The following is a 72,089-nucleotide window of genomic DNA, read 5'->3' on the forward strand; positions in this document are numbered from 1 at the left end:
TTTTTTTCTGCATCTAGCTCTTAAAAAATATTTCGGCTTCTAGCAGTGTGCGGGACTTGTTCTATTACTCCATCTATACTAACCTCCATCAGGTTGCAAATTCAATATAATTTTTTTCTGCATCTAGCTCTGAAAAAATGTTTCGGCTTCTAGCAGTGTGTGGGACTTGTTCTATCAGTCCATCTATACTAGCCTCCATCAGGTTGCAAATTCAAAATAATTTTTTTCTGCATCTAGCTCTGAAAAAATATTTCGGCTTCTAGCAGTGTGTGGGACTTGTTCTATTAGTCCATCTATACTAACATCCATCTGGTTGCAAATTCAATATAATTTTTTTCTGCATCTAGCTCTGAAAAAATATTTCGGGTTCTAGCAGTGTGTGGGACTTGTTCTATTAGTCCATCTATACTAACATCCATCTGGTTGCAAATTCAATATAATTTTTTTCTGCATCTAGCTCTGAAAAAATATTTCGGCTTCTAGCAGTGTGTGGGACTTGTTCTATTAGTCCATCTATACTAACCTAGATCAGGTTGCAAATTCAATATAATTTTTTTCTGCATCTAGCTCTGAAAAAATATTTTGTGTTCTAGCAGTTTGTGGGACATGTTCTATTAGTCCATCTATACTAAACTCCATCAGGTTGCAAATTCAATATAATTTTTGTCTGCATCTAGCTCTGAAAAAATATTTCGGGTTCTAGCAGTGTGTGGGACTTGTTCTATTAGTCCATCTATACTAACATCCATCTGGTTGCAAATTCAATATAATTTTTTTCTGCATCTAGTTCTGAAAAAATATTTCGGCTTCTAGCAGTGTGTGGGAGTTGTTCTATTAGTCCATCTATACTAACCTCCATCAGGTTGCAAATTCAATATCAATTTTTTCTGCATCTAGCTCTGAAAAAATATTTGGGCTTCTTGCAGTGTGTGGCACTTGTTCTATTAGTCCATCTATACTAACCTCCACCAGGTTGCAAATTCAATATAATTTTTTTCTGCATCAAGCTCTGAAAAAATATTTAGGCTTCTAGCAGTGTGTGGGACTTGTTCTATTAGTCCATGTATACTAACCTCCATCAGATTGCAAATTCAATATAATTTTTTTCTGCATCTAGCTCTGAAAAATTTTTTCGGCTTCTAGCAGTGTGTGGGACTTGTTCTATTAGTCCATCTATACTAACCTCCATCAGGCTGCAAATTCAATATAATTTGTTTCTGCATCTAGCTCTGAAAAAATATTTTGTGTTCTAGCAGTTTGTGGGACTTGTTCTATTAGTCCATCTATACTAACCTCCATCAGGTTGCAAATTCAATATAATTTTTTTCTGCATGTAGCTCTGAAAAATTTTTTCGGCTTCTAGCAGTGTGTGGGACTTGTTCTATTAGTCCATCTATACTAACCTCCATCAGGTTGCAAATTCAATATAATTTTTTTCTGCATCTAGCTCTGAAAAAATATTTCGGCGTCTAGCAGTGTGTGGGAGTTGTTCTATTAGTCCATCTATACTAACCTCCATCAGGTTGCAAATTCAATATAATTTTTTTCTTCATCTTGCTCTGAAAAAATATTTCGGCTTCTAACAGTGTGTGGGACTTGTTCTATTAGTCCATCTATACTAACCTCCATCAGGTTGCAAATTCAATATAATTTTTTTCTGCATCTAGCTCTGAAAAAATATTTTGTGTTCTAGCAGTTTGTGGGACTTGTTCTATTAGTCCATCTATACTAACCTCCATCAGGTTGCAAATTCAATATAATTTTTTTCTGCATCTAGCTCTGAAAAAATATTTCGGCTTCTAGCAGTGTGTGGGACTTGTTCTATTCGTCCATCTATACTAACCTCCATCAGGTTGCAAATTCAATATCATTTTTTTCTGCATCTAGCTCTGAAAAAATATTTGGGCTTCTTGCAGTGTGTGGGACTTGTTCTATTAGTCCATCTATACTAACCTCCACCAGGTTGCAAATTCAATATAATTTTTTTCTGCATCTAGCTCTGAAAAAATCTTTCGGCTTCTAGCAGTGTGTGGGACTTGTTCTATTAATCCATGTATACTAACCTCCATCAGGTTGCAAATTCAATATAATTTTATTCTGCATCTAGCTCTGAAAAAATATTTTGGCTTCTAGCAGTGTGTGGGACTTGTTCTATTAGTCCATCTATACTAACCTAGATCAGGTTGCAAATTCAATATAATTTTTTTCTGCATCTAGCTCTGAAAAAATATTTTGTGTTCTAGCAGTTTGTGGGACTTGTTCTATTAGTCCATCTATACTAAACTCCATCAGGTTGCAAATTCAATATAATTTTTTTCTGCATCTAGCTCTGAAAAAATATTTCGGGTTCTAGCAGTGTGTGGGACTTGTTCTATTAGTCCATCTATACTAACATCCATCTGGTTGCAAATTCAATATAATTTTTTTCTGCATCTAGTTCTGAAAAAATATTTCAGCTTCAAGCAGTGTGTGGGAGTTGTTCTATTAGTCCATCTATACTAACCTCCATCAGGTTGCAAATTCAATATAATTTTTTTCTGCATCTAGCTCTGAAAAAATATTTCGGCTTCTAGCAGTGTGTGGGACTTGTTCTATTAGTCCATCTATACTAACCTCCACCAGGTTGCAAATTCAATATAATTTTTTTCTGCATCTAGCTCTGAAAAAATATTTCGGCTTCTAGCAGTGTGTGGGACTTGTTCTATTAGTCCATCTATACTAACCTCCATCAGGTTGCAAATTCAATATAATTTTTTTCTGCATCTAGCTCTTAAAAAATATTTCGGCTTCTTGCAGTGTGCGGGACTTGTTCTATTACTCCATCTATACTAACCTCCACCAGGTTGCAAATTCAATGTAATTTTTTTCTGCATCTAGCTCCGAAAAAATATTTCGGCTTCTAGCAGTGTGTGGGACTTGTTCTATTAGTCCATCTATACTAACCTCCATCAGGTTGCAAATTCAATATAATTTTTTTCTGCATCTAGCTCTGAAAAAATATTTTGGCTTCTAGCGGTGTGCGTGACTTGTTCTATTAGTCCATCTATACTGACCTCCATCAGGTTGCAAATTCAATATAATTTTTTTCTGCATCTAGCTCTGAAAAAATATTTCAGCTGCTATCAGTGTGTGGGACTTGTTCTATTAGTCCATCTATACTAACCTCCACCAGGTTGCAAATTCAATATAATTTTTTTCTGCATGTAGCTCTGAAAAAATATTTCGGGTTCTAGCAGTGTGTGAGACTTGTTCTATTAGTCCATCTATACTAACATCCATCTGGTTGCAAATTCAATATAATTTTTTTCTGCATCTAGGTCTGAAAAAATATTTCGGCGTCTAGCAGTGTGTGGGAGTTGTTCTATTAGTCCATCTATACTAACCTCCATCAGGTTGCAAATTCAATATAATTTTTTTCTGAATCTTGCTCTGAAAAAATATTTCGGCTTCTAGCAGTGTGTAGGACTTGTTCTATTAGTCCATCTATACTAACCTCCACCAGGTTGCAAATTCAATATAATTTTTTTCTGCATCTAGCTCTGAAAAAATATTTCGGCTTCAAGCAGTGTGTGGGACTTGTTCTATTAGTCCATCTATACTAACCTCCATCAGGTTGCAAATTCAATATAATTTTTTTCTGCATCTAGCTCTTAAAAAATATTTCGGCTTCTAGCAGTGTGCGGGACTTGTTCTATTACTCCATCTATACTAACCTCCATCAGGTTGCAAATTCAATATAATTTTTTTCTGCATCTAGCTCTGAAAAAATGTTTCGGCTTCTAGCAGTGTGTGGGACTTGTTCTATCAGTCCATCTATACTAGCCTCCATCAGGTTGCAAATTCAAAATAATTTTTTTCTGCATCTAGCTCTGAAAAAATATTTCGGCTTCTAGCAGTGTGTGGGACTTGTTCTATTAGTCCATCTATACTAACATCCATCTGGTTGCAAATTCAATATAATTTTTTTCTGCATCTAGCTCTGAAAAAATATTTCGGGTTCTAGCAGTGTGTGGGACTTGTTCTATTAGTCCATCTATACTAACATCCATCTGGTTGCAAATTCAATATAATTTTTTTCTGCATCTAGCTCTGAAAAAATATTTCGGCTTCTAGCAGTGTGTGGGACTTGTTCTATTAGTCCATCTATACTAACCTAGATCAGGTTGCAAATTCAATATAATTTTTTTCTGCATCTAGCTCTGAAAAAATATTTTGTGTTCTAGCAGTTTGTGGGACATGTTCTATTAGTCGATCTATACTAAACTCCATCAGGTTGCAAATTCAATATAATTTTTGTCTGCATCTAGCTCTGAAAAAATATTTCGGGTTCTAGCAGTGTGTGGGACTTGTTCTATTAGTCCATCTATACTAACATCCATCTGGTTGCAAATTCAATATAATTTTTTTCTGCATCTAGTTCTGAAAAAATATTTCGGCTTCTAGCAGTGTGTGGGAGTTGTTCTATTAGTCCATCTATACTAACCTCCATCAGGTTGCAAATTCAATATCAATTTTTTCTGCATCTAGCTCTGAAAAAATATTTGGGCTTCTTGCAGTGTGTGGCACTTGTTCTATTAGTCCATCTATACTAACCTCCACCAGGTTGCAAATTCAATATAATTTTTTTCTGCATCAAGCTCTGAAAAAATATTTAGGCTTCTAGCAGTGTGTGGGACTTGTTCTATTAGTCCATGTATACTAACATCCATCAGGTTGCAAATTCAATATAATTTTTTTCTGCATCTAGCTCTGAAAAATTTTTTCGGCTTCTAGCAGTGTGTGGGACTTGTTCTATTAGTCCATCTATACTAACCTCCATCAGGCTGTAAATTCAATATAATTTGTTTCTGCATCTAGCTCTGAAAAAATATTTTGTGTTCTAGCAGTTTGTGGGACTTGTTCTATTAGTCCATCTATACTAACCTCCATCAGGTTGCAAATTCAATATAATTTTTTTCTGCATGTAGCTCTGAAAAAATTTTTCGGCTTCTAGCAGTGTGTGGGACTTGTTCTATTAGTCCATCTATACTAACCTCCATCAGGTTGCAAATTCAATATAATTTTTTTCTGCATCTAGCTCTGAAAAAATATTTCGGCGTCTAGCAGTGTGTGGGAGTTGTTCTATTAGTCCATCTATACTAACCTCCATCAGGTTGCAAATTCAATATAATTTTTTTCTTCATCTTGCTCTGAAAAAATATTTCGGCTTCTAGCAGTGTGTGGGACTTGTTCTATTAGTCCATCTATACTAACCTCCACCAGGTTGCAAATTCAATATAATTTTTTTCTGCATCTAGCTCTGAAAAAATATTTCGGCTTCTAGCAGTGTGCGGGACTTGTTCTATTACTCCATCTATACTAACCTCCATCAGGTTGCAAATTCAATATAATTTTTTTCTGCATCTAGCTCTGAAAAAATGTTTCAGCTTCTAGCAGTGTGTGGGACTTTTTCTATTAGTCCATCTATACTAGCCTCCATCAGGTTGCAAATTCAATATAATTTTTTTCTGCATCTAGCTCTGAAAAAAAATTTCGGCTTCTAGCAGTGTGTGGGACTTGTTCTATTAGTCCATCTATACTAACCTCCATCAGGTTGCAAATTCAATATAATTTTTTACTGCATCTAGCTCTGAAAAAATATTTCGGCTTCTAGCAGTGTGTGGGACTTGTTCTATTAGTCCATCTATACTAACCTCCATCAGGTTGCAAATTCAATATAATTTTTTTCTGCATCTAGCTCTTAAAAAATATTTCGGCTTCTTGCAGTGTGCGGGACTTGTTCTATTACTCCAGCTATACTAACCTCCATCAGGTTGCAAATTCAATATAATTTTTTTCTGCATCTAGCTCTGATAAAATGTTTCGGCTTCTAGCAGTGTGTGGGACTTGTTCTATTAGTCCATCTATACTAACCTCCATCAGGTTGCAAATTCAATATAATTTTTTTCTGCATCTAGCTCTGAAAAAATATTTCGGCTTCTAGCAGTGTGTGGGACTTGTTCTATTAGTCCATCTATACTAACCTCCACCAGGTTGCAAATTCAATATAATTTTTTCTGCATCTAGCTCTGAAAAAATATTTCGGCTTCTAGCAGTGTGTGGGACTTGTTCTATTAGTCCATCTATACTAACCTCCATCAGGTTGCAAATTCAATATAATTTTTTTCTGCATCTAGCTCTGAAAAAATATTTCGGCTTCTAGCAGTGTGTGGGACTTGTTCTATTACTCCATCTATACTAACCTCCATCAGGTTGCAAATTCAATATAATTATTTTCTGCATCTAGCTCTGAAAAAATATTTCGGCTTCTAGCAGTGTGTGGGACTTGTTCTATTAGTCCATCTATACTACCCTCCATCAGGTTGCAAATTCAATATAATTTTTTTCTGCATCTAGCTCTGAAAAAAATATTTTGGCTTCTAGCAGTGTGTGTGACTTGTTCTATTACTCCATCTATACTAATCTCCATCAGGTTGCAAATTCAATATCATTTTTTTCTGCATCTAGCTCTGAAAAAATGTTTCGGCTTCTAGCAGTGTGTGGGACTTGTTCTATTAATCCATCTATACTAACCTCCATCAGGTTGCAATTTCAATATAACTTTTTTTCTGCATCTAGCTCTGAAAAAATGTTTCGGCTTCTAGCAGTGTGTGGGACTTGTTCTATTAGTCCATCTATACTAACCTCCATCAGGTTGCAAATTCAATATAATTTTTTTCATCATCTTGCTCTGAAAAAATATTTCGGCTTCTAGCAGTGTGTGGGACTTGTTCTATTAGTCCATCTATACTAACCTCCACCAGGTTGCAAATTCAATATAATTTTTTTCTGCATCTAGCTCTGAAAAAATATTTCGGCTTCAAGCAGTGTGTGGGACTTGTTCTATTAGTCCATCTATACTAACCTCCATCAGGTTGCAAATTCAATATAATTTTTTTCTGCATCTAGCTCTTAAAAAATATTTCGGCTTCTAGCAGTGTGCGGGACTTGTTCTATTACTCCATCTATACTAACCTCCATCAGGTTGCAAATTCAATATAATTTTTTTCTGCATCTAGCTCTGAAAAAATGTTTCAGCTTCTAGCAGTGTGTGGGACTTGTTCTATTAGTCCATCTATACTAGCCTCCATCAGGTTGCAAATTCAATATAATTTTTTTCTGCATCTAGCTCTGAAAAAAAATTTCGGCTTCTAGCAGTGTGTGGGACTTGTTCTATTAGTCCATCTATACTAACCTCCATCAGGATGCAAATTCAATATAATTTTTTACTGCATCTAGCTCTGAAAAAATATTTCGGCTTCTAGCAGTGTGTGGGACTTGTTCTATTAGTCCATCTATACTAACCTCCATCAGGTTGCAAATTCAATATAATTTTTTTCTGCATCTAGCTCTTAAAAAATATTTCGGCTTCTTGCAGTGTGCGGGACTTGTTCTATTACTCCATCTATACTAACCTCCATCAGGTTGCAAATTCAATATAATTTTTTTCTGCATCTAGCTCTGATAAAATGTTTCGGCTTCTAGCAGTGTGTGGGACTTGTTCTATTAGTCCATCTATACTAACCTCCATCAGGTTGCAAATTCAATATAATTTTTTTCTGCATCTAGCTCTGAAAAAATATTTCGGCTTCTAGCAGTGTGTGGGACTTGTTCTATTAGTCCATCTATACTAACATCCACCAGGTTGCAAATTCAATATAATTTTTTCTGCATCTAGCTCTGAAAAAATATTTCGGCTTCTAGCAGTGTGTGGGACTTGTTCTATTAGTCCATGTATACTAACCTCCATCAGGTTGCAAATTCAATATAACTTTTTTCTGCATCTAGCTCTGAAAAAATATTTCGGCATCTAGCAGTGTGCGGGGCTTATTCTATTACTCCATCTATACTAACCTCCATCAGGTTGCAAATTCAATATAATTTTTTTCTGCATCTAGCTCTGAAAAAATATTTCGGCTTCTAGCAGTGTGTGGGACTTGTTCTATTAGTCCATCTATACTACCCTCCATCAGGTTGCAAATTCAATATAATTTTTTTCTGCATCTAGCTCTGAAAAAAATATTTTGGCTTCTAGCAGTGTGTGTGACTTGTTCTATTACTCCATCTATACTAATCTCCATCAGGTTGCAAATTCAATATCATTTTTTTCTGCATCTAGCTCTGAAAAAATGTTTTGGCTTCTAGCAGTGTGTGGGACTTGTTCTATTAATCCATCTATACTAACCTCCATCAGGTTGCAATTTCAATATAACTTTTTTTCTGCATCTAGCTCTGAAAAAATGTTTCGGCTTCTAGCAGTGTGTGGGACTTGTTCTATTAGTCCATCTATACTAACCTCCATCAGGTTGCAAATTCAATATAATTTTTTTCTGCATCTAGCTCTGAAAAAATATTTCGGCTTCTAGCAGTGTGTGGGACTTGTTCTATTAGTCCATCTATACTAACCTCCATCAGGTTGCAAATTCAATATAATTTTTTTCTGCATCTAGCTCTGAAAAAATATTTCGGCTACTACCAGTGTGTGGGACTTGTTCTATTAGTCCATCTATACTGACCTCCATCAGGTTGCAAATTCAATGTCATTTTTTTCTGCATCTAGCTCTGAAAAAATATTTCGGCTTCTTGCAGTGTGTGGGACTTGTTCTATTAGTCCATCTATACTAACCTCCATCAGGTTGCAAATTCAATATCATTTTTTTCTGCATCTAGCTCTGAAAAATATTTCAGCTTCTAGCAGTGTGTGGGACATGTTCTATTAGTCCATCTATACTAACCTCCATCAGGTTGCAAATTCAATACAATTTTTTTCTGCTTCTAGCTGTGAAAAAATATTTCGGCTTCTAGCAGTGTGTGGGACTTGTTCTATTAGTCCATCTATACTAACCTCCATCAGGTTGCAAATTCAATATCATTTTTTTCTGCATCTAGCTCTGAAAAAATATTTCGGCTTCTAGCAGTGTGTAGGACTTGTTCTATTAGTCCATCTATACTAACCTCCACCAGGTTGCAAATTCAATATAATTTTTTTCTGCATCTAGCTCTGAAAAAATATTTCGGCTTCAAGCAGTGTGTGGGACTTGTTCTATTAGTCCATCTATACTAACCTCCATCAGGTTGCAAATTCAATATAATTTTTTTCTGCATCTAGCTCTTAAAAAATATTTCGGCTTCTAGCAGTGTGCGGGACTTGTTCTATTACTCCATCTATACTAACCTCCATCAGGTTGCAAATTCAATATAATTTTTTTCTGCATCTAGCTCTGAAAAAATGTTTCGGCTTCTAGCAGTGTGTGGGACTTGTTCTATCAGTCCATCTATACTAGCCTCCATCAGGTTGCAAATTCAATATAATTTTTTTCTGCATCTAGCTCTGAAAAAATATTTCGGCTTCTAGCAGTGTGTGGGACTTGTTCTATTAGTCCATCTATACTAACATCCATCTGGTTGCAAATTCAATATAATTTTTTTCTGCATCTAGCTCTGAAAAAATATTTCGGGTTCTAGCAGTGTGTGGGACTTGTTCTATTAGTCCATCTATACTAACATCCATCTGGTTGCAAATTCAATATAATTTTTTTCTGCATCTAGCTCTGAAAAAATATTTCGGCTTCTAGCAGTGTGTGGGACTTGTTCTATTAGTACATCTATACTAACCTAGATCAGGTTGCAAATTCAATATCATTTTTTTCTGCATCTAGCTCTGAAAAAATATTTCGGCTTCTAGCAGTGTGTAGGACTTGTTCTATTAGTCCATCTATACTAACCTCCACCAGGTTGCAAATTCAATATAATTTTTTTCTGCATCTAGCTCTGAAAAAATATTTCGGCTTCAAGCAGTGTGTGGGACTTGTTCTATTAGTCCATCTATACTAACCTCCATCAGGTTGCAAATTCAATATAATTTTTTTCTGCATCTAGCTCTTAAAAAATATTTCGGCTTCTAGCAGTGTGCGGGACTTGTTCTATTACTCCATCTATACTAACCTCCATCAGGTTGCAAATTCAATATAATTTTTTTCTGCATCTAGCTCTGAAAAAATTTTTCGGCTTCTAGCAGTGTGTGGGACTTGTTCTATCAGTCCATCTATACTAGCCTCCATCAGGTTGCAAATTCAATATAATTTTTTTCTGCATCTAGCTCTGAAAAAATATTTCGGCTTCTAGCAGTGTGTGGGACTTGTTCTATTAGTCCATCTATACTAACATCCATCTGGTTGCAAATTCAATATAATTTTTTTCTGCACCTAGCTCTGAAAAAATATTTCGGGTTCTAGCAGTGTGTGGGACTTGTTCTATTAGTCCATCTATACTAACATCCATCTGGTTGCAAATTCAATATAATTTTTTTCTGCATCTAGCTCTGAAAAAATATTTTGTGTTCTAGCAGTTTGTGGGACTTGTTCTATTAGTCCATCTATACTAAACTCCATCAGGTTGCAAATTCAATATAATTTTTGTCTGCATCTAGCTCTGAAAAAATATTTCGGGTTCTAGCAGTGTGTGGGACTTGTTCTATTAGTCCATCTATACTAACATCCATCTGGTTGCAAATTCAATATAATTTTTTTCTGCATCTAGTTCTGAAAAAATATTTCGGCTTCTAGCAGTGTGTGGGAGTTGTTCTATTAGTCCATCTATACTAACCTCCATCAGGTTGCAAATTCAATATCAATTTTTTCTGCATCTAGCTCTGAAAAAATATTTGGGCTTCTTGCAGTGTGTGGCACTTGTTCTATTAGTCCATCTATACTAACCTCCACCAGGTTGCAAATTCAATATAATTTTTTTCTGCATCAAGCTCTGAAAAAATATTTAGGCTTCTAGCAGTGTGTGGGACTTGTTCTATTAGTCCATGTATACTAACCTCCATCAGGTTGCAAATTCAATATAATTTTTTTCTGCATCTAGCTCTGAAAAAAATTTTCGGCTTCTAGCAGTGTGTGGGACTTGTTCTATTAGTCCATCTATACTAACCTCCATCAGGTTGCAAATTCAATATAATTTGTTTCTGCATCTAGCTCTGAAAAAATATTTTGTGTTCTAGCAGTTTGTGGGACTTGTTCTATTAGTCCATCTATACTAACCTCCATCAGGTTGCAAATTCAATATAATTTTTTTCTGCATGTAGCTCTGAAAAAATATTTCGGGTTCTAGCAGTGTGTGGGACTTGTTCTATTAGTCCATCTATACTAACATCCATCTGGTTGCAAATTCAATATAATTTTTTTCTGCATCTAGCTCTGAAAAAATATTTCGGCGTCTAGCAGTGTGTGGGAGTTGTTCTATTAGTCCATCTATACTAACCTCCATCAGGTTGCAAATTCAATATAATTTTTTTCTGCATCTAGCTCTGAAAAAATATTTTGGCTTCTAGCAGTGTGTGGGACTTGTTCTATTAGTCCATCTATACTAACCTCCATCAGGTTGCAAATTCAATATAATTTTTTTCTGCATCTAGCTCTTAAAAAATATTTCGGCTTCTAGCAGTGTGCGGGACTTGTTCTATTACTCCATCTATACTAACCTCCATCAGGTTGCAAATTCAATATAATTTTTTTCTGCATCTAGCTCTGAAAAAATGTTTCAGCTTCTAGCAGTGTGTGGGACTTGTTCTATTAGTCCATCTATACTAGCCTCCATCAGGTTGCAAATTCAATATAATTTTTTTCTGCATCTAGCTCTGAAAAAAAATTTCGGCTTCTACCAGTGTGTGGGACTTGTTCTATTAGTCCATCTATACTAATCTCCATCAGGTTGCAAATTCAATATAATTTTTTACTGCATCTAACTCTGAAAAAATATTTCGGCTTCTAGCAGTGTGTGGGACTTGTTCTATTAGTCCATCTATACTAACCTCCATCAGGTTGCAAATTCAATATAATTTTTTTCTGCATCTAGCTCTTAAAAAATATTTCGGCTTCTTGCAGTGTGCGGGACTTGTTCTATTACTCCATCTATACTAACCTCCATCAGGTTGCAAATTCAATATAATTTTTTTCTGCATCTAGCTCTGATAAAATGTTTCGGCTTCTAGCAGTGTCTGGGACTTGTTCTATTAGTCCATCTATACTAACCTCCATCAGGTTGCAAATTCAATATAATTTTTTTCTGCATCTAGCTCTGAAAAAATATTTCGGCTACTACCAGTGTGTGGGACTTGTTCTATTAGTCCATCTATACTGACCTCCATCAGGTTGCAAATTCAATGTCATTTTTTTCTGCATCTAGCTCTGAAAAAATATTTCGGCTTCTTGCAGTGTGTGGGACTTGTTCTATTAGTCCATCTATACTAACCTCCATCAGGTTGCAAATTCAATAACATTTTTTTCTGCATCTAGCTCTGAAAAATATTTCAGCTTCTAGCAGTGTGTGGGACATGTTCTATTAGTCCATCTATACTAACCTCCATCAGGTTGCAAATTCAATACAATTTTTTTCTGCTTCTAGCTGTGAAAAAATATTTCGGCTTCTAGCAGTGTGTGGGACTTGTTCTATTAGTCCATCTATACTAACCTCCATCAGGTTGCAAATTCAATATAATTTTTTTCTGCATCTAGCTCTGAAAAATGTTTTCGGCTTCTAGCAGTGTGTGGGACTTGTTCTATTCGTCAATCTATACTAACCTCCATCAGGTTGCAAATTCAATATCATTTTTTTCTGCATCTAGCTCTGAAAAAATATTTGGGCTTCTTGCAGTGTGTGGGACTTGTTCTATTAGTCCATCTATACTAACCTCCACCAGGTTGCAAATTCAATATAATTTTTTTCTGCATCTAGCTCTGAAAAAATATTTCGGCTTCTAGCAGTGTGTGGGACTTGTTCTATTAGTCCATCTATACTAACCTCCATCAGGTTGCAAATTCAATATAATTTTTTTCTGCATCTAGCTCTGAAAAAATATTTGGGCTTCTTGCAGTGTGTGGGACTTGTTCTATTAGTCCATCTATACTAACCTCCACCAGGTTGCAAATTCAATATAATTTTTTTCTGCATCTAGCTCTGAAAAAATATTTTGGCTTCTAGCAGTGTGTGGGACTTGTTCTATTAGTCCATCTATACTAACCTCCATCAGGTTGCAAATTCAATATCATTTTTTTCTGCATCTAGCTCTGAAAAAATATTTTGTGTTCTAGCAGTTTGTGGGACTTGTTCTATTAGTCCATCTATAATAACCTCCATCAGGTTGCAAATTCAATATAATTTTTTTCTGCATCTAGCTCTGAAAAAATATTTCGGCTTCTAGCAGTGTGTGGGACTTGTTCTATTAATCCATCTATAATAACCTCCATCAGGTTGCAAATTCAATATAATTTTATTCTGCATCTAGCTCTGAAAAAATATTTTGGCTTCTAGCAGTGTGTGGGACTTGTTCTATTAGTCCATCTATACTAACCTAGATCAGGTTGCAAATTCAATATAATTTTTTTCTGCATCTAGCTCTGAAAAAATATTTTGTGTTCTAGCAGTTTGTGGGACTTGTTCTTTTAGTCCATCTATACTAAACTCCATCAGGTTGCAAATTCAATATAATTTTTTTCTGCATCTAGCTCTGAAAAAATATTTCGGGTTCTAGCAGTGTGTGGGACTTGTTCTATTAGTCCATCTATACTAACATCCATCTGGTTGCAAATTCAATATAATTTTTTTCTGCATCTAGTTCTGAAAAAATATTTCTGCTTCAAGCAGTGTGTGGGAGTTGTTCTATTAGTCCATCTATACTAACCTCCATCAGGTTGCAAATTCAATATAATTTTTTTCTGCATCTAGCTCTGAAAAAATATTTCGGCTTCTAGCAGTGTGTGGGACTTGTTCTATTAGTCCATCTATACTAACCTCCACCAGGTTGCAAATTCAATATAATTTTTTTCTGCATCTAGCTCTGAAAAAATATTTCGGCTTCTAGCAGTGTGTGGGACTTGTTCTATTAGTCCATCTATACTAACCTCCATCAGGTTGCAAATTCAATATAATTTTTTTCTGCATCTAGCTCTTAAAAAATATTTCGGCTTCTTGCAGTGTGCGGGACTTGTTCTATTACTCGATCTATACTAACCTCCACCAGGTTGCAAATTCAATGTAATTTTTTTCTGCATCTAGCTCCGAAAAAATATTTCGGCTTCTAGCAGTGTGTGGGACTTGTTCTATTAGTCCATCTATACTAACCTCCATCAGGTTGCAAATTCAATATAATTTTTTTCTGCATCTAGCTCTGAAAAAATATTTTGGCTTCTAGCAGTGTGCGTGACTTGTTCTATTAGTCCATCTATACTGACCTCCATCAGGTTGCAAATTCAATATAATTTTTTTCTGCATCTAGCTCTGAAAAAATATTTCGGCTGCTATCAGTGTGTGGGACTTGTTCTATTAGTCCATCTATACTAACCTCCACCAGGTTGCAAATTCAATATAATTTTTTTCTGCATCTAGCTCTGAAAAAATATTTTGGCTTCTAGCAGTGTGTGGGACTTGTTGTATTAGTCCATGTATACTAACCTCCATCAGGTTGCAAATTCAATATAATTTTTTTCTGCATCTAGCTCTGAAAAAATATTTCGGCTTCTAGCAGTGTGCGGGACTTGTTCTATTACTCCATCTATACTAACCTCCATCAGGTTGCAAATTCAATATAATTTTTTTCTGCATCTAGCTCTGAAAAAATATTTCGGCTTCTATCAGTGTGTGGGACTTGTTCTATTAGTCCATCTATACTACCCTCCATCAGGTTTCAAATTCAATATAATTTTTTTCTGCATCTAGTTCTGAAAAAATATTTTGGCTTCTAGCAGTGTGTGTGACTTGTTCTATTACTCCATCTATACTAACCTCCATCAGGTTGCAAATTCAATATCATTTTTTTCTGCATCTAGCTCTGAAAAAATGTTTCGGCTTCTAGCAGTGTGTGGGACTTGTTCTATTAATTCCTCTATACTAACCTCCATCTGGTTGCAATTTCAATATAATTTATTTCTGCATCTAGCTCTGAAAAAATGTTTCGGCTTCTAGCAGTGTGTGGGACTTGTTCTATTAGTCCATCTATACTAACCTCCATCAGGTTGCAAATTCAATATAATTTTTTTCTGCATCTAGCTCTGAAAAAATATTTCGGCTTCTAGCAGTGTGTGGGACTTGTTGTATTAGTCCATCTATACTAACCTCCATCAGGTTGCAAATTCAATATAATTTTTTTCTGCATCTAGCTCTGAAAAAATATTTCGGCTTCTACCAGTGTGTGGGACTTGTTCTATTAGTCCATCTATACTGACCTCCATCAGGTTGCAAATTCAATATCATTTTTTTCTGCATCTAGCTCTGAAAAATATTTCAGCTTCTAGCAGTGTGTGGGACTTGTTCTATTAGTCCATCTATACTAACCTCCATCAGGTTGCAAATTCAATACAATTTTTTTCTGCTTCTAGCTGTGAAAAAATATTTCGGCTTCTAGCAGTGTGTGGGACTTGTTCTATTAGTCCATCTATACTAACCTCCATCAGGTTGCAAATTCAATATCATTTTTTTCTGCATCTAGCTCTGAAAAAATATTTCGGCTTCTAGCAGTGTGTGGGACTTGTTCTATTAGTCCATCTATACTAACCTCCATCAGGTTGCAAATTCAATATCAATTTTTTCTGCATCTAGCTCTGAAAAAATATTTCGGCTTCTAGCAGTGTGTGGGACTTGTTCTATTCGTCCATCTATACTAACCTCCATCAGGTTGCAAATTCAATATCATTTTTTTCTGCATCTAGCTCTGAAAAAATATTTGGGCTTCTTGCAGTGTGTGGGACTTGTTCTATTAGTCCATCTATACTAACCTCCACCAGGTTGCAAATTCAATATAATTTTTTTCTGCATCAAGCTCTGAAAAAATATTTCGGCTTCTAGCAGTGTGTGGGACTTGTTCTATTAGTCCATGTATACTAACTAGAGATGAGCGGTGTTTGACTAGAACTGTTCTCCAATCTCAAATTCGAGCTGTTTTGGGCGGTGTTCGAGTTGTTCGACGAACCCGAACGATTTGCAAAAAATTCGGCTGTTCGAGGTTATGTTCGATAACTGTTCGTGCACCAAAAGCGTGTCCTGCATGTCTGGCGCTATTTAGAGCACCAATCATGCAGGGATTGTCTGCCACTCACTGTAATGCCACAGCCATGGTGGTTGTGGCATTACAGTGATTGCCCAAATCGATGGGAACAGTGCCAACAGTGAAACATGAAAAGCCGGCAATTCAGCAGCGGCATACACCTGTACCCGACAATTTAGAACCGAAAGAATAGAGCTTCACACATAGATTAGATAGATATAAACATGTCAGTCACATATATACGAAGTACAGTGAAAGTGCTGCTTACTGTACTTGTCATTTAGCGTAAAGGATTTATCAAAAAAAATAATAGTGTTTTCATGCACCGTCTCTTTAAAAAAGCCGGCCGGCAATTCAGCAGCGGTACCCGACAATTTATAACAGACAGAATAGAGCTTCACACATAGATTAGATAGATAGAAACATGTCAGTCACATATATATGAAGTACAGTGATAGTGTTGGTTACTGTACTTGTCATTTAGTATTAAAATAAAGGATTTATTATTAAAAAAATTGGCGTGGGGTTCCCCTTAATTTTAGGCTCTAGCGGAGGTTAAGCAGACGGCTGGGGCAGATGTTTGAAGCCTGGGAAGGGGGTAATACCCACGGAGCTTCCCAGGCTACTAATATCAGCCCCCAGCTGAATACATAGCCTTTACTAGCTATTAAAATGGGGGACCCCCCCAAAAAAATGACGTGGGGTCCCCCCTAATTTAATAGCTAGCAAAGGCTAGGCAGACAGCTGGGGGCTGATATTAATAGCCCAGGAAGGGAGCCATGAATATTGGCCCCCTCCCAGGCTAGAAACACCAGCCGTCAGCCGCCCCAGAAATGGCGCATTCATAGGATGCGCCAATTCTGGCACTTAGCCTCGCTCTTCCACGCTGCCCTGGTGCGGTGGCAGGGGGTAATAGGGTTGGGGTTGATGTCAGCTTATAATGCCAGCTGACATCAAGCCCAGGTTAGTAATGGAGAGGCGTCTATAAGACACCCCCATTACTAACCCCATAGTCAAAGTTAAAAAAAACACAAACACCCAGAATAAAGTCCTTTAATTGAAATAAAGACACAATCCTTTATTGTTCTAAATTAAACCATACTTACCGTCACGCCCATTCCAGCTGAAGCCAACGATCTCCTGCAATAAAAGAAAAATAATAAAGCAACCTCATCCTTACCTTTCCATGGTTCCCACGACAGCTTCAGCTCTGCTACATCGAGATGACAGGCTGGACCGCAGCAGAACGCTGCCATCCAGCCTCTCATCCCGCAGACACTGAGAAGCGCAGGCTTGCTTGCGCTGCTCAGCGTCTCTCTGTGACGACATCCAGATGAGCCGAGTTCATGTCCAATGAACTCGGCTCACCTCATGCACGTCACTGACAGCGTGGGAAAATTCTCACGCTGAAGCGGTGAGTGCAGGAGAATTCTCCCACGCTGTCAGTGACGTGCATAAGGTGAGCTCATGTCCAATGAACTCAGCTCACCTCCTGCACGTCACTGACAGCGTGGGAGAATTCTCCTGCACTCAGCGCTTCAGCGTGAGAATTCTCCCACGCTGAAGCGCTGAGTGCTGGAGAATTTTCCCACGCTGTCAGTGACGTGCATAAGGTGAGCCGAGTTCATTGGACTTACCTCGGCTCATCTGGATGCCCTCACAGAGAGACACTGTGGAGCGCAAGCAAGCCTGCGCTTCTCAGTGTCTGCGGGATGACAGGCTGGATGGCAGCGTTCTGCTGCGGTCCAGCCTGTCATCTCGATGTAGCAGAGCTGAAGCTGTCATGGGAACCATGGAAAGGTAAGGATGATGTTGCTTTATTATTTTTCTTTTATTTCAGGAGATCGTTGGCTTCAGCTGGAATGGGCGTGATGGTAAGTATGGTTTAATTTAGAACAATAAAGAATTGTGTGTTTATTTCAATTAAAGGACTTTTTTCTGGGTGTTGTGTTTTTTTTAAATACTTTACTAGAAATTCATGGTGGTCATGTCTAATATTGGCGTGACCCCATGAATTTCGGGCTTAGGGCCAGCTGATAATGCCAAGCTGGCCCTAACCCCTTTATTACCCAGTGAGCCACCGCATCAGGGCCCTGGATGAGTTGGGTACAGCGCCAGAAGATGGCGCTTCTATGAACGCGCCATTTTCCGGGGTGGCTGCGGACTGCAATTTGCAGCGGGGGTGGCCCAGAAAGCTTGGGCCTCCCTGCGCTGCGGATTCCAGCCCCCAGCTGCCTAGTTGTACCTGGCTGGACACAAAAACAGGGCGAAGCCCCACGTCAATTTTCTTTAAATTATTTCATGAAATAATTAAGAAAAAAAGGCCTTCCCTATATTGTTGTGTCCGGCCAGGTACAAATAGGCAGCTGGTGGTTGGGGGCAGCCCGTTCCTGCCTGCTGTACCTGGCTGGACACAAATATAGTGCGAAGCCCCATGTCAATTTTTTTAAAATTTTTTCATGAATTTCCTGAAATAATTTAAAAAAATTGAAGTGGGGCTTCGCACTATATTTGTGTCCAGCCAGGTACAGCAGGCAGGAACGGGCTGCCCCCAACCACCAGCTGCCTATTTGTACCTGGCCGGACACAACAATATAGGGAAGGCCTTTTTTTCTTAATTATTTCATGAATTTCATGAAATAATTAAAAAAAAAGTACGTGGGGCTTCGCCCTATTTTTGTGTCCAGCCAGGTACAACTAGGCAGCTGGGGGCTGGAATCTGCAGCGCAGGGAGGCCCAAGCTTTCTGGGCCCCCCCCCCCGCTACAAATTGCAGTCCGCAGCCACCCCGGAAAATGGCGCGTTCATAGAAGCGCCATCTTCTGGCGCTGTACCCAACTCATCCAGGGCCCTGGTGCGGTGGCTCACTGGGTAATAAAGGGGTTAGGGCCAGCTTGGTATTATCAGCTGGCCCCAAGCCCAAAATTCATGGGGTCACGCCAGTATTAGACATGACCGCCATGAATTTCTAGTAAAGTATTTAAAAAAAACACAACACCCAGAATAAAGTCCTTTAATTGAAATAAAGACACAATTCTTTATTGTTCTAAATTAAACCATACTTACCATCACACCCATTCCAGCTGAAGCCAACGATCTCCTGCAATAAAAGAAAAATAATAAACCAACCTCATCCTTACCTTTCCATGTTTCCCACGACAGCTTCAGCTCTGCTACATCGAGATGACTGGCTGGACCGCAGCAGAACGCTGCCATCCAGTCTGTCATCCCGCAGACACTGAGAAGCGCAGGCATGCTTGCGCTCCTCACTGTCTCGCTGTGACGGCATCCAGATGAGCCGAGGTCATGTCCAATGAACTCGGCTCACCTCATGCACGTCACTGACAGCGTGGGAAAATTCTCACGCTGAAGTGCTGAGTGCAGGAGAATTCTCCCACGCTGTCAGTGATGTGCATGAGGTGAGCTCATGTCCAATGAACTCACCTCACCTCCTGCACGTCACTGACAGCGTGGGAAAATTCTCCTGCAATCAGCGCTTCAGCGTGAGAATTTTCCCACGCTGTCAGTGACGTGCATGAGGTGAGCCGAGTTCATTGGACATGAACTCGGCTCATCTGGATGTCGTCACAGAGAGACGCTGAGCAGCGCAAGCAAGCCTGCGCTTCTCAGTGTCTGCGGGATGACAGGCTGGATGGCAGCGTTCTGCTGCGGTCCAGCCTGTCATCTCGATGTAGCAGAGCTGAAGCTGTCGTGGGAACCATGGAAAGGTAAGGATGAGGTTGCTTTATTATTTTTCTTTTATTGCAGGAGATCGTTGGCTTCAGCTGGAATGGGCGTGATGGTAAGTATGGTTTATTTTAGAACAATAAAGGATTGTGTCTTTATTTCAATTAAAGGACTTTATTCTGGGTGTTTGTGTTTTTTTTAACTTTGACTATGGGGTTAGTAATGGGGGTGTCTTATAGACGCCTCTCCATTACTAACCTGGGCTTGATGTCAGCTGGCATTATAAGCTGACATCAACCCCAACCCTATTACCCCCTGCCACCGCACCAGGGCAGCGTGGAAGAGCGAGGCTAAGTGCCAGAATTGGCGCATCCTATGAATGCGCCATTTCTGGGGCGGCTGACGGCTGGTGTTTCTAGCCTGGGAGGGGGCCAATATTCATGGCTCCCTTCCTGGGCTATTAATATCAGCCCCCAGCTGTCTGCCTAGCCTTTGCTAGCTATTAAATTAGGGGGGACCCCACGTCATTTTTTTTGGGGGGTCCCCCATTTTAATAGCTAGTAAAGGCTATGTATTCAGCTGGGGGCTGATATTAGTAGCCTGGGAAGCTCCGTGGGTATTACCCCCTTCCCAGGCTTCAAACATCTGCCCCAGCCATCTGCTTAACCTCCGCTAGAGCCTAAAATTAAGGGGAAGCCCACGCCAATTTTTTTAATAATAAATCCTTTATTTTAATACTAAATGACAAGTACAGTAACCAACACTATCACTGTACTTCATATATATGTGACTGACATGTTTCTATCTATCTAATCTATGTGTGATGCTCTATCTTTCTGTTCTAAATTGTCGGGTACCGCTGCTGAATTGCCGGCCGGCTTTTTTAAAGAGACGGTGCATGAAAACACTATTATTTTTTTAAATAAATCCTTTACACTAAATGACAAGTACAGTAAGCAACACTATCACTGTACTTATTATATATGTGACTGACATGTTTCTATCTATCTAATCTATGTGTGAAGCTCTATTCTTTCTGTTCTAAATTGTCGGGTACAGATGCTGAATTGCCGGCCGGCTTTTTTAAAGAGACGGTGCATGAAAACACTAATATTTTTTTTAATAAATCCTTTACACTAAATGACAAGTGCAGTAACCAACACTGTCACTGTGCTTCTTATATGTGTGACTGACATGTTTCTATCTATCTAATCTATGTGTGATGCTCTATTCCTTCTTGTCTAAATTGTCGGGTACCGGTGTATGCCGCTGCTGAATTTGCCGGCCGGCTTTTTTAAAGAGAGTGTCTTCTGAGCAGTTTGTCAGCTTTTGGACACCTTTGCAGGTGTTTTCTATGTGTTTCTATGTGTTTTTGTTTGCCTGCCATTGGTTTTAACGGTGTTCGACGGTGTTCTAAGGTGTTCGACGAACAGTTCGACGAACAGTTCCTCGAACATCCCGGTGTTCGACGAACCGAACCCGAACACTACGGGGGTGGCTCAACACTAATACTAACCTCCATCAGGTTGCAAATTCAATATAATTTTTTTCTGCATCTAGCTCTGAAAAAATTTTTCGGCTTCTAGCAGTGTGTGGGACTTGTTCTATTAGTCCATCTATACTAACCTCCATCAGGTTGCAAATTCAATATAATTTGTTTCTGCATCTAGCTCTGAAAAAATATTTTGTGTTCTAGCAGTTTGTAGGACTTGTTCTATTAGTCCATCTATACTAACCTCCATCAGGTTGCAAATTCAATATAATTTTTTTCTGCATGTAGCTCTGAAAAAATATTTCGGGTTCTAGCAGTGTGTGGGACTTGTTCTATTAGTCCATCTATACTAACATCCATCTGGTTGCAAATTCAATATAATTTTTTTCTGCATCTAGCTCTGAAAAAATATTTCGGCGTCTAGCAGTGTGTGGGAGTTGTTCTATTAGTCCATCTATACTAACCTCCATCAGGTTGCAAATTCAATATAATTTTTTTCTGCATCTTGCTCTGAAAAAATATTTCGGCTTCTAGCAGTGTGTAGGACATGTTCTATTAGTCCATCTATACTAACCTCCACCAGGTTGCAAATTCAATATAATTTTTTTCTGCATCTAGCTCTGAAAAAATATTTCGGCTTCAAGCAGTGTGTGGGATTAGTTCTATTAGTCCATCTATACTAACCTCCATCAGGTTGCAAATTCAATATAATTTTTTTCTGCATCTAGCTCTTAAAAAATATTTCGGCTTCTAGCAGTGTGCGGGACTTGTTCTATTACTCCATCTATACTAACCTCCATCAGGTTGCAAATTCAATATAATTTTTTTCTGCATCTAGCTCTGAAAAAATGTTTCGGCTTCTAGCAGTGTGTGGGACTTGTTCTATCAGTCCATCTATACTAGCCTCCATCAGGTTGCAAATTCAATATAATTTTTTTATGCATCTAGCTCTGAAAAAATATTTCGGCTTCTAGCAGTGTGTGGGACTTGTTCTATTAGTCCATCTATACTAACATCCATCTGGTTGCAAATTCAATATAATTTTTTTCTGCATCTAGCTCTGAAAAAATATTTCGGCTTCCAGCAGTGTGTGGGTCTTGTTCTATTAGTCCATCTATACTAACCTAGAACAGGTTGCAAATTCAATATAATTTTTTTCTGCATCTAGCTCTGAAAAAATATTTTGTGTTCTAGCAGTTTGTGGGACTTGTTCTATTAGTCCATCTATACTAAACTCCATCAGGTTGCAAATTCAATATAATTTTTTTCTGCATCTAGCTCTGAAAAAATATTTCGGCTTCTAGCAGTGTGTGGGACTTGTTCTATTAGTCCATCTATACTAACATCCATCTGGTTGCAAATTCAATATAATTTTTTTCTGCATCTAGCTCTGAAAAAATATTTCGGGTTCTAGCAGTGTGTGGGACTTGTTCTATTAGTCCATCTATACTAACATCCATCTGGTTGCAAATTCAATATAATTTTTTTCTGCATCTAGCTCTGAAAAAATATTTTGTGTTCTAGCAGTTTGTGGGACTTGTTCTATTAGTCCATCTATACTAAACTCCATCAGGTTGCAAATTCAATATAATTTTTTTCTGCATCTAGCTCTGAAAAAATATTTCGGGTTCTAGCAGTGTGTGGGACTTGTTCTATTAGTCCATCTATACTAACATCCATCTGGTTGCAAATTCAATATAATTTTTTTCTGCATCTAGTTCTGAAAAAATATTTCGGCTTCTAGCAGTGTGTGGGACTTGTTCTATTAGTCCATCTATACTAACCTCCATCAGGTTGCAAATTCAATATAATTTTTTTCTGCATCTAGCTCTGAAAAAATATTTCGGCTTCTAGCAGTGTGTGGGACTTGTTCTATTAGTCAATCTATACTAACCTCCACCAGGTTGCAAATTCAATATAATTTTTTTCTGCATCTAGCTCTGAAAAAATATTTCGGCTGCTATCAGTGTGTGGGACTTGTTCTATTAGTCCATCTATACTAACCTCCACCAGGTTGCAAATTCAATATAATTTTTTTCTGCATCTAGCTCTGAAAAAATATTTTGGCTTCTAGCAGTGTGTGGGACTTGTTCTATTACTCCATCTATACTAACCTCCATCAGGTTGCAAATTCAATATAATTTTTTTCTGCATCTAGCTCTGAAAAAATGTTTCAGCTTCTAGCAGTGTGTGGGACTTGTTCTATTAGTCCATCTATACTAGCCTCCATCAGGTTGCAAATTCAATATAATTTTTTTCTGCATCTAGCTCTGAAAAAATATTTCGGCTTCTAGCAGTGTGTGGGACTTGTTCTATTAGTCCATCTATACTAACATCCATCTGGTTGCAAATTCAATATAATTTTTTTCTGCATCTAGCTCTGAAAAAATATTTCGGGTTCTAGCAGTGTGTGGGACTTGTTCTATTAGTCCATCTATACTAACATCCATCTGGTTGCAAATTCAATATAATTTTTTTCTGCATCTAGCTCTGAAAAAATATTTCGGCTTCTAGCAGTGTGTGGGTCTTGTTCTATTAGTCCATCTATACTAACCTAGATCAGGTTGCAAATTCAATATAATTTTTTTCTGCATCTAGCTCTGAAAAAATATTTTGTGTTCTAGCAGTTTGTGGGACTTGTTCTATTAGTCCATCTATACTAAACTCCATCAGGTTGCAAATTCAATATAATTTTTTTCTGCATCTAGCTCTGAAAAAATATTTCGGCTTCTAGCAGTGTGTGGGACTTGTTCTATTAGTCCATCTATACTAACATCCATCTGGTTGCAAATTCAATATAATTTTTTTCTGCATCTAGCTCTGAAAAAATATTTCGGGTTCTAGCAGTGTGTGGGACTTGTTCTATTAGTCCATCTATACTAACATCCATCTGGTTGCAAATTCAATATAATTTTTTTCTGCATCTAGCTCTGAAAAAATATTTCGGCTTCTAGCAGTGTGTGGGACTTGTTCTATTAGTCCATCTATACTAACCTAGATCAGGTTGCAAATTCAATATAATTTTTTTCTGCATCTAGCTCTGAAAAAATATTTTGTGTTCTAGCAGTTTGTGGGACTTGTTCTATTAGTCCATCTATACTAAACTCCATCAGGTTGCAAATTCAATATAATTTTTTTCTGCATCTAGCTCTGAAAAAATATTTCGGGTTCTAGCAGTGTGTGGGACTTGTTCTATTAGTCCATCTATACTAACATCCATCTGGTTGCAAATTCAATATAATTTTTTTCTGCATCTAGTTCTGAAAAAATATTTCGTCTTCTAGCAGTGTGTGGGACTTGTTCTATTAGTCCATCTATACTAACCTCCATCAGGTTGCAAATTCAATATAATTTTTTTCTGCATCTAGCTCTGAAAAAATATTTCGGCTTCTAGCAGTGTGTGGGACTTGTTCTATTAGTCCATCTATACTAACCTCCACCAGGTTGCAAATTCAATATAATTTTTTTCTGCATCTAGCTCTGAAAAAATATTTTGGCTTCTAGCAGTGTGTGGGACTTGTTCTATTAGTCCATCTATACTAGCCTCCATCAGGTTGCAAATTCAATATAATTTTTTTCTGCATCTAGCTCTGAAAAAATATTTCGGCTTCTAGCAGTGTGTGGGACTTGTTCTATTAGTCCATCTATACTAACATCCATCTGGTTGCAAATTCAATATAATTTTTTTCTGCATCTAGCTCTGAAAAAATATTTCGGGTTCTAGCAGTGTGTGGGACTTGTTCTATTAGTCCATCTATACTAACATCCATCTGGTTGCAAATTCAATATAATTTTTTTCTGCATCTAGCTCTGAAAAAATATTTCGGCTTCTAGCAGTGTGTGGGTCTTGTTCTATTAGTCCATCTATACTAACCTAGATCAGGTTGCAAATTCAATATAATTTTTTTCTGCATCTAGCTCTGAAAAAATATTTTGTGTTCTAGCAGTTTGTGGGACTTGTTCTATTAGTCCATCTATACTAAACTCCATCAGGTTGCAAATTCAATATAATTTTTTTCTGCATCTAGCTCTGAAAAAATATTTCGGCTTCTAGCAGTGTGTGGGACTTGTTCTATTAGTCCATCTATACTAACATCCATCTGGTTGCAAATTCAATATAATTTTTTTCTGCATCTAGCTCTGAAAAAATATTTCGGGTTCTAGCAGCGTGTGGGACTTGTTCTATTAGTCCATCTATACTAACCTCCATCAGGTTGCAAATTCAATATAATTTTTTTCTGCATCTAGCTCTGAAAAAATATTTCGGCTTCTAGCAGTGTGTGGGACTTGTTCTATTAGTCCATCTATACTAACCTCCACCAGGTTGCAAATTCAATATAATTTTTTTCTGCATCTAGCTCTGAAAAAATATTTCGGCTGCTATCAGTGTGTGGGACTTGTTCTATTAGTCCATCTATACTAACCTCCACCAGGTTGCAAATTCAATATAATTTTTTTCTGCATCTAGCTCTGAAAAAATATTTTGGCTTCTAGCAGTGTGTGGGACTTGTTCTATTAGTCCATCTATACTAGCCTCCATCAGGTTGCAAATTCAATATAATTTTTTTCTGCATCTAGCTCTGAAAAAATATTTCGGCTTCTAGCAGTGTGTGGGACTTGTTCTATTAGTCCATCTATACTAACATCCATCTGGTTGCAAATTCAATATAATTTTTTTCTGCATCTAGCTCTGAAAAAATATTTCGGCTTCTAGCAGTGTGTGGGTCTTGTTCTATTAGTCCATCTATACTAACCTAGATCAGGTTGCAAATTCAATATAATTTTTTTCTGCATCTAGCTCTGAAAAAATATTTTGTGTTCTAGCAGTTTGTGGGACTTGTTCTATTAGTCCATCTATACTAAACTCCATCAGGTTGCAAATTCAATATAATTTTTTTCTGCATCTAGCTCTGAAAAAATATTTCGGCTTCTAGCAGTGTGTGGGACTTGTTCTATTAGTCCATCTATACTAACATCCATCTGGTTGCAAATTCAATATAATTTTTTTCTGCATCTAGCTCTGAAAAAATATTTCGGGTTCTAGCAGTGTGTGGGACTTGTTCTATTAGTCCATCTATACTAACATCCATCTGGTTGCAAATTCAATATAATTTTTTTCTGCATCTAGCTCTGAAAAAATATTTCGGCTTCTAGCAGTGTGTGGGACTTGTTCTATTAGTCCATCTATACTAACCTAGATCAGGTTGCAAATTCAATATAATTTTTTTCTGCATCTAGCTCTGAAAAAATATTTTGTGTTCTAGCAGTTTGTGGGACTTGTTCTATTAGTCCATCTATACTAAACTCCATCAGGTTGAAAATTCAATATAATTTTTTTCTGCATCTAGCTCTGAAAAAATATTTCGGGTTCTAGCAGTGTGTGGAACTTGTTCTATTAGTCCATCTATACTAACATCCATCTGGTTGCAAATTCAATATAATTTTTTTCTGCATCTAGTTCTGAAAAAATATTTCGGCTTCTAGCAGTGTGTGGGACTTGTTCTATTAGTCCATCTATACTAACCTCCACCAGGTTGCAAATTCAATATAATTTTTTTCTGCATCTAGCTCTGAAAAAATATTTCGGCTGCTATCAGTGTGTGGGACTTGTTCTATTAGTCCATCTATACTAACCTCCACCAGGTTGCAAATTCAATATAATGTTTTTCTGCATCTAGCTCTGAAAAAATATTTTGGCTTCTAGCAGTGTGTGGGACTTGTTCTATTAGTCCATGTATACTAACCTCCATCAGGTTGCAAATTCAATATAATTTTTTTCTGCATCTAGCTCTGAAAAAATATTTCGGCTTCTAGCAGTGTGCGGGACTTGTTCTATTACTCCATCTATACTAACCTCCATCAGGTTGCAAACTCAATATAATTTTTTTCTGCATCTAGCTCTGAAAAAATATTTCGGCTTCTAGCAGTGTGTGGGACTTGTTCTATTAGTCCATCTATATTACCCTCCATCAGGTGGCAAATTCAATATAATTTTTTTCTGCATCTAGCTCTGAAAAAATATTTTGGCTTCTAGCAGTGTGTGTGACTTGTTCTATTACTCCATCTATACCAACCTCCATCAGGTTGCAAATTCAATATCATTTTTTTCTGCATCTAGCTCTGAAAAAATGTTTCGGCTTCTAGCAGTGTGTGGGACTTGTTCTATTAATTCCTCTATACTAACCTCCATCTGGTTGCAATTTCAATATAATTTTTTTCTGCATCTAGCTCTGAAAAAATGTTTCGGCTTCTAGCAGTGTGTGGGACTTGTTCTATTAGTCCATCTATATTAACCTCCATCAGGTTGCAAATTCAATATAATTTTTTTCTGCATCTAGCTCTGAAAAAATATTTTGGCTTCTAGCACTGTGTGGGACTTGTTGTATTAGTCCATCTATACTAACCTCCATCAGGTTGCAAATTCAATATAATTTTTTTTCTGCATCTAGCTCTGAAAAAATATTTCGGCTTCTAGCAGTGTGTGGGACTTGTTCTATTAGTCCATCTATACTGACCTCCATCAGGTTGCAAATTCAATATCATTTTTTTCTGCATCTAGCTCTGAAAAATATTTCAGCTTCTAGCAGTTTGTGTGACTTGTTCTATTAGTCCATCTATACTAACCTCCATCAGGTTGCAAATTCAATACAATTTTTTTCTGCTTTTAGCTGTGAAAAAATATTTCGGCTTCTAGCAGTGTGTGGGACTTGTTCTATTAGTCCATCTATACTAACCTCCATCAGGTTGCAAATTCAATATAATTTTTTTCTGCATCTAGCTCTGAAAAAATATTTTGGCTTCTAGCAGTGTGTGGGACTTGTTCTATTAGTCCATCTATACTAACCTCCATCAGGTTGCAAATTCAATATCAATTTTTTCTGCATCTAGCTCTGAAAATTTTTTTCGTCTTCTAGCAGTGTGTGGGACTTGTTCTATTAGTCCATCTATACTAACCTCCATCAGGTTGCAAATTCAATATAATTTGTTTCTGCATCTAGCTCTGAAAAAATATTTTGTGTTCTAGCAGTTTGTGGGACTTGTTCTATTAGTCCATCTATACTAACCTCCATAAGGTTGCAAATTCAATATAATTTTTTTCTGCATGTAGCTCTGAAAAAATATTTCGGGTACTAGCAGTGTGTGGGACTTGTTCTATTAGTCCATCTATACTAACATCCATCTGGTTGCAAATTCAATATAATTTTTTTCTGCATCTAGCTCTGAAAAAATATTTCGGCTTCTAACAGTGTGTGGGAGTTGTTCTATTAGTCCATCTATACTAACCTCCATCAGGTTGCAAATTCAATATAATTTTTTTCTGCATCTTGCTCTGAAAAAATATTTCGGCTTCTAGCAGTGTGTGGGACTTGTTCTATTATTCCATCTATACTAACCTCCACCAGGTTGCAAATTCAATATAATTTTTTTCTGCATCTAGCTCTGAAAAAATATTTCGGGTTCTAGCAGTGTGTGGGACTTGTTCTATTAGTCCATCTATACTAACATCCATCTGGTTGCAAATTCAATATAATTTTTTTCTGCATCTAGCTCTGAAAAAATATTTCGGCTTCTAGCAGTGTGTGGGACTTATTCTATTAGTCCCTCTATACTAACCTAGATCAGGTTGCAAATTCAATATAATTTTTTTCTGCATCTAGCTCTGAAAAAATATATTGTGTTCTAGCAGTTTGTGGGACTTGTTCTATTAGTTCATCTATACTAACCTCCATCAGGTTGCAAATTCAATACAATTTTTTTCTCCATCTAGCTCTGAAAAAATATTTCGGGTTCTAGCAGTGTGTGGGACTTGTTCTATTAGTCCATCTATACTAACATCCATCTGGTTGCAAATTCAATATAATTTTTTTCTGCGTCTAGTTCTGAAAAAATATTTCGGCTTCTAGCAGTGTGTGGGAGTTGTTCTATTAGTCCATCTATACTAACCTCCATCAGGTTGCAAATTCAATATAATTTTTTTCTGCATCTAGCTCTGAAAAAATATTTCGGCTTCTAGCAGTGTGTGGGACTTGTTCTATTAGTCCATCTATACTAACCTCCACCAGGTTGCAAATTCAATATAATTTTTTTCTGCATCTAGCTCTGAAAAAATATTTCGGCTGCTATCAGTGTGTGGGACTTGTTCTATTAGTCCATGTATACTAACCTCCATCAGGTTGCAAATTCAATATAATTTTTTTCTGCATCTAGCTCTGAAAAAATGTTTCGGCTTCTAGCAGTGTGTGGGACTTGTTCTATTAATTCCTCTATACTAACCTCCATCTGGTTGCAATTTCAATATAATTTTTTTCTGCATCTAGCTCTGAAAAAATGTTTCGGCTTCTAGCAGTGTGTGGGACTCGTTCTATTAGTCCATCTATACTAACCTCCATCAGGTTGCAAATTCAAAATAATTTTTTTCTGCATCTAGCTCTGAAAAAATATTTTGGCTTCTAGCAGTGTGTGGGACTTGTTCTATTAGTCCATCTATACTGACCTCCATCAGGTTGCAAATTCAATATCATTTTTTTCTGCATCTAGCTCTGAAAAATATTTCAGCTTCTAGCAGTGTGTGGGACTTGTTCTTTTAGTCCATCTATACTAACCTCCATCAGGTTGCAAATTCAATACAAATTTTTTCTGCTTCTAGCTGTGAAAAAATATTTCGGCTTCTAGCAGTGTGTGGGACTTGTTCTATTAGTCCATCTATACTAACCTCCATCAGGTTGCAAATTCAATATCATTTTTTTCTGCATCTAGCTCTGAAAAAATATTTCGGCTTCTAGCAGTGTGTGGGACTTGTTCTATTAGTCCATCTATACTAACCTCCATCAGGTTGCAAATTCAATATCAATTTTTTCTGCATCTAGCTCTGAAAAAATATTTCGGCTTCTAGCAGTGTGTGGGACTTGTTCTATTCGTCCATCTATACTAACCTCCATCAGGTTGCAAATTCAATATCATTTTTTTCTGCATCTAGCTCTGAAAAAATATTTGGGCTTCTTGCAGAGTGTGGGACTTATTCTATTAGTCCATCTATACTAACCTCCACCAGGTTGCAAATTCAATATAATTTTTTTCTGCATCAAGCTCTGAAAAAATATTTCGGCTTCTAGCAGTGTGTGGGACTTGTTCTATTAGTCCATGTATACTAACCTCCATCAGGTTGCAAATTCAATATAATTTTTTTCTGCATCTAGCTCTGAAAAAATTTTTCGGCTTCTAGCAGTGTGTGGGACTTGTTCTATTAGTCCATCTATACTAACCTCCATCAGGTTGCAAATTCAATGTAATTTGTTTCTGCATCTAGCTCTGAAAAAATATTTTGTGTTCTAGCAGTTTGTGGGACTTGTTCTATTAGTCCATCTATACTAACCTCCATCAGGTTGCAAATTCAATATAACTTTTTTCTGCATGTAGCTCTGAAAAAATATTTCGGGTTCTAGCAGTGTGTGGGACTTGTTCTATTAGTCCATCTATACTAACATCCATCTGGTTGCAAATTCAATATAATTTTTTTCTGCATCTAGCTCTGAAAAAATATTTCGGCTTCTAGCAGTGTGCGTGACTTGTTCTATTAGTCCATGTATGCTGACCTCCATCAGGTTGCAAATTCAATCTAATTTTTTTCTGCATGTAGCTCTTAAAAAATATTTCGGCTTCTTGCAGTGTGCGGGACTTGTTCTATTACTCCATCTATACTAACCTCCACCAGGTTGCAAATTCAATATAATTTTTTTCTGCATCTAGCTCCGAAAAAATATTTCGGCTTCTAGCAGTGTGTGGGACTTGTTCTATTAGTCCATCTATACTAACCTCCATCAGGTTGCAAATTCAATATAATTTTTTTCTGCATCTAGCTCTGAAAAAATATTTTGGCTTCTAGCAGTGTGCGTGACTTGTTCTATTAGTCCATGTATACTGACCTCCATCAGGTTGCAAATTCAATATAATTTTTTTCTGCATCGTGCTCTGAAAAAATATTTCAGCTTCTAGCAGTGTGTGGGACTTGTTCTATTAGTCCATCTATACTAACCTCCACCAGGTTACAAATTCAATATAATTTTTTTCTGCATCTAGCTCTGAAAAAATATTTCGGCTTCAAGCAGTGTGTGGGACTTGTTCTATTAGTCCATCTATACTAACCTCCATCAGGTTGCAAATTCAATATAATTTTTTTCTGCATCTAGCTCTTAAAAAATATTTCGGCTTCTAGCAGTGTGCGGGACTTGTTCTATTACTCCATCTATACTAACCTCCATCAGGTTGCAAATTCAATATAATTTTTTTCTGCATCTAGCTCTGAAAAAATGTTTCGGCTTCTAGCAGTGTGTGGGACTTGTTCTATTAGTCCTTCTATACTAGCCTCCATCAGGTTGCAAATTCAATATAATTTTTTTCTGCATCTAGCTCTGAAAAAATATTTCGGCTTCTAGCAGTGTGTGGGACTTGTTCTATTAGTCCATCTATACTAACATCCATCTGGTTGCAAATTCAATATAATTTTTTTCTGCATCTAGCTCTGAAAAAATATTTCGGGTTCTAGCAGTGTGTGGGAATTGTTCTATTAGTCCATCTATACTAACATCCATCTGGTTGCAAATTCAATATAATTTTTTTCTGCATCTAGCTCTGAAAAAATATTTCGGCTTCTAGCAGTGTGTGGGACTTGTTCTATTAGTCCATCTATACTAACCTAGATCAGGTTGCAAATTCAATATGATTTTTTTCTGAATCTAGCTCTGAAAAAATATTTCGTGTTCTACCAGTTTGTGAGACTTGTTCTATTAGTCCATCTATACTAACATCCATCTGGTTGCAAATTCAATATAATTTTTTTCTGCATCTAGCTCTGAAAAAAATTTTTGGCTTCTAGCAGTGTGTGGGACTTGTTCTATTAGTCCATGTATACTAACCTCCATCAGGTTGCAAATTCAATATAATTTTTTTCTGCATCTAGCTCTGAAAAAATATTTCGGCTTCTAGCAGTGTGCGAAACTTGTTCTATTACTCCATCTATACTAACCTCCATCAGGTTGCAAATTCAATATAATTTTTTTCTGCATCTAGCTCTGAAAAAATATTTCGGCTTCTAGCAGTGTGTGAGACTTGTTCTATTATTCCATCTATACTACCCTCCATCAGGTTGCAAATTCAATATAATTTTTTTCTGCATCTAGCTCTGAAAAAATATTTTGGCTTCTAGCAGTGTGTGTGACTTGTTCTATTACTCCATCTATACTAACCTCCATCAGGTTGCAAATTCAATATCATTTTTTTCTGCATCTAGCTCTGAAAAAATGTTTCGGCTTCTAGCAGTGTGTGGGACTTGTTCTATTAATTCCTCTATACTAACCTCAATCTGGTTGCAATTTCAATATAATTTTTTTCTGCATATAGCTCTGAAAAAATATTTCGGCTTCTAGCAGTGTGTGGGACTTGTTGTATTAGTCCATCTATACTAACCTCCATCAGGTTGCAAATTCAATATAATTTTTTTCTGCATCTAGCTCTGAAAAAATATTTCGGCTTCTACCAGTGTGTGGGACTTGTTCTATTAGTCCATCTATACTAACCTCCATCAAGTTGCAAATTCAATACAATTTTTTTCTGCTTCTAGCTGTGAAAAAATATTTCGGCTTCTAGCAGTGTGTGGGACTTGTTCTATTAGTCCATCTATACTAACCTCCATCAGGTTGCAAATTCAATATCATTTTTTTCTGCATCTAGCTCTGAAAAAATATTTCGGCTTCTAGCAGTGTGTGGGACTTGTTCTATTAGTCCATCTATACTAACCTCCATCAGGTTGCAAATTCAATATCAATTTTTTCTGCATCTAGCTCTGAAAAAATATTTCGGCTTCTAGCAGTGTGTGGGACTTGTTCTATTCGTCCATCTATACTAACCTCAATCAGGTTGCAAATTCAATATCATTTTTTTCTGCATCTAGCTCTGAAAAAATATTTGGGCGTCTTGCAGTGTGTGGGACTTGTTCTATTAGTCCATCTATACTAACCTCCACCAGGTTGCAAATTCAATATAATTTTTTTCTGCATCAAGCTCTGAAAAAATATTTCGGCTTCTAGCAGTGTGTGGGACTTGTTCTACTAGTCCATGTATACTAACCTCCATCAGGTTGCAAATTCAATATAATTTTTTTCTGCATCTAGCTCTGAAAAAAATTTTCGGCTTCTAGCAGTGTGTGGGACTTGTTCTATTAGTCCATCTATACTAACCTCCATCAGGTTGCAAATTCAATATAATTTGTTTCTGCATCTAGCTCTGAAAAAATATTTTGTGTTCTAGCAGTTTGTGGGACTTGTTCTATTAGTCCATCTATACTAACCTCCATCAGGTTGCAAATTCAATATAATTTTTTTCTGCATGTAGCTCTGAAAAAATATTTCGGGTTCTAGCAGTGTGTGGGACTTGTTCTATTAGTCCATCTATACTAACCTCCATCAGGTTGCAAATTCAATATAATTTGTTTCTGCATCTAGCTCTGAAAAAATATTTTGTGTTCTAGCAGTTTGTGGGCCTTGTTCTATTAGTCCATCTATACTAACCTCCATCAGGTTGCAAATTCAATATAATTTTTTTCTGCATCTAGCTCTGAAAAAATATTTCGGGTTCTAGCAGTGTGTGGGACCTGTTCTATTAGTCCATCTATACTAACATCCATCTGGTTGCAAATTCAATATAATTTTTTTCTGCATTTAGTTCTGAAAAAATATTTAGGCTTCTAGCAGTGTGTGGGAGTTGTTCTATTAGTCCATCTATACTAACGTCCATCAGGTTGCAAATTCAATATCATTTTTTTCTGCATCTAGCTCTGAAAAAATATTTCGGCTTCTAGCAGTGTGTGGGACTTGTTCTATTAGTCCATCTATACTAACCTCCACCAGGTTGCAAATTCAATATAATTTTTTTCTGCATCTAGCTCTGAAAAAATGTTTCGGCTTCTAGCAGTGTGTGGGACTTGTTATATTAGTCCATCTATACTAACCTCCATCAGGTTGCAAATTCAATATAATTTTTTTCTGCATCTAGCTCTGAAAAAATATTTCGGCTTCTAGCAGTGTGTGGGACTTGTTCTATTAGTCCATCTATACTGACCTCCATCAGGTTGCAAATTCAATACCATTTTTTTCTGCATCTAGCTCTGAAAAATATTTCAGCTTCTAGCAGTGTGTGGGACTTGTTCTATTAGTCCATCTATACTAACCTCCATCAGGTTGCAAATTCAATACAATTTTTTTCTGCTTCTAGCTGTGAAAAAATATTTCGGCTTCTAGCAGTGTGTGGGACTTCTTCTATTAGTCCATCTATACTAACCTCCATCAGGTTGCAAATTCAATATAATTTTTTTCTGCATCTAGCTCTGAAAAAATATTTTGGCTTCTAGCAGTGTGCGTGACTTGTTCTATTAGTCCATGTATACTGACCTCCATCAGGTTGCAAATTCAATATAATTTTTTTCTGCATCTAGTTCTGAAAAAATATTTCGGCTGCTATCAGTGTGTGGGACTTGTTCTATTAGTCCATCTATACTAACCTCCACCAGGTTGCAAATTCAATATAATTTTTTTCTGCATCTAGCTCTGAAAAAAATTTTTGGCTTCTAGCAGTGTGTGGGACTTGTTCTATTAGTCCATGTATACTAACCTCCATCAGGTTGCAAATTCAATATAATTTTTTTCTGCATCTAGCTCTGAAAAAATATTTCGGCTTCTAGCAGTGTGCGGGACTTGTTCTATTACTCCATCTATACTAACCTCCATCAGGTTGCAAATTCAATATAATTTTTTTCTGCATCTAGCTCTGAAAAAATATTTCGGCTTCTAGCAGTGTGTGAGACGTGTTCTATTATTCCATCTATACTACCCTCCATCAGGTTGCAAATTCAATATAATTTTTTTCTGCATCTAGCTCTGAAAAAATATTTTGGCTTCTAGCAGTGTGTGTGACTTGTTCTATTACTCCATCTATACTAACCTCCATCAGGTTGCAAATTCAATATCATTTTTTTCTGCATCTAGCTCTGAAAAAATGTTTCGGCTTCTAGCAGTGTGTGGGACTTGTTCTATTAATTCCTCTATACTAACCTCCATCTGGTTGCAATTTCAAAATAATTTTTTTCTGCATCTAGCTCTGAAAAAATGTTTCGGCTTCTAGCAGTGTGTGGGACTTGTTCTATTAGTCGATCTATACTAACCTCCATCAGGTTGCAAATTCAATATAATTTTTTTCTGCATCTAGCTCTGAAAAAATATTTTGGCTTCTAGCAGTGTGTGGGACTTGTTGTATTAGTCCATCTATACTAACCTCCATCAGGATGCAAATTCAATATAATTTTTTTCTGCATCTAGCTCTGAAAAAATATTTCGGCTTCTAACAGTGTGTGGGACTTGTTCTATTAGTCCATCTATACTGACCTCCATCAGGTTGCAAATTCAATACCATTTTTTTCTGCATCTAGCTCTGAAAAATATTTCAGCTTCTAGCAGTGTGTGGGACTTGTTCTATTAGTCCATCTATACTAACCTCCATCAGGTTGCAAATTCAATACAATTTTTTTCTGCTTCTAGCTGTGAAAAAATATTTCGGCTTCTAGCAGTGTGTGGGACTTGTTCTATTAGTCCATCTATACTAACCTCCATCAGGTTGCAAATTCAATATCATTTTTTTCTGCATCTAGCTCTGAAAAAATATTTCGGCTTCTAGCAGTGTGTGGGACTTGTTCTATTAGTCCATCTATACTAACCTCCATCAGGTTGCAAATTCAATATCAATTTTTTCTGCATCTAGCTCTGAAAAAATATTTCGGCTTCTAGCAGTGTGTGGGACTTGTTCTATTCGTCCATCTATACTAACCTCCATCAGGTTGCAAATTCAATATCATTTTTTTCTGCATCTAGCTCTGAAAAAATATTTGGGCTTCTTGCAGTGTGTGGGACTTGTTCTATTAGTCCATCTATACTAACCTCCACCAGGTTGCAGATTCAATATAATTTTTTTCTGCATCAAGCGCTGAAAAAATATTTCGGGTTCTAGCAGTGTGTGAGACTTGTTCTATTAGTCCATCTATACTAACATCCATCTGGTTGAAAATTCAATATAATTTTTTTCTGCATCTAGCTCTGAAAAAATATTTCGGCTTCTAGCAGTGTGTGGGAGTTGTTCTATTAGTCCATCTATACTAACCTCCATCAGGTTGCAAATTCAATATAATTTTTTTCTGCATCTTGCTCTGAAAAAATATTTCGGCTTCTAGCAGTGTGTGGGACTTGTTCTATTAGTCCATCTATACTAACCTCCACCAGGTTGCAAATTCAATATAATTTTTTTCTGCATCTAGCTCTGAAAAAATATTTCGGCTTCTAGCAGTGTGTGGGACTTGTTCTATTAGTCCATCTATACTAACCTCCATCAGGTTGCAAATTCAATATAATTTTTTTCTGCATCTAGCTCTTAAAAAATATTTTGGCTTCTAGCAGTGTGCGGGACTTGTTCTATTACTCCATCTATACTAACCTCCATCAGGTTGCAAATTCAATATAATTTTTTTCTGCATCTAGCTCTGAAAAAATGTTTCGGCTTCTAGCAGTGTGTGGGACTTGTTCTATTAGTCCATCTATACTAGCCTCCATCAGGTTGCAAATTCAATATAATTTTTTTCTGCATCTAGCTCTGAAAAAATATTTCGGCTTCTAGCAGTGTGTGGGACTTGTTCTATTAGTCGATCTATACTAACCTCCATCAGGTTGCAAATTCAATATAATTTTTTTCTGCATCTAGCTCTGAAAAAATATTTTGTGTTCTAGCAGTTTGTGGGCCTTGTTCTATTAGTCCATCTATACTAACCTCCATCAGGTTGCAAATTCAATATAATTTTTTTCTGCATCTAGCTCTGAAAAAATATTTCGGCTTCTAGCAGTGTGTGGGACTTGTTCTATTAGTCCATGTATACTAACCTCCATCAGGTTGCAAATTCAATATAATTTTTTTCTGCATCGAGCTCTGAAAAAATTTTTCGGCTTCTAGCAGTGTGTGGGACTTGTTCTATTAGTCCATCTATACTAACCTCCATCAGGTTGCAAATTCAATATAATTTGTTTCTGCATCTAGCTCTGAAAAAATATTTTGTGTTCTAGCAGTTTGTGGGACTTGTTCTATTAGTCCATCTATACTAACCTCCATCAGGTTGCAAATTCAATATAATTTTTTTCTGCATGTAGCTCTGAAAAAATATTTCGGGTTCTAGCAGTGTGTGGGACTTGTTCTATTAATTCCTCTATACTAACCTCCATCTGGTTGCAATTTCAATATAATTTTTTTCTGCATATAGCTCTGAAAAAATATTTCGGCTTCTAGCAGTGTGTGGGACTTGTTGTATTAGTCCATCTATACTAACCTCCATCAGGTTGCAAATTCAATATAATTTTTTTCTGCATCTAGCTCTGAAAAAATATTTCGGCTTCTACCAGTGTGTGGGACTTGTTCTATTAGTCCATCTATACTAACCTCCATCAAGTTGCAAATTCAATACAATTTTTTTCTGCTTCTAGCTGTGAAAAAATATTTCGGCTTCTAGCAGTGTGTGGGACTTGTTCTATTAGTCCATCTATACTAACCTCCATCAGGTTGCAAATTCAATATCATTTTTTTCTGCATCTAGCTCTGAAAAAATATTTCGGCTTCTAGCAGTGTGTGGGACTTGTTCTATTAGTCCATCTATACTAACCTCCATCAGGTTGCAAATTCAATATCAATTTTTTCTGCATCTAGCTCTGAAAAAATATTTCGGCTTCTAGCAGTGTGTGGGACTTGTTCTATTCGTCCATCTATACTAACCTCAATCAGGTTGCAAATTCAATATCATTTTTTTCTGCATCTAGCTCTGAAAAAATATTTGGGCGTCTTGCAGTGTGTGGGACTTGTTCTATTAGTCCATCTATACTAACCTCCACCAGGTTGCAAATTCAATATAATTTTTTTCTGCATCAAGCTCTGAAAAAATATTTCGGCTTCTAGCAGTGTGTGGGACTTGTTCTACTAGTCCATGTATACTAACCTCCATCAGGTTGCAAATTCAATATAATTTTTTTCTGCATCTAGCTCTGAAAAAAATTTTCGGCTTCTAGCAGTGTGTGGGACTTGTTCTATTAGTCCATCTATACTAACCTCCATCAGGTTGCAAATTCAATATAATTTGTTTCTGCATCTAGCTCTGAAAAAATATTTTGTGTTCTAGCAGTTTGTGGGACTTGTTCTATTAGTCCATCTATACTAACCTCCATCAGGTTGCAAATTCAATATAATTTTTTTCTGCATGTAGCTCTGAAAAAATATTTCGGGTTCTAGCAGTGTGTGGGACTTGTTCTATTAGTCCATCTATACTAACCTCCATCAGGTTGCAAATTCAATATAATTTGTTTCTGCATCTAGCTCTGAAAAAATATTTTGTGTTCTAGCAGTTTGTGGGCCTTGTTCTATTAGTCCATCTATACTAACCTCCATCAGGTTGCAAATTCAATATAATTTTTTTCTGCATCTAGCTCTGAAAAAATATTTCGGGTTCTAGCAGTGTGTGGGACCTGTTCTATTAGTCCATCTATACTAACATCCATCTGGTTGCAAATTCAATATAATTTTTTTCTGCATTTAGTTCTGAAAAAATATTTAGGCTTCTAGCAGTGTGTGGGAGTTGTTCTATTAGTCCATCTATACTAACGTCCATCAGGTTGCAAATTCAATATCATTTTTTTCTGCATCTAGCTCTGAAAAAATATTTCGGCTTCTAGCAGTGTGTGGGACTTGTTCTATTAGTCCATCTATACTAACCTCCACCAGGTTGCAAATTCAATATAATTTTTTTCTGCATCTAGCTCTGAAAAAATGTTTCGGCTTCTAGCAGTGTGTGGGACTTGTTATATTAGTCCATCTATACTAACCTCCATCAGGTTGCAAATTCAATATAATTTTTTTCTGCATCTAGCTCTGAAAAAATATTTCGGCTTCTAGCAGTGTGTGGGACTTGTTCTATTAGTCCATCTATACTGACCTCCATCAGGTTGCAAATTCAATACCATTTTTTTCTGCATCTAGCTCTGAAAAATATTTCAGCTTCTAGCAGTGTGTGGGACTTGTTCTATTAGTCCATCTATACTAACCTCCATCAGGTTGCAAATTCAATACAATTTTTTTCTGCTTCTAGCTGTGAAAAAATATTTCGGCTTCTAGCAGTGTGTGGGACTTCTTCTATTAGTCCATCTATACTAACCTCCATCAGGTTGCAAATTCAATATAATTTTTTTCTGCATCTAGCTCTGAAAAAATATTTTGGCTTCTAGCAGTGTGCGTGACTTGTTCTATTAGTCCATGTATACTGACCTCCATCAGGTTGCAAATTCAATATAATTTTTTTCTGCATCTAGTTCTGAAAAAATATTTCGGCTGCTATCAGTGTGTGGGACTTGTTCTATTAGTCCATCTATACTAACCTCCACCAGGTTGCAAATTCAATATAATTTTTTTCTGCATCTAGCTCTGAAAAAAATTTTTGGCTTCTAGCAGTGTGTGGGACTTGTACTATTAGTCCATGTATACTAACCTCCATCAGGTTGCAAATTCAATATAATTTTTTTCTGCATCTAGCTCTGAAAAAATATTTCGGCTTCTAGCAGTGTGCGGGACTTGTTCTATTACTCCATCTATACTAACCTCCATCAGGTTGCAAATTCAATATAATTTTTTTCTGCATCTAGCTCTGAAAAAATATTTCGGCTTCTAGCAGTGTGTGAGACGTGTTCTATTATTCCATCTATACTACCCTCCATCAGGTTGCAAATTCAATATAATTTTTTTCTGCATCTAGCTCTGAAAAAATATTTTGGCTTCTAGCAGTGTGTGTGACTTGTTCTATTACTCCATCTATACTAACCTCCATCAGGTTGCAAATTCAATATCATTTTTTTCTGCATCTAGCTCTGAAAAAATGTTTCGGCTTCTAGCAGTGTGTGGGACTTGTTCTATTAATTCCTCTATACTAACCTCCATCTGGTTGCAATTTCAAAATAATTTTTTTCTGCATCTAGCTCTGAAAAAATGTTTCGGCTTCTAGCAGTGTGTGGGACTTGTTCTATTAGTCGATCTATACTAACCTCCATCAGGTTGCAAATTCAATATAATTTTTTTCTGCATCTAGCTCTGAAAAAATATTTTGGCTTCTAGCAGTGTGTGGGACTTGTTGTATTAGTCCATCTATACTAACCTCCATCAGGATGCAAATTCAATATAATTTTTTTCTGCATCTAGCTCTGAAAAAATATTTCGGCTTCTAACAGTGTGTGGGACTTGTTCTATTAGTCCATCTATACTGACCTCCATCAGGTTGCAAATTCAATACCATTTTTTTCTGCATCTAGCTCTGAAAAATATTTCAGCTTCTAGCAGTGTGTGGGACTTGTTCTATTAGTCCATCTATACTAACCTCCATCAGGTTGCAAATTCAATACAATTTTTTTCTGCTTCTAGCTGTGAAAAAATATTTCGGCTTCTAGCAGTGTGTGGGACTTGTTCTATTAGTCCATCTATACTAACCTCCATCAGGTTGCAAATTCAATATCATTTTTTTCTGCATCTAGCTCTGAAAAAATATTTCGGCTTCTAGCAGTGTGTGGGACTTGTTCTATTAGTCCATCTATACTAACCTCCATCAGGTTGCAAATTCAATATCAATTTTTTCTGCATCTAGCTCTGAAAAAATATTTCGGCTTCTAGCAGTGTGTGGGACTTGTTCTATTCGTCCATCTATACTAACCTCCATCAGGTTGCAAATTCAATATCATTTTTTTCTGCATCTAGCTCTGAAAAAATATTTGGGCTTCTTGCAGTGTGTGGGACTTGTTCTATTAGTCCATCTATACTAACCTCCACCAGGTTGCAGATTCAATATAATTTTTTTCTGCATCAAGCGCTGAAAAAATATTTCGGGTTCTAGCAGTGTGTGAGACTTGTTCTATTAGTCCATCTATACTAACATCCATCTGGTTGAAAATTCAATATAATTTTTTTCTGCATCTAGCTCTGAAAAAATATTTCGGCTTCTAGCAGTGTGTGGGAGTTGTTCTATTAGTCCATCTATACTAACCTCCATCAGGTTGCAAATTCAATATAATTTTTTTCTGCATCTTGCTCTGAAAAAATATTTCGGCTTCTAGCAGTGTGTGGGACTTGTTCTATTAGTCCATCTATACTAACCTCCACCAGGTTGCAAATTCAATATAATTTTTTTCTGCATCTAGCTCTGAAAAAATATTTCGGCTTCTAGCAGTGTGTGGGACTTGTTCTATTAGTCCATCTATACTAACCTCCATCAGGTTGCAAATTCAATATAATTTTTTTCTGCATCTAGCTCTTAAAAAATATTTTGGCTTCTAGCAGTGTGCGGGACTTGTTCTATTACTCCATCTATACTAACCTCCATCAGGTTGCAAATTCAATATAATTTTTTTCTGCATCTAGCTCTGAAAAAATGTTTCGGCTTCTAGCAGTGTGTGGGACTTGTTCTATTAGTCCATCTATACTAGCCTCCATCAGGTTGCAAATTCAATATAATTTTTTTCTGCATCTAGCTCTGAAAAAATATTTTGGCTTCTAGCAGTGTGTGGGACTTGTTCTATTAGTCGATCTATACTAACCTCCATCAGGTTGCAAATTCAATATAATTTTTTTCTGCATCTAGCTCTGAAAAAATATTTTGTGTTCTAGCAGTTTGTGGGCCTTGTTCTATTAGTCCATCTATACTAACCTCCATCAGGTTGCAAATTCAATATAATTTTTTTCTGCATCTAGCTCTGAAAAAATATTTCGGCTTCTAGCAGTGTGTGGGACTTGTTCTATTAGTCCATGTATACTAACCTCCATCAGGTTGCAAATTCAATATAATTTTTTTCTGCATCGAGCTCTGAAAAAATTTTTCGGCTTCTAGCAGTGTGTGGGACTTGTTCTATTAGTCCATCTATACTAACCTCCATCAGGTTGCAAATTCAATATAATTTGTTTCTGCATCTAGCTCTGAAAAAATATTTTGTGTTCTAGCAGTTTGTGGGACTTGTTCTATTAGTCCATCTATACTAACCTCCATCAGGTTGCAAATTCAATATAATTTTTTTCTGCATGTAGCTCTGAAAAAATATTTCGGGTTCTAGCAGTGTGTGGGACTTGTTCTATTAGTCCATCTATACTAACATCCATCTGGTTGAAAATTCAATATAATTTTTTTCTGCATCTAGCTCTGAAAAAAAATTTCAGCTTCTAGCAGTGTGTGGGAGTTGTTCTATTAGTCCATCTATACTAACCTCCATCAGGTTGCAAATTCAATATAATTTTTTTCTGCATCTTGCTCTGAAAAAATATTTCGGCTTCTAGCAGTGTGTGGGACTTGTTCTATTAGTCCATCTATACTAACCTCCACCAGGTTGCAAATTCAATATAATTTTTTTCTGCATCTAGCTCTGAAAAAATATTTCGGCTTCTAGCAGTGTGTGGGACTTGTTCTATTAGTCCATCTATACTAACCTCCATCAGGTTGCAAATTCAATATAATTTTTTTCTGCATCTAGCTCTTAAAAAATATTTTGGCTTCTAGCAGTGTGCGGGACTTGTTCTATTACTCCATCTATACTAACCTCCATCAGGTTGCAAATTCAATATAATTTTTTTCTGCATCTAGCTCTGAAAAAATGTTTCGGCTTCTAGCAGTGTGTGGGACTTGTTCTATTAGTCCATCTATACTAGCCTCCATCAGGTTGCAAATTCAATATAATTTTTTTCTGCACTTAGCTCTGAAAAAATATTTCGGCTTCTAGCAGTGTGTGGGACTTGTTCTATTAGTCGATCTATACTAACCTCCATCAGGTTGCAAATTCAATATAATTTTTTTCTGCATCTAGCTCTGGAAAAATATTTCGGGTTCTAGCAGTGTGTGGGACTTGTTCTATTAGTCCATCTATACTAACATCCATCTGGTTGCAAATTCAATATAATTTTTTTCTGCATCTAGCTCTGAAAAAATATTTCGGGTTCTAGCAGTGTGTGGGAGTTGTTCTATTAGTCCATCTATACTAACCTCCATCAGGTTGCAAATTCAATATAATTTTTTTCTGCATCTAGCTCTGAAAAAATATTTTGTGTTCTAGCAGTTTGTGGGCCTTGTTCTATTAGTCCATCTATACTAACCTCCATCAGGTTGCAAATTCAATATAATTTTTTTCTGCATGTAGCTCTGAAAAAATATTTCGGGTTCTAGCAGTGTGTGGGACTTGTTCTATTAGTCCATCTATACTAACATCCATCTGGTTGAAAATTCAATATAATTTTTTTCTGCATCTAGCTCTGAAAAAATATTTCGGCTTCTAGCAGTGTGTGGGAGTTGTTCTATTAGTCCATCTATACTAACCTCCATCAGGTTGCAAATTCAATATAATTTTTTTCTGCATCTTGCTCTAAAAAAATATTTCGGCTTCTAGCAGTGTGTGGGACTTGTTCTATTAGTCCATCTATACTAACCTCCACCAGGTTGCAAATTCAATATAATTTTTTTCTGCATCTAGCTCTGAAAAAATATTTCGGCTTCTAGCAGTGTGTGGGACTTGTTCTATTAGTCCATCTATACTAACCTCCATCAGGTTGCAAATTCAATATAATTTTTTTCTGCATCTAGCTCTTAAAAAATATTTTGGCTTCTAGCAGTGTGCGGGACTTGTTCTATTACTCCATCTATACTAACCTCCATCAGGTTGCAAATTCAATATAATTTTTTTCTGCATCTAACTCTGAAAAAATGTTTCGGCTTCTAGCAGTGTGTGGGACTTGTTCTATTAGTCCATCTATACTAGCCTCCATCAGGTTGCAAATTCAATATAATTTTTTTCTGCATCTAGCTCTGAAAAAATATTTCGGCTTCTAGCAGTGTGTGGGACTTGTTCTATTAGTCGATCTATACTAACCTCCATCAGGTTGCAAATTCAATATAATTTTTTTCTGCATCTAGCTCTGAAAAAATATTTTGGCTTCTAGCAGTGTGTCGGACTTGTTCTATTAGTCCATCTATACTAACATCCATCTGGTTGCAAATTCAATATAATTTTTTTCTGCATCTAGCTCTGAAAAAATATTTCGGGTTCTAGCAGTGTGTGGGACTTCTTCTATTAGTCCATCTATACTAACATCCATCTGGTTGCAAATTCAATATAATTTTTTTCTGCATCTAGCTCTGAAAAAATATTTCGGCTTCTAGCAGTGTGTGGGAGTTGTTCTATTAGTCCATCTATACTAACCTCCATCAGGTTGCAAATTCAATATAATTTTTTTCTGCATCTAGCTCTGAAAAAATATTTTGTGTTCTAGCAGTTTGTGGGCCTTGTTCTATTAGTCCATCTATACTAACCTCCATCAGGTTGCAAATTCAATATAATTTTTTTCTGCATCTAGCTCTGAAAAAATATTTCGGGTTCTAGCAGTGTGTGGGACCTGTTCTATTACTCCATCTATACTAACATCCATCTGGTTGCAAATTCAATATAATTTTTTTCTGCATCTAGCTCTGAAAAAATATTTAGGCTTCTAGCAGTGTGTGGGAGTTGTTCTTTTAGTCCATCTATACTAACCTCCATCAGGTTGCAAATTCAATATAATTTTTTTCTGCATCTAGCTCTGAAAAAATATTTTGGCTTCTAGCAGTGTGTGGGACTTGTTCTATTAGTCCATCTATACTAACCTCCACCAGGTTGCAAATTCAATATAATTTTTTTCTGCATCTAGCTCTGAAAAAATGTTTCGGCTTCTAGCAGTGTGTGGGACTTGTTATATTAGTCCATCTATACTAACCTCCATCAGGTTGCAAATTCGATATAATTTTTTTCTGCATCTAGCTCTGAAAAAATATTTCGGCTTCTAGCAGTGTGTGGGACTTGTTCTATTAGTCCATCTATACTAACCTCCACCAGGTTGCAAATTCAATATAATTTTTTTCTGCATCTAGCTCTGAAAAAATATTTCGGCTTCTAGCAGTGTGTGGGACTTGTTCTATTAGTCCATGTATACTAACCTCCATCAGGTTGCAAATTCAATATAACTTTTTTCTGCATCTAGCTCTGAAAAAATATTTCGGCTTCTAGCAGTGTGCGGGGCTTGTTCTATTACTCCATCTATACTAACCTCCATCAGGTTGCAAATTCAATATAATTTTTTTCTGCATGTAGCTCTGAAAAAATATTTCGGCTTCTAGCAGTGTGTGGGACTTGTTCTATTAGTCCATCTATACTACCCTCCATCAGGTTGCAAATTCAAAATAATTTTTTTCTGTATCTAGCTCTGAAAAAATATTTTGGCTTCCAGCAGTGTGTGTGACTTGTTCTATTACTCCATCTATACTAACCTCCATCAGGTTGCAAATTCAATATCATTTTTTTCTGCATCTAGCTGTGAAAAAATGTTTTGGCTTCTAGCAGTGTGTGGGACTTGTTCTATTAATCCATCTATACTAACCTCCATCAGGTTGCAATTTCAATATAATTTTTTTCTGCATCTAGCTCTGAAAAAATGTTTCGGCTTCTAGCAGTGTGTGGGACTTGTTCTATTAGTCCATCTATACTAACCTCCATCAGGTTGCAAATTCAATATAATTTTTTTCTGCATCTAGCTCTGAAAAAATATTTCGGCTTCTAGCAGTGTGTGGGACTTGTTCTATTAGTCCATCTATACTAACCTCCATCAGGTTGCAAATTCAATATAATTTTTTTCTGCATCTAGCTCTGAAAAAATATTTTGGCTTCTACCAGTGTGTGGGACTTGTTCTATTAGTCCATCTATACAGAACGCCATCAGGTTGCAAATTCAATGTCATTTTTTTCTGCATCTAGCTATGAAAAAATATTTCGGCTTTTTGCAGTGTGTGGGACTTGTTCTATTAGTCCATCTATACTAACCTCCATCAGGTTGCAAATTCAATATCATTTTTTTCTGCATCTAGCTCTGAAAAATATTTCAGCTTCTAGCAGTGTGTGGGACTTGTTCTATTAGTCCATCTATACTAACCTCCATCAGGTTGCAAATTCAATACAATTTTTTTCTGCTTCTAGCTGTGAAAAAATATTTCGGCTTCTAGCAGTGTGTGGAACTTGTTCTATTAGTCCATCTATACTAACCTCCATCAGGTTGCAAATTCAATATCATTTTTTTCTGCATCTAGCTGTGGAAAAATATTTCGGCTTCTAGCAGTGTGTGGGACTTGTTCTATTAGTCCATCTATACTAACCTCCATCAGGTTGCAAATTCAATATCAATTTTTTCTGCATCTAGCTCTGAAAAAATATTTCGGGTTCTAGCAGTGTGTGGGACTTGTTCTATTCGTCCATCTATACTAACCTCCATCAGGTTGCAAATTCAATATCATTTTTTTCTGCATCTAGTTCTGAAACAATATTTGGGCTTCTTGCAGCTTGAGGGACTTGTTCTATTAGTCCATCTATACTAACCTCCATCAGGTTGCAAATTCAATATAATTTTTTTCTGCATCTAGCTCTGAAAAAATATTTTGGCTTCTAGCAGTGTGTGGGACTTGTTCTATTAGTCCATGTATACTAACCTCCATCAGGTTGCAAATTCAATATAATTTTTTTCTGCATCTAGCTCTGAAAAAATATTTCGGCTTCTAGCAGTGTGTGGGACTTGTTCTATTAGTCCATCTATACTAACCTCCATCAGGTTGCAAATTCAATATAATTTTTTTCTGCATATAGCTCTGAAAAAATATTTTGTGTTCTAGCAGTTTGTGAGACTTGTTCTATTAGTCCATCTATACTAACCTCCATCAGGTTGCAAATTCAATATAAATTTTTTCTGCATGTAACTCTGAAAAAATATTTCTGGTTCTAGCAGTGTGTGGGACTTGTTCTATTAGTCCATCTATACTAACATCCATCTGGCTGCAAATTCAATATAATTTTTTTCTGCATCTAGCTCTGAAAAAATATTTCGGCTTCTAGCAGTGTGTGGGAGTTGTTCTATTAGTCCATCTATACTAACCTCCTTCAGGTTGCAAATTCAATATAATTTTTTTCTGCATCTAGCTCAGAAAAAATATTTCGGCTTCTAGCAGTGTGTGGGACTTGTTCTATTAGTCCATCTATACTAACCTCCACCAGGTTGCAAATTCAATATAATTTTTTTCTGCATGTAGCTCTGAAAAAATATTTCGGCTTCTAGCAGTGTGTGGGACTTGTTCTATTAGTCCATCTATACTACCCTCCATCAGGTTGCAAATTCAAAATAATTTTTTTCTGTATCTAGCTCTGAAAAAATATTTTGGCTTCCAGCAGTGTGTGTGACTTGTTCTATTACTCCATCTATACTAACCTCCATCAGGTTGCAAATTCAATATAATTTTTTTCTGCATCTAGCTCTTAAAAAATATTTTGGCTTCTAGCAGTGTGCGGGACTTGTTCTATTACTCCATCTATACTAACCTCCATCAGGTTGCAAATTCAATATAATTTTTTTCTGCATCTAACTCTGAAAAAATGTTTCGGCTTCCAGCAGTGTGTGGGACTTGTTCTATTAGTCCATCTATACTAGCCTCCATCAGGTTGCAAATTCAATATAATTTTTTTCTGCATCTAGCTCTGAAAAAATATTTCGGCTTCTAGCAGTGTGTGGGACTTGTTCTATTAGTCGATCTATACTAACCTCCATCAGGTTGCAAATTCAATATAATTTTTTTCTGCATCTAGCTCTGAAAAAATATTTTGGCTTCTAGCAGTGTGTCGGACTTGTTCTATTAGTCCATCTATACTAACATCCATCTGGTTGCAAATTCAATATAATTTTTTTCTGCATCTAGCTCTGAAAAAATATTTCGGGTTCTAGCAGTGTGTGGGACTTCTTCTATTAGTCCATCTATACTAACATCCATCTGGTTGCAAATTCAATATAATTTTTTTCTGCATCTAGCTCTGAAAAAATATTTCGGCTTCTAGCAGTGTGTGGGAGTTGTTCTATTAGTCCATCTATACTAACCTCCATCAGGTTGCAAATTCAATATAATTTTTTTCTGCATCTAGCTCTGAAAAAATATTTTGTGTTCTAGCAGTTTGTGGGCCTTGTTCTATTAGTCCATCTATACTAACCTCCATCAGGTTGCAAATTCAATATAATTTTTTTCTGCATCTAGCTCTGAAAAAATATTTCGGGTTCTAGCAGTGTGTGGGACCTGTTCTATTACTCCATCTATACTAACATCCATCTGGTTGCAAATTCAATATAATTTTTTTCTGCATCTAGCTCTGAAAAAATATTTAGGCTTCTAGCAGTGTGTGGGAGTTGTTCTTTTAGTCCATCTATACTAACCTCCATCAGGTTGCAAATTCAATATAATTTTTTTCTGCATCTAGCTCTGAAAAAATATTTCGGCTTCTAGCAGTGTGTGGGACTTGTTCTATTAGTCCATCTATACTAACCTCCACCAGGTTGCAAATTCAATATAATTTTTTTCTGCATCTAGCTCTGAAAAAATATTTCGGCTTCTAGCAGTGTGTGGGACTTGTTCTATTAGTCCATGTATACTAACCTCCATCAGGTTGCAAATTCAATATAACTTTTTTCTGCATCTAGCTCTGAAAAAATATTTCGGCTTCTAGCAGTGTGCGGGGCTTGTTCTATTACTCCATCTATACTAACCTCCATCAGGTTGCAAATTCAATATAATTTTTTTCTGCATGTAGCTCTGAAAAAATATTTCGGCTTCTAGCAGTGTGTGGGACTTGTTCTATTAGTCCATCTATACTACCCTCCATCAGGTTGCAAATTCAAAATAATTTTTTTCTGTATCTAGCTCTGAAAAAATATTTTGGCTTCCAGCAGTGTGTGACTTGTTCTATTACTCCATCTATACTAACCTCCATCAGGTTGCAAATTCAATATCATTTTTTTCTGCATCTAGCTGTGAAAAAATGTTTTGGCTTCTAGCAGTGTGTGGGACTTGTTCTATTAATCCATCTATACTAACCTCCATCAGGTTGCAATTTCAATATAATTTTTTTCTGCATCTAGCTCTGAAAAAATGTTTCGGCTTCTAGCAGTGTGTGGGACTTGTTCTATTAGTCCATCTATACTAACCTCCATCAGGTTGCAAATTCAATATAATTTTTTTCTGCATCTACCTCTGAAAAAATATTTCGGCTTCTAGCAGTGTGTGGGACTTGTTCTATTAGTCCATCTATACTAACCTCCATCAGGTTGCAAATTCAATATAATTTTTTTCTGCATCTAGCTCTGAAAAAATATTTCGGCTTCTACCAGTGTGTGGGACTTGTTCTATTAGTCCATCTATACAGAACGCCATCAGGTTGCAAATTCAATGTCATTTTTTTCTGCATCTAGCTATGAAAAAATATTTCGGCTTTTTGCAGTGTGTGGGACTTGTTCTATTAGTCCATCTATACTAACCTCCATCAGGTTGCAAATTCAATATCATTTTTTTCTGCATCTAGCTCTGAAAAATATTTCAGCTTCTAGCAGTGTGTGGGACTTGTTCTATTAGTCCATCTATACTAACCTCCATCAGGTTGCAAATTCAATACAATTTTTTTCTGCTTCTAGCTGTGAAAAAATATTTCGGCTTCTAGCAGTGTGTGGAACTTGTTCTATTAGTCCATCTATACTAACCTCCATCAGGTTGCAAATTCAATATCATTTTTTTCTGCATCTAGCTGTGGAAAAATATTTCGGCTTCTAGCAGTGTGTGGGACTTGTTCTATTAGTCCATCTATACTAACCTCCATCAGGTTGCAAATTCAATATCAATTTTTTCTGCATCTAGCTCTGAAAAAATATTTCGGGTTCTAGCAGTGTGTGGGACTTGTTCTATTCGTCCATCTATACTAACCTCCATCAGGTTGCAAATTCAATATCATTTTTTTATGCATCTAGTTCTGAAACAATATTTGGGCTTCTTGCAGTTTGTGGGACTTGTTCTATTAGTCCATCTATACTAACCTCCATCAGGTTGCAAATTCAATATAATTTTTTTCTGCATCTAGCTCTGAAAAAATATTTTGGCTTCTAGCAGTGTGTGGGACTTGTTCTATTAGTCCATGTATACTAACCTCCATCAGGTTGCAAATTCAATATAATTTTTTTCTGCATCTAGCTCTGAAAAAATATTTCGGCTTCTAGCAGTGTGTGGGACTTGTTCTATTAGTCCATCTATACTAACCTCCATCAGGTTGCAAATTCAATATAATTTTTTTCTGCATATAGCTCTGAAAAAATATTTTGTGTTCTAGCAGTTTGTGAGACTTGTTCTATTAGTCCATCTATACTAACCTCCATCAGGTTGCAAATTCAATATAAATTTTTTCTGCATGTAGCTCTGAAAAAATATTTCTGGTTCTAGCAGTGTGTGGGACTTGTTCTATTAGTCCATCTATACTAACATCCATCTGGCTGCAAATTCAATATAATTTTTTTCTGCATCTAGCTCTGAAAAAATATTTCGGCTTCTAGCAGTGTGTGGGAGTTGTTCTATTAGTCCATCTATACTAACCTCCTTCAGGTTGCAAATTCAATATAATTTTTTTCTGCATCTAGCTCAGAAAAAATATTTCGGCTTCTAGCAGTGTGTGGGACTTGTTCTATTAGTCCATCTATACTAACCTCCACCAGGTTGCAAATTCAATATAATTTTTTTCTGCATGTAGCTCTGAAAAAATATTTCGGCTTCTAGCAGTGTGTGGGACTTGTTCTATTAGTCCATCTATACTACCCTCCATCAGGTTGCAAATTCAAAATAATTTTTTTCTGTATCTAGCTCTGAAAAAATATTTTGGCTTCCAGCAGTGTGTGTGACTTGTTCTATTACTCCATCTATACTAACCTCCATCAGGTTGCAAATTCAATATCATTTTTTTCTGCATCTAGCTGTGAAAAAATGTTTTGGCTTCTAGCAGTGTGTGGGACTTGTTCTATTAATCCATCTATACTAACCTCCATCAGGTTGCAATTTCAATATAATTTTTTTCTGCATCTAGCTCTGAAAAAATGTTTCGGCTTCTAGCAGTGTGTGGGACTTGTTCTATTAGTCCATCTATACTAACCTCCATCAGGTTGCAAATTCAATATAATTTTTTTCTGCATCTAGCTCTGAAAAAATATTTCGGCTTCTAGCAGTGTGTGGGACTTGTTCTATTAGTCCATCTATACTAACCTCCATCAGGTTGCAAATTCAATATAATTTTTTTCTGCATCTAGCTCTGAAAAAATATTTCGGCTTCTACCAGTGTGTGGGACTTGTTCTATTAGTCCATCTATACAGAACGCCATCAGGTTGCAAATTCAATGTCATTTTTTTCTGCATCTAGCTATGAAAAAATATTTCGGCTTTTTGCAGTGTGTGGGACTTGTTCTATTAGTCCATCTATACTAACCTCCATCAGGTTGCAAATTCAATATCATTTTTTTCTGCATCTAGCTCTGAAAAATATTTCAGCTTCTAGCAGTGTGTGGGACTTGTTCTATTAGTCCATCTATACTAACCTCCATCAGGTTGCAAATTCAATACAATTTTTTTCTGCTTCTAGCTGTGAAAAAATATTTCGGCTTCTAGCAGTGTGTGGAACTTGTTCTATTAGTCCATCTATACTAACCTCCATCAGGTTGCAAATTCAATATCATTTTTTTCTGCATCTAGCTGTGGAAAAATATTTCGGCTTCTAGCAGTGTGTGGGACTTGTTCTATTAGTCCATCTATACTAACCTCCATCAGGTTGCAAATTCAATATCAATTTTTTCTGCATCTAGCTCTGAAAAAATATTTCGGGTTCTAGCAGTGTGTGGGACTTGTTCTATTCGTCCATCTATACTAACCTCCATCAGGTTGCAAATTCAATATCATTTTTTTCTGCATCTAGTTCTGAAACAATATTTGGGCTTCTTCCAGTTTGTGGGACTTGTTCTATTAGTCCATCTATACTAACCTCCATCAGGTTGCAAATTCAATATAATTTTTTTCTGCATCTAGCTCTGAAAAAATATTTTGGCTTCTAGCAGTGTGTGGGACTTGTTCTATTAGTCCATGTATACTAACCTCCATCAGGTTGCAAATTCAATATAATTTTTTTCTGCATCTAGCTCTGAAAAAATATTTCGGCTTCTAGCAGTGTGTGGGACTTGTTCTATTAGTCCATCTATACTAACCTCCATCAGGTTGCAAATTCAATATAATTTTTTTCTGCATATAGCTCTGAAAAAATATTTTGTGTTCTAGCAGTTTGTGAGACTTGTTCTATTAGTCCATCTATACTAACCTCCATCAGGTTGCAAATTCAATATAAATTTTTTCTTCATGTAGCTCTGAAAAAATATTTCTGGTTCTAGCAGTGTGTGGGACTTGTTCTATTAGTCCATCTATACTAACATCCATCTGGCTGCAAATTCAATATAATTTTTTTCTGCATCTAGCTCTGAAAAAATATTTCGGCTTCTAGCAGTGTGTGGGAGTTGTTCTATTAGTCCATCTATACTAACCTCCTTCAGGTTGCAAATTCAATATAATTTTTTTCTGCATCTAGCTCAGAAAAAATATTTCGGCTTCTAGCAGTGTGTGGGACTTGTTCTATTAGTCCATCTATACTAACCTCCACCAGGTTGCAAATTCAATATAATTTATTTCTGCATCTAGCTATGAAAAAATGTTTCGGCTTCTAGCAGTGTGTGGGACTTGTTCTATTAGTCCATCTATACTAACCTCCATCAGGTTGCAAATTCAATATAATTTTTTTCTGCATCTAGCTCTTAAAAAATATTTCGGCTTCTAGCAGTGTGTGGGACTTGTTCTATTACTCAATCTATACTAACCTCCATCAGGTTGCAAATTCAATATAATTTTTTTCTGCATCTAGCTCTGAAAAAATGTTTCGGCTTCTAGCAGTGTGTGGAACTTGTTCTATTAGTCCATCTATACTAACCTCCATCAGGTTGCAAATTCAATATCATTTTTTTCTGCATCTAGCTCTGAAAAAATATTTCGGCTTCTAGCAGTGTGTGGGACTTGTTCTATTAGTCCATCTATACTAACCTCCATCAGGTTGCAAATTCAATATAATTTTTTTCTGCATATAGCTCTGAAAAAATATTTTGTGTTCTAGCAGTTTGTGAGACTTGTTCTATTAGTCCATCTATACTAACCTCCATCAGGTTGCAAATTCAATATAAATTTTTTCTGCATGTAGCTCTGAAAAAATATTTGTGGTTCTAGCAGTGTGTGGGACTTGTTCTATTAGTCCATCTATACTAACATCCATCTGGTTGCAAATTCAATATAATTTTTTTCTGCATTTAGCTCTTAAAAAATATTTCGGCTTCTTGCAGTGTGTGGGACTTGTTCTATTACTCCATCTATTCTAACCTCCATCAGGTTGCAAATTCAATATAATTTTTTTCTGCATCTAGCTCTGAAAAAATGTTTCGGCTTCTAGCAGTGTGTGGGACTTGTTCTATTAGTTCATCTATACTGACCTCCATCAGGTTGCAAATTCAAAATAATTTTTTTCTGCATCTAGCTCTGAAAAAATATTTCGGCTTTTAGCAGTGTGTGGGACTTGTTCTATTCGTCCATCTATACTGACCTCCATCAGGTTGCAAATTCAAAATAATTTTTTTCTGCATCTAGCTCTGAAAAAATATTTCGGCTTCTGTCAATGTGTGGGACTTGTTCTATTAGTCCATCTATACTAACCTCCACCAGGTTGCAAATTCAATATAATGTTTTTCTGCATCTAGCTCTGAAAAAATATTTCGGCTTCTAGCAGTGTGTGGGACTTGTTCTATTAGTCCATGTATACTAACCTCCATCAGGTTGCAAATTCAATATAATTTTTTTCTGCATCTAGCTCTGAAAAAATATTTCAGCTTCTAGCAGTGTGCGGGACTTGTTCTATTACTCCATCTATACTAACCTCCATCAGGTTGCAAATTCAATATAATTTTTTTCTGCATCTAGCTCTGAAAAAATATTTCGGCTACTAGCAGTGTGTGGGACTTGTTCTATTAGTCCATCTATACTACCCTCCATCATTTTGTAAATTCAATATAATTTTTTTCTGCATCTAGCTCTGAAAAAATATTTTGGCTTCTAGCAGTGTGTGTGACTTGTTCTATGACTCCATCTATACTAACCTCCATCAGGTTGCAAATTCAATATCATTTTTTTCTGCATCTAGCTCTGAAAAAATGTTTCGGCTTCTAGCAGTGTGTGGGACTTGTTCTATTATTCCATCTATACTAACCTCCATCAGGTTGCCATTTCAATATAATTTTTTTCTGCATCTAGCTCTGAAAAAATGTTTCGGCTTCTAGCAGTGTGTGGGACTTGTTCTATTAGTCCATGTATACTAACCTCTATCAGGTTGCAAATTCAATATAATTTTTTTCTGCATCTAGCTCTGAAAAAATATTTCAGCTTCTAGCAGTGTGTGCGACTTGTTCTATTAGTCCATCTATACTAACGTCCATCAGGTTGCAAATTCAATATAATTTTTTTCTGCATCTAGCTCTGAAAAAATATTTCGGCTTCTAGCAGTGTGTGGGGCTTGTTCTATTAGTCCATCTATACTAACCTCCATCAGGTTGCAAATTCAATATAATTTTTTTCTGCATCTAGCTCTGAAAAAATATTTTGTGTTCTAGCAGTTTGTGGGACTTGTTCTATTAGTCCATCTATACTAACCTCCATCAGGTTGCAAATTCAATATAATTTTTTTCTGCATCTATCTCTGAAAAAATATTTCTGGTTCTAGCAGTGTGTGGGACTTGTTCTATTAGTCCATCTATACTAACATCCATCTGGTTGCAAATTCAATATAATTTTTTCCTGCATCTAGCTCTGAAAAAATATTTCAGCTTCTAGCAGTGTGTGTGAGTTGTTCTATTAGTCCATCTATACTGACCTCCATCAGGTTGCAAATTCAATAGAATTTTTTTCTGCATCTAGCTCTGAAAAAATATTTCGGCTTCTAGCAGTGTGTGGGACTTGTTCTATTAGTCCATGTAAACTAACCTCCACCAGGTTGGAAATTCAATATAATTTATTTCTGCATCTAGCTCTGAAAAAATATTTCGGCTTCTAGCAGTGTGTGGGACTTGTTCTATTAGTCCATCTATACTAACCTCCATCAGGTTGCAAATTCAATATAATTTTTTCTGCATCTAGCTCTGAAAAAATATTTCAGCTTCTAGCAGTGTGCGGGACTTGTTCTATTACTCCATCTATACTAACCTCCATCAGGTTGCAAATTCAATATAATTTTTTTCTGCATCTAGCTCTGAAAAAATATTTTGGCTTCTAGCAGTGTGCGTGACTTGTTCTATTAGTCCATCTATACTGACCTCCATCAGGTTGCAAATTCAATATAATTTTTTTCTGCATCTAGCTCTGAAAAAATATTTTGGCTTCTATCAGTGTGTGGGATTTGTTCTATTAGTCCATCTATACTAACCTCCACCAGGTTGCAAATTCAATATAATTTTTTTCTGCATCTAGCTCTGAAAAAATATTTCGGCTTCTAGCAGTGTGTGGGACTTGTTCTATTAGTCCATGTATACTAACCTCCATCAGGTTGCAAATTCAATATAATTTTTTTTTGCATATAGCTCTGAAAAAATATTTCAGCTTCTAGCAGTGTGCGGGACTTGTTCTATTACTCCATCTATACTAACCTCCATCAGGTTGCAAATTCAATATAATTTTTTTCTGCATCTAGCTCTGAAAAAATATTTCGGCTTCTAGCAGTGTGTGAGATTTGTTCTATTAGTCCTTCTATACTACCCTCCATCAGGTTGCAAATTCAATATAATTTTTTTCTGCATCTAGCTCTGAAAAAATATTTTGGCTTCTAGCAGTGTGTGTGACTTGTTCTATTACTCCATCTATACTAACCTCCATCAGGTTGCAAATTCAATATCATTTTTTTCTGCATCTAGCTCTGAAAAAATGTTTCGGCTTCTAGCAGTGTGTGGGACTTGTTCTATTAATCCATCTATACTAACCTCCATCAGGTTGCAATTTCAATATAATTTTTTTCTGCATCTAGCTCTGAAAAAATGTTTCGGCTTCTAGCAGTGTGTGGGACTTGTTCTATTAGTCCATCTATACTAACCTCTATCAGGTTGCAAATTCAATATAATTTTTTTCTGCATCTAGCTCTGAAAAAATATTTCGGCTTCTAGCAGTGTGTGGGACTTGTTCTATTAGTCCATCTATACTAACCTCCATCAGGTTGCAAATTCAATATAATTTTTTCTGCATCTAGCTCTGAAAAAATATTTTGGCTTCTACCAGTGTGTGGGACTTGTTCTATTAGTCCATCTATAATGACCTCCATCAGGTTGCAAATTCAATGTCATTTTTTTCTGCATCTAGCTCTGAAAAAATATTTCGGCTTCTTGCAGTGTGTGGGACTTGTTCTATTAGTCCATCTATACTAACCTCCATCAGGTTGCAAATTCAATACAATTTTTTTCTGCTTCTAGCTGTGAAAAAATATTTCGGCTTCTAGCAGTGTGTGGGACTTGTTCTATTAGTCCATGTATACTAACCTCCATCAGGTTGCAAATTCAATATAATTTTTTTCTGCATCTAGCTCTGAAAAAATATTTCAGCTTCTAGCAGTGTGCGGGACTTGTTCTATTACTCCATCTATACTAACCTCCATCAGGTTGCAAATTCAATATAATTTTTTTCTGCATCTAGCTCTGAAAAAATATTTTGGCTTCTACCAGTGTGTGGGACTTGTTCTATTAGTCCATCTATAATGACCTCCATCAGGTTGCAAATTCAATGTCATTTTTTTCTGCATCTAGCTCTGAAAAAATATTTCGGCTTCTTGCAGTGTGTGGGACTTGTTCTATTAGTCCATCTATACTAACCTCCATCAGGTTGCAAATTCAATATCATTTTTTTCTGCATCTAGCTCTGAAAAATATTTCAGCTTCTAGCAGTGTGTGGGACTTGTTCTATTAGTCCATCTATACTAACCTCCATCAGGTTGCAAATTCAATACAATTTTTTTCTGCTTCTAGCTGTGAAAAAATATTTCGGCTTCTAGCAGTGTGTGGGACTTGTTCTATTAGTCCATGTATACTAACCTCCATCAGGTTGCAAATTCAATATAATTTTTTTCTGCATCTAGCTCTGAAAAAATATTTCAGCTTCTAGCAGTGTGCGGGACTTGTTCTATTACTCCATCTATACTAACCTCCATCAGGTTGCAAATTCAATATAATTTTTTTCTGCATCTAGCTCTGAAAAAATATTTCGGCTTCTAGCAGTGTGTGGGACTTGTTCTATTAGTCCATCTATACTAACCTCCATCAGGTTGCAAATTCAATATCAATTTTTTCTTCATCTAGCTCTGAAAAAATGTTTCGGCTTCTAGCAGTGTGTGGGACTTGTTCTATTAGTCCATCTTCACTAACCTCCATCAGGTTGCAAATTCAAAATAATTTTTATCTGCATCTAACCCAGCCAATACTTTTGGGCTAATACCACAGTTTGGCCACTCAGCTCTGCTCGGTTACCATCCATTGTTTTTTGTGCAAACAACTCCAGAGTTGTGAATTCGTTAACCACCAAAATGAGTGGAAAAAGGCCTGCTGCTGGTGGAAAGGGGAATAGGCGTGTTGGGAAGGCAAAAAAAGGTTGTGTCCGTGGGGTAGGTGTTATAGCAACAGTAACATCTGCAGAAGAAAGACAATCTTCCAGCCAAACTAAGATGTCTACTTCTTTTAGCGGACAATGTGATAAGATCCCTTTTTTACGGCCACGCCAATTGCTACAATTTCCAGATGAGGCACAAAAACAGCAGGTGCTTCAACGGATATCAAGTGCTTCTTTAATTGGGCTCTCCTCCACCTCAACTTCAACATCACAAATACTCCAGTCCTCAGAGGTGTCACCCCAATCGCACTTGCTTCCTCACAGCTCCCAAGTCTCCAGCTGCCCTTCTGAGTATGGGGTAGAACAGATGGTTGAGTCTGCAGAGCTGTTTACTCATACTATAGCCTGGGAATCAGAGGTCAGCTCCAGAGCTTCTGTGAATCCAGACGAGGAAATGATCTGCACTGATGCCCAGAATCTTTATGAGTCGGATCCAGGACCAGACGCAGAAGGTTCTGACCATAATGTAGACCCTCGTTCCCAAACTGTAACTCCTGTTGGTGGAGACAATGAGGAAGACGATGATGAGACTCAAATACCTGATTGGAGCGACAAATTTAGCTTTTTGTCAGGGCAGGAAGAGGTTGGCTCTGAGGACGACGGGTGTGATAACACACAGGGTGATGATGACGAGGTTGGAGATCCCACTTACTGTCAACCCACAGTCAGCCAAGAGATGAGGTCAGCAGAGGAGGTGGAGGAGGATGCTAGTGACGACGAGGTCAGGTTGCGCCTTCCTGGACAGAGACGTAGTACTGGAAGCACGTCAACAACTGCATCCTCAAACACAACTCTGCCTCTGACCACAAGTCGTGGTGGCTCTTCAGGTCGCATGGGTGCTAAGCCTTGCATAGCCTGGGCATTTCTTCAGATCGATAAAGATGACCCAACTCATGTTATCTGTAACATTTGTCAGCAAAAACTAAGTAGAGTCCAAAAAATACATAGTTTGAGTACTTCATGCATGAACCGGCACATGGATATGAAGCATAAGTTGCAGTGGGAAGCTCACTGTGCTACAATGCGGCCTAGCCGGCTGGGCCAACCACCGTCTGCCACATCTTGTGCATCCACGACCTCTTCATCCTCTGTGACTGGGGGGACAGCAGTCACACCTGTTTTGGGACGCAGACCTGCCACCTCTTTACCCGCAACAGCCAGCGTGATTGGCAGGTCATCATTTTCTTTGGAGGTGGAAACACCAGCTGGTGTTTAGCACTGTCCGACATCGATAGCACCTCCTTTGGATCAAGGCAACCTAACATGTCCGCCTGCATCGTCCTCACAGACCGGCAGTTTGCTGGGGATACCCTTCTCAACCCCGTCTAAGCACAACAGCCAGCCCTCGGTCCCTCAGATGTGGACAAGTAAAAGACCATTTCCTCCTAGCCATGAGAAAGCTAAGAGGTTGAATTTCACCATCTGCAAGCTCTTGGCTACAGAAATGATTCCTTTCCGCCTTGTGGACACAGAGGATTTTCGAGACCCTATGTCCGTCGCAGTGCTCCAGTACCAGATGCCCAGTCAGCACTACTTCTCAAAGAAAGGTGTGCCTGTGCTCCACCAGCATGTCGCACACAACATCACCGCTTCTTTGAGAAACTCTGTGTGTGACAGGGTGCATTTCACCACAGACACTTGGACGAGTAGGCATGGACAGGGGCGTTACCTGTCGCTGACTGGGCACTGGGTAACTATGGTGACAGCAGGACAAGGGGCTGCTGTCCAAGTCTTGCCGTCCCCACGAGTTGTGCGTCAATCCTCTTTATGTCAAAGTTCCTCCGCTGCTTCTGCCTCCTCAACCTCCTCTCGGTCCTCCACCTGCACCCAAAGCCTGTCTGGTCATGCCACAAGCTTTCTAACTGCGCAGAAGGGATCCTGCACACCTCCTTACTATGCTGGCAGCAGGGCTCAACGTCATCAGGCGGTTTTTACTTTGAAATGTCTGGGAAATGTGAGTCACACAGCTGAGGAGTTGTGGTCAGCTCTGGAGAACCAGTTTCATGAATGGTTGTCTCCACTGGACCTGCAACCAGGGAAGGCCGTGTGCGACAATGCTGCAAACTTGGGTGCGGCCCTTCGCCGGGGCAATGTCACACATGTGCCTTGTATGGCTCACGTGTTGAACCTGGTTGTCCAGCAATTTTTAGCCCACTATCCCGGACTAGATGGCCTTCTGCCGAGGGCACGGTCACTGTGTGCTCACTTCCGCCGTTCGCATCCTGCAGCTCAGCGACTTACATCTCTACAGAAGTCGTTGGGCCTGCCACTTCACTGGCTAAAATGCGATGTGCCTACCCGGTGGAATTCAACTCTGCACATGTTGCAGCGACTGTGGCAGCACCGACAAGCCCTGGGCCAACGAGATCCAGAGGTGGGGCAAATCACGCTGGAGGAGTGGTCTCAGATCAGGGACCTATGCACCCTTCTGCACAGTTTTGAAATGGCGACAAAGATGTTTAGTGCTGACGATGCCATTATCAGCATGACTATTCCGGTGATTTACATGCTGGAGCACATGTTAAACAGAATTCGGAGTCAGGTGGTGGCACAAGAGGCGGTGGAGGAAGTAGAGGAGGAGGAGTTGTATGCGGAAGGGCTAACATCTGCAAGGTCCAGACGGTCGGCAGCACCAAGGCGGCAGGCATGTGAGGGTGGGGAAGATGGTTTTACCAGGGCGCATGGTAGCAGCCAAACTAGTGAGGAAGGTGCAAGAGCCCAGGAAGAAGTGGAGGACGAACTGATGGAAGACTCATCAGATGAGGGAGACCTTGATCACATTTCTGTTGTGCGAGGTTGGGGGGAGAGAGCAGAGGAAGGAAGCATGATTGTTACCTCACCACCAACACAACAGGGACTTGGTGCTCCTGGATGCGCAAGACACATGAGTGCCTTCTTGCTGCACTACCTGCAACATGACCCACGAATTGTGAGAATTAGAAATAATCCTGAATAATGGGTTGCCACACTGTTAGATCCCCGGTACAAAAGTAAATTTGCAGAAATTATTCCTGCCATAGAAAGAGATGCACGCATGCAGGAGTATCAGCAGAGACTGTTGCCGAATCTTACATGTGCTTTTCCCCAAAACACTAATGGTGCACGTAGTGAATCTCACAGTTCCAACTTGCCAACCGTGGGACCGTCGAGTGTTCAGCTCTCAAAATGTAACAGAAACACAGTATCTGCTGGTAACATCAATTTTGCGGAATCATTTCACCACTTTTTTAGCCCATCCTTTGCAAGGCCACAGGAGACAAGAAGTCTGACACATAGTCAACGCCTAGAGACGATGGTACAGGAGTATCTCCAAGTAAACATTGAAGCCATGACTGTGTAACTGGACCCTTGCTCTTTTTGGGCTTCCAATCTGGATAAATGGCCGGAGCTCGCCACTTACGCCTTGGAGATCTTGTCATGCCCCGCAGCCAGTGTTCTGTCTGAACGTGTGTTCAGCGCTGCTGGTGGTGTGCTGACAGATAAGTGCACGCGGCTCTCCACTGATAATGTAGACAGACTCACGTTCATAAAGATGAACAAATCATGGATCCGAAACGACTTTTCTACCCCTGTGTCATCCTGGGGAGAGTAAAAGCTTGATGATTTGTTAAAATCACCTCACCAACCGTTTTAAGCTTTAAAATTACTAATCATGTTTATCAGTATCTTGGCTGCAAAATAATTTGGGCCTTGTAGCAGTGTGCAGTACTGATTCTATTAGGCCATCTATACTAAGCTCCACCAGATTTAAAATTACTAATCATGTTTATCTGTATCTTGGCTGGAAAATAATTTGGGCTTTGTAGCAGTTTGCAGTACTGATTCTATTAGGCCATCTATACTAAGCTCCACCAGCTTTCAAATTAATAATAATTTTTAGCTGCATCTAGCCCGGAAAATAATTTTGGGGTTCCTAGATGCGCAAGACACATGAGTGTCTTCTTGCTGCACTACCTGCAACATGACCCTCAGATTGTCAGAATTCAAAGTAATCCTGACTACTGGGTTGCCACACTCTTAGATCCCCCACACGCTTCGATCAACCTTTTCATTTTAATAAAGAACAAAAAAATGGTCATTTTTGAAATTATAAGCATTAGCAGGTTATCATAAACTGAAATCAAACAGTTTTCAACTCAAAACTTTATTCTAGGTGATGTTACATTTGCACATAGGACCCCTTGTTCGAAAGGAGCTTCTGAACTCTCTCGTCCATTGAGTTTGTCAGGTTTTGGATGGTTTCTGCTTCAATTGTTTTGCATGAGGACAGAATACCCTCCCAGAGCTGTTGCTTAGATGTGAACTGCCTCCCGCCATCATAGACACTCCTTTTGATGATGCTCCAGAGGTTCTGAATGGGGTTGAGGTCAGGGGAGCATGGGGGTCACACCATAAGTTTGTCCCCTTTTATGCCCATATCAGCCAGAGATGCAGAAGTGTTATGTGCATCATGAGACGGTGCATTATCATGCATGAAAATGATCTTGCTGCGGAATACACGGTTCTTCTTCTTGAACCATGGCAGGAAGTGCTGTTTGAGAAACTCCACATACATTATGGAGTTCATCTTTACCCCTTCAGGGATCCTAAAGGGGCCGACAATCTCTCTCCCATTGATTCCAGCCCAAAACATTACTCCACCTCCTCCTTGTTGGCGCTGTAGCCGTGTTTGCGTGGGGTGTCCATCAACCAGCCATCCTCCACTCCATCCATCTGGACCATCGAGCGTTGCACAGCACTCATCTGTGAGCAAAACAGTTTTGAAGTCAGTCTTCATGTATTGTTTGGCCCACTGGAGCTGTTTCTGCTTGTGTGCAGTGGATAGAGGAGGTCGACAGGATGGCTTACGCACAGCTGCAAACCTCTGAAGGACTCTGCATCTTGTTGTTCGGGGGACGTTGGAGGCACCAGCAGCTTCAAAAACTTGTCTGCTGCTATGACAAGGCTTTTTTGCCGCTGCTCTTTTAACCTGACGTAATTGCCTGTAGCAAAGAGTCCTCAATTTTCCCTTATCAGCACGCACACGTGTGTACTGTGAATCAGCTACATACTTCTTGATTGTGCGATAATCAGGATGAAGTGTCTTGGCAATGTTGATTGTAGTCATGCCTTGACCTAAACACTCCACAATTTGTTGCTTCTCAGCAGCCGACACATCCTTTTTCTTTCCCATTTTGGCAGAAAATATAGGCTGCTTAATAATGTGGGACAGCCTTCTTAAGTAGTCTTGCCTTTCATTGGACACACCTGCCAAACTAATTAGCACAGGTGTCTGCAATTGCTTACAGTGATATAAAGAGCCCTGACGCACATCACCATCAATGAGTTTAACTGACAAACCTAAAAAATTCTTACCTTATCACTCCTAAACACTTTTTGCATAATAATTTGGAACACAGTGTACATGTGCTTTTCCACAAAACACCAGTGGTTCATGTAGTGAATCTTACAGTTCTAACTTGCCAACCGTGGTCTGTATGGAGTTGTTCAATAAAGGGCCCAAAATTAAGATAACATAGACGGGAGAGGTCTCTATGAATAGGAATTCCTAAGTATTTGATACCCTGTGAGGGCCAGGCAAAGGGAAAGTTGGACAGGATGGAATCCTGTATGGATTTGGGGAGGGAGACATCGAGGGCCTCAGACTTCGCTGCATTGATTTTAAAATTTGACCATGTAACAAAGTGATCTATTTCAGCCATAACAGCAGGGATGGATATATGTGATTGAGTGATATATACTAGGACATCATCAGCAAATGCAGAGCAATTGTACTCGGTGCCTCCCATCTCAATCCACCTAATATTGGGGTTATGGCGAATTGATGAGAGCAGGTGCTCCGTCACTAGGATGTATAAGAGAGGGGACAGAGGACATCCCTGCCTTGTCCCATTGGTGATTATGAAAGGTGATGAAAATGTTCCATTTATCTTCAGCCTAGGTGACGTATTGCGATACAGAGCCGTGATTTTGCCTATAAAAGGGTCCCCTAGACCCCTACCCCAAGTTTTTTAAGGGAATAATATATGGCGTGCCAGGAGACTGCTTTCTCAGCATCAAACGAGAGTATCTAATTACAAATTTTTAACTGCATCTAGCCCAGGAAATACTTTGTGCCTAGTAGCAGTGTCTGCTAGTCAGCGGATTATCCCAGCTGTTAAGCAAGCTACACCACCTGTAGTTTGGACACTTAATTTTTTCAAAGGAGATGGTTCAGGCCCCCGGGCCACTCAGTGTAGAGCATCGGGGAGGCACCCCAAGGCATAGGTGCTGGGACTGGCGGTAGGACGCCTTGCGGTGGACCGCTGAGCTCGATTCTTATAAAAGCTTTTTAACTGCAGCAGCTTTAGTGGACACTACTGGAGCTGGAATTACGCGGCTGCTGGCATGAGACTTGCCCTCCAATAGATCCTTGTAAAAGGATTTAAAGTGTATTCATTCAAATTAGAGAGACAATTTAAATTAAAAAGCTTAGAGCTGCCTCCACCGCAGGGGGGCTCGCTCGACCCACCAGCAGACAGGCACCAGTATTGGGAGAGGGGGGCTGGCGGTCAGGGTCCACCGCAGCTCTGGCACAAACCCGGCGACACGGAGGTCGCACGGGCAGGAACGGACTGGCCTTGTCGGCTTCGCACTTTTTTGGTTTTAGAAGGGCATGACATGCCTATATCTGTGTCTCCCCCTCCTTTCATTCCTCCACCTCTTTTCTTTTCGCATGACTATATGTACTTGTCACTTTTCCATGTGTTAGCTGTGTCTTCTGAACAGTTTGTCAGCTTTTGGACACCTTTGAAGGTGTTTTCTATGTGTTTCTATGTGTTTTTGTTTGCCTGCCATTGGTTTTAACGGTGTTCGACGGTGTTCGACGAACAGTTCGACGAACAGTTCGGCGAACATACGGGTGTTCGACGAACCGAACCGAACTCGAACACTACGGGGGTGGCTCAACACTAGTCACAGGCAATTGTTCCTGCAATGGTGATGCTTTGGGTTACAGACACTGCATCTGTGGATAGGATCTGCTCTTTCATCGAGAATTAAGCCATCTCCACAGTGTTGATCTGATCAACTGCCTGCGGATTACAATGTAGGCAACATGGACGATGAAGTAACTCAGCTTTGGGATCAATGACCCCACCTACAGGGTTGCCAACACTTCAGAAATTCAAGGACAATTCGTAACAATAGAGCACTATTTTGCCCTGTTCATAAGAAAAAATTAAGTCGTCCATGATGTTTTTAAAGCTGAAGAAACTTATAGATTATTTCTACTGTAATTATCAGCATTTTACAGTAAACATGAATCTCAGTAAATATGGATCACTTGTAATCATGAGTGGGATTCAACTGGTTCTGTCTGGTTTGGGGAAACCGATTGTTGAAATTACAGCCGCTTCCCCGAACCAGCAGGAAGTGGCGCCCCGATACAGTTCCCTGGCCCACAATTTTCAACTGAATGTGCGTCCTCAGATGCACATTCAGTTGAAATATATTTTGGTAAAGAAAGCCACCGGCTTCCTGCACTGCAATAGATAACAGCCACCAGCCAATCAGAGGCCAGCAGCTGACGATGGTGTGCGCGTCGCCGGCGTATGACGTCACAGCCATGCGCCAGACCATTTGTGCCGCATATGAAGAAGGAAGAGGACATCACTGGACGTCCAGGTACGTAGGAACATTTTTTTTACTGAAAAGCCGCAATATGGCTGACAGACATATGGGGGCCAGGATGGAGACATATGGGGACCAGGATGGAGCACATATGGGATCAGGGTGAAGACATATGGGGACCAGTATGAAGACATCTGTGGACCAAGATGGAGACATATGGGGACCAGGATGGAGACATATGGGGACAAGGATGGAGACATATGGGGCCAGGATGGAGACATATGCTGTGTTTGTGTGTCACCCTGGCCTGGATGCCACAAAATGTAATAAAGCTGTGTCTGAGAGCAAAGGGGAGGTTCTCTAGTCAGGGGAACATTAGCATGCAGTACCTCCTGTCTCAGGCCAGTAGGGGGAGCAGGCTGCCCCTATAAAAGCTGGTGCTGGGGGCAGGGTTAGAGAGAACTGGATGACCTGTCTCAGTACTGAGACGTGTCCCGGAGCAGAGCAGGGACAGAAAGTTGTATTGCACCTAAGAGGAAGTGTGGCAGGAGGAGAGCCACAAGCCAGAGACATGAGGCGAAGTGAGCCTGTCTTGGCAGATAGAGGACTTAACTTACCAGACTTTGGTGTCTGAGGCTGGGAGGATTCCACATCCTACAGCAGATAACCAGTCCGCAGGGGACTGTATATTCCTTGGCCTAAGAAGCCTGGAGGCTCTGCCACAACAGAAGGGACCAGCAAAGCCGTACCAGGCTGGGAGCAGAAAGGAACCCACATCGCAGGCCATACAGGCGAGAGTACACGGAAAGCTCAGAAACGTGGGCTGTTACCCTATAAGGAGGAGATAGCCAGAAGGAGCACAGAAAGCACGGTAGGCCTACACCCTCACCCTGACCAGGGCCAATTTCCCCATTGCTCTCAGACATCCAGGTCCCCTCCTAGCCGGGACTGTTTATGGGTCAGTTTACCTGTTTTAGTAAAGACCCTGGACTGCAACCTGTTGTCTGTGTGCTCCTTCGCGCCTCCAGCACTACCGGTACTGGGACACTCACCACCATCACTCCCACCATCCATTATTCTGCCCTAGGGCCGCACTCTTCCCGTGGGGAGTCACACTACCCTAGCTGCACACCTCATCAGCCCCAGCGGTCTGCATGCAGCGGCGGTTGCTAATAACCGCAATCCACGGGTGGCGTAGTCGGACATAATCATCAGCGCATAACGGACTACCACTGGCCTGACCACCCTGAGCCACGGAACCGGGTTGCCACTACTACTCCCATTGTTCCCCTACTGCCCGGATCCGAGTGCCCCATGGCCCAGGCGGCGAGTCAGCTTTGGCGTAGTCGGCAGGATTTCGTGCCCGCAACCACCGGTACTGCGTGCCTTCAAAAGACTGTCATACCTACCGTGGTGAAGGTTCCCGCCATCCGGAGCCATTTCCCGCCATCTTCAGTCAGTTCCCGCCATCTTCAGCTGTTTTCCCGTCATCCGAAGTCGTTTTCCCGCCGTCGGACGCCATCTTCAGGACGCCGCGCAGGAAGAAGAGGGGCATCGACGTCGAGAGCGCGCGAGACCTGAAGCTCTGCCCCACGCACCGACGCTGCGCAAGGTCCTGGAAGGGAGAGAGAGCGACACTGACGTCATCAGGACGCGACGCAAGGTCCTCGTCCAGAGCAGCAGCAGCGGAGCCGCGGCCTACAGAAGAGGATCGTTGGAAGGTAGGCCACGCTTAACTAGGGGGGAGGAAGATGTCGGATACAGAGGCGCACATTACCACCAACGCAGCTGCAGCAGCGGTGATGCCCTTTTCCCTGCCCTACATCCCTGGAGTGGCCTGGCTGCCCAAGTACTCAGGGGAGCCCCATTCCCTAACTGACTTTAAGGAAAGGCTGTTCAGTTTGTTCCAGGTTTACCCCCTGACAGAGGAACAGAAGGTCAGCATATTGACAGGGCAGTTAACTGGCGCAGCTCAAAGGGAGGTAAAATCATGGCCCACTGAGGAGAAAAGGACTGTGAAGGGTATTCTGGCCCGGCTGCGGGGTACCTTTGACACACGTACCTCCGCTGAAATTAAAATGAGGTTCTATGAATGTAAGCAGCGGGCACAGGACAGCATCAGAGACTATGCCCTAAATCTGCAGGAAGCCTTGAGGGCTATTCAACAAACTGACCCTGGCAGTGTGCAGGAAACGGATAAGCTACTAACAGAACAATTCATAGAAGGTCTGCTGTCTAGCGCCCACAGGGCCCAACTGCGCCTCATGTTCTTTCAGAACCCCGACCTGACCTTTGCCCAATTTAAGGACAGGGCCATAAGGGTGCTCCGTGAATCTGCAACCAGTGGCGCTATAAACCCCCGGCGCCCTGCTCTCACCTACCACCAGGAGGCGGCGCCCTCCTCTATGGACCCCGTGGGGGCTGATGCACAGGCCCTGAACCAAGCCCCATCGAAAGACCTGCACCACCAAGTCCAGGAGCTGACCAGGAGCGTCGCGGCGTTGACCAGGACCGTCCAGGCATTGCAAGTGGACCCGTCAAGACCCATCGAGCTGGCTTCAAGTCCGGAGGATGTCCCGTGGCGTCGACAGAGGAGGATCCCGTCGTTCCGAGGGAGGCCCACAGACCGCTACGCAAAGGATGGACAGCCCATTTGCCGTCGATGCAACCAGCCCGGACACATTTCCAGATACTGTAATTTAAACGGGTCCAACCTGGGGCAGAGGGCCAACCCCCAGGCATAAGATCACCAGGCCCTTACAATTGGCGTAATAAGTACGTTGGGGGGCGCCCGGTTTTACCCGTGGTGCTGGACGGTATCCCCATGAGCGCCTTGCTGGATACTGGGTAGCAAGTAACCATTATCTCTTATGTACTTTTTAAGCAGTATTGGACTGATGCTGATATCACACGGTATCCAGACAGTAACTTGAGCATCATCGCTAGTAATGGCTTGCCCGTGCCGCAGATGGGGTTCAAGGAGATGACCATTAAAATTGGTAAAGTTGAACTGCCGGCACAGGGAGTAATTATTGTGGACATTGACCGTCGTGAAAGTCACCCTAAAATAACTGTGGGTACTAATGTAATTGAAAATTGTCTTTCAGAGGTAATTGTAATTCTACAACAGGTGGCGGTGAATGCTAGTTCCAGCCAACAGAGTCCTCAACAAGGAAATAAAAGCCCTGATGAGACGGCAGCAGGTAGAACTGTCTGGTGGTGAGATCGGTAGCGTAAGACTGAGTGACCCATTCCCCATTTCCATGCCTTCCAAAAGTGAAATGATGATCTGGTGTCGGACTGCAATCGGGTTGAGAGGTAGAGACTACCAAGCCATGGTAGAACCCGTGTACTCAGACAGCAGGCCCACCATTTTGACAGCCCGGGGGGTGGTTGATGTCCGTCATGGGAGGGTGCCCGTCCGCATCCTCAATATTGGGGAGAGGGAAGTACACTTACCCAGGTACGGTACACTCGCCAAACTGTTTGTTGTCGAACACAAAGCTATCAGGGCCGTGGAACCCTTGCCTCCATCTCCACAGGCGGAGGGTAATGGCTCCCAGAAACAAAAGGAGGACTGGTGCCAGAAACTCCATGTGGGTGCTGACTCCACTCCCCTGCACCAAAAACAAGGAGTCTACCGGGTGGTACAGGAGTACGAGAGAGTCTTTAGTAAGCACCCGCTAGACTTCGGCAGAGTAAAGGGGATAGAACACCACATCCCCGCAGGGAGCCACCCACCGATAAATGAAAGACACAGACCTGTACCCCCTGCACATTATCAGAACGCAAAGGGCATGCTAAAAGAAATGAAAGAAGCTGGGGTCATTAGAGATAGCTGTAGCCCCTGGGCAGCCCCCTTGGTTCTGGTGAAAAAGAAGGACGGCACCATGAGAATGTGCGTAGACTATAGACAAATCAACCGTATCACCCATAAAGACGCATACCCGCTGCCTAGAATAGAAGTCTTTAGCCGCACTAAAATCAGCTAACTTCTTTTCTACTTTGGACCTTACTAGCGGGTACTGGCAGGTTACTGTGGCAGAGGCTGACAAGGAGAAGACCGCCTTCACCACCCCGATGGGACTGAGCTAGTTCAACTGTATGCCTTTCGGGCTCTGCAACGCACCAGGGACCTTCCAGCGGCTGATGGAATGCTGTCTAGGGCACCGAAACTTCGAGATGGTCCTCCTTTACCTGGACGACGTGATCGTCTATTCGAAAACCTATGAGGACCATCTAAAGCACCTGGCCGAGGTGTTCGAAGCCCTGGCAGGCTACGGCCTGAAGGTGAAACCATCGAAGTGTCACCTGCTGAAACCAAAGGTCCAGTACCTAGGGCACGTGGTAAGCGCGGAAGGAGTGGCCCCCGACCCTGACAAGGTCACGGCAATCAAGAGCTGGCCAAGCCCCTCGAACATCAAAGAGGTGAGACAGTTTCTCGGATTGGTAGGCTACTACCGAAGATTCATCCCCGGGTTCACTAGGATGGCAGCTCCTATGCAGGACCTCCTAATCGGACAGTCTAAGTCCAGGAGCCAAAAGCCACCCTTCAAGTGGGATAAACCGGAAGAGGAGTCCTTCAGCCAGTTGAAGATGGCCCTCAAGGGGGATGAGATCCTGGCCTACCCTGATTATGGTCAGCCTTTTATTCTCCACACGGACGCCAGTAATGTGGGACTGGGAGCAGTACTGTCCCAAAACCAGCAGGGCAGAGAAAGGGTGATCGCGTACGCCAGCCAGAAGCTGAGGCCCACCGACAGGAACCCGGAGAATTACAGCTCCTTCAAGCTAGAATTCTTGGCGGTGGTGTGGGCCGTGACAGAACGCTTCAAGCATTGCCTGGCCTCCGCTAAGTTCACCGTGTACACGGACAACAACCCGTTGACACACCTGGACAATGCAAGACTGGGTGCCCTAGAACAGCAGTGGATGGCCCGTCTCTCCAACTATGACTTTGTGATCAAGTACCGGGCTGGCAAAACCAATGCCAACACTGACGCCCTATCGAGGATGCCTCACTTACCTGAAGGTGACGAAGACCCAGAAGAGCTGGAGGAGGTAGAACTCCCTACGTTTCACCGGTATGGAGCCGCTCAATACTCCCACCGCGTGAAGGAGGAGGATCTAACAACCGTGATGATCAATCCCCTACCTCACCACAGCTGGGCCGAGACCCAAGATAGTGACCCTGCCATCCACCTGGTGAAAGATCTGCTGACCCAGGAGGATGCCCGCATGGATCCGGATGCTCCAGAGGAAGCCAAGCAGCTGTGGAAGGAGAAGAGCAAGCTGTTCCTCTACGAAGGCAAGCTGTGCAGAAGGATTGTCAACCACCGGACGCACGAGCTGACCTGGCAAGTCGTGGTCCCAAGGCGGGATGCAGCTATGGTCCTGGGGGCTTACCATGGCAGAGCGGGGCACTTCGGTTGGAAGAAACTGGAGTTCCTGCTAAGAGGACGGTTCTTTTGGGTCGGCATGAAAGGGGCTGTAGAGAAGTGGTGCAGAGACTGTGGCCCTTGTCACCTAAGGAGGAAGGACCGTGCCAGCCAGAAGACACCCTTGAGGCCCATCGTCACCACGCAGCCTCTTGAGCTGGTAGCTCTAGACAACGTCAAGTTGGCTCCAAGCCGGACAGGGTACATCTACGCCCTGACAATCGTTGACCACTATTCCCTTTTTCTCGTGGTGGTCCCGGTAAAAGACTTGACAGCCCAAACAGCGGCCAGAGCCTTCCAACAATACTTCTGCCGTCCACACGGGTATCCGGAACAGGTCCTGACAGACCAGGGTCCAGCGTTCGAGGCTGAAATCTTCCAAGAGTTCTGCAACCTCTATGGCTGTAAGAAGATTCGGACAACGCCTTACCACCCACAAACCAACGGGATGTGTGAGAAAATGAACAATATAGTCATTGACCTCCTGAAGACGTTGCCCCTGGAGGAACGCAGCCTGTGGCCAGAAAAACTGCGGGACCTGATAGACCTATACAACCATATCCCGGTGAATACTACAAACTGCACCCCGGCTTACCTGATGCGAGCCAGACCAGGTAAGCTGCCCGAAGACCTGGAGATGGGAGTCCTAACGCCTGAGGACACCTCCCCAGATGCGGACTGGGATACGGAAAGGCAACTGCAGTACAAGAAGGTACAGGAGAGTGTGGAGAAGAGCCTGGCCCAGGTGAGAGAGAGGCAAGAAAAACTCTTCAACCAACACGCCCCTGCTGGTCCCCTAGAACCTGGTGAGCAGGTCCTGAAGCGGAAGAGAAGGCTACATAAGTTGGACGACCAGTGGGAAAGGGAACCCTACACCGTACTGCAGTCTGATCACGACAACCCGAAGGTGTGCGTGATCACCAAGGACGGAGGAGAAACCACTAGTACCGTCTCCAGAGACCACCTCAAAAGATGCCCCGAGCAACTCCGTAGTGCAGAAGAGGATCAG

This window comes from Phyllobates terribilis, unplaced genomic scaffold (assembly GCF_046119375.1).
Source record: "Phyllobates terribilis strain yellow unplaced genomic scaffold, ASM4611937v1 Scaffold_5__5_contigs__length_657084704, whole genome shotgun sequence".
Lineage (NCBI taxonomy): Eukaryota > Metazoa > Chordata > Amphibia > Anura > Dendrobatidae > Phyllobates > Phyllobates terribilis.